Source organism: Macaca thibetana, chromosome 10 (assembly GCF_024542745.1).
Source record: "Macaca thibetana thibetana isolate TM-01 chromosome 10, ASM2454274v1, whole genome shotgun sequence".
NCBI classification, from domain to species: Eukaryota; Metazoa; Chordata; class Mammalia; order Primates; family Cercopithecidae; genus Macaca; species Macaca thibetana.
The window spans coordinates 72,929,104-73,000,698 of record NC_065587.1 but is presented as its reverse complement, the minus strand read 5'-3'; the positions used below and the strand labels follow the sequence as shown (position 1 = coordinate 73,000,698).

At 47.6% G+C, this 71,595-nt stretch overlaps 2 protein-coding genes across 2 annotated transcripts; both read left to right on the top strand.

Moving 5' to 3' along the window:
- The first annotated feature begins 15,866 nt into the window (after positions 1 to 15,866).
- On the top strand, positions 15,867 to 44,154 carry ADRA1D (adrenoceptor alpha 1D). The gene is made up of 2 exons (XM_050745228.1): positions 15,867 to 17,223; positions 42,804 to 44,154. Exons 1-2 carry the CDS (start codon positions 16,113 to 16,115, stop codon positions 43,403 to 43,405), a joined length of 1,713 nt encoding a protein of 570 aa, XP_050601185.1. The 5' UTR covers positions 15,867 to 16,112; the 3' UTR covers positions 43,406 to 44,154.
- Positions 44,155 to 64,346: 20,192 nt separating this feature from the next.
- Positions 64,347 to 64,831, top strand: LOC126929137 (60S acidic ribosomal protein P2-like). Its single transcript, XM_050745267.1, has one exon. It carries the CDS (start codon positions 64,441 to 64,443, stop codon positions 64,786 to 64,788), a length of 348 nt encoding a protein of 115 aa, XP_050601224.1. The 5' UTR covers positions 64,347 to 64,440; the 3' UTR covers positions 64,789 to 64,831.
- Positions 64,832 to 71,595: the final 6,764 nt, after the last annotated feature.

The window sequence follows — 71,595 nt, the reverse complement described above, 5'->3', positions numbered from 1 at the left end:
TGTCCAGAGAGAATGTTCTCTCTGGTTTTCTGCAAGAAGTGCAAATTGTTAGGTCTCCCTTTGGAGACCATTAGCCATCAGGCTGGGGACCCAAGACACAAGGTACCCAAGGGCTCTCATGGGGTCATCTGAATAAAAATCCTCTCCTCTTCCAGGAAAAACTCCTGATTCTTACATAAACCTTCATTAGAATTCTAATTATTGTGCCTCATCTCTCTAAATAGCCAAACTCCATTAAGAATCATTTGGATCTCCAATGGCCACTGTGGAGAATGTGTGACTTGAACAAAATTGTTCATTTGAGAGGCACCTTAAAAAGCAAAGAGAATAAGATACTTTGATCAGGGTGCAGAGGCCTGCAGATACAATTCCGATTTTAAAATTGCTTCACTGAAACATTATCTACCCAAAGGTAATGAGCAAGTTGAAAAACTTAACAGCAGACTAGACACATTCTCCTAGTCAATCTGCAGCTCCTTGTCCTCAAGTTCCTTCCCTGGATCCAGTCCTCGCTCTCCCCCCTTATTGCTCTCCCTCTGCACTTCTACTGACTCCTCCCTCCTCTTCCCTTACCCAGTTCCCAATCCTTTGTCAACAATTCCTAAGATCTTTAAATGCCAGGTGCCTCAAAGATACATCCCCTTCCATGAGCCAGATAGGCAAGCAACTGTGGAATTTAAACCTTGGGACGGAATTGAATTAATAACCATAAGAACAGATTTTCCTAAACCCAGACAAGACCAGCAACTATTCACAGATGAATTTAGAATTATTTGGGGTGCATGTGACCCAGGGTTACCAGACCTCTATCAATTTTACACACGTTGGTCACCTTTGTGACACATTACACACCTTTGTGAATCAGAGTTAGACAAAGATTTATTAGTTACAACATCAAGTACATGATCCATAAAAGAAAATTGGATCAGATGCTAAATCCTACTAAAGGTGATTGGACCGACCTGGATCCCTCTTTCCACAACAAACCTCAAGATGAAAAAACAGGCCCAAAAAGTAGGGCAAAATCTCCTAAAAGCCCTACCTGAAATATTTCCGATAAAAATCTATTGGACTATAATCTCATCATGCAAAAAAAGAAAACCTAGGCTATGATACCCCATTGTTTGCTCAAACACTAGTCTAGATGCTGCTGTGAAGGTATTTTGTATTCATAGATGTGACTGACATCTCTAATCAGCTGACCTTAAGTAAAAGAGATTACCCTCCATTATGTGAGTGGGCCTCATCCAATCAGCTTAAGAGGCCCTAAGAGCACATACTGAGATTTTCCAGAGAGGAAAGAATTCTGCTTCAAAACTGTAACAGAAATGCCGCCTGAGTTTCCAGCCTGTAGCCTGCCCTACAGATTTCAGACTTGTCAGCCCCCACAATTGAGTGAGTCAATTCCTTAAAATAAAGAAAAAAATGTTATATACACACACACACACATATATATGTATATATATCCCAGAGAAACAGACCCAGACCAAACAGGTATATATATATACACACACATATATATATCCTGTTGGTTCTGTTCCGCCAGGAGAGGGACAGTGGGAGAACCCAACTGTTACAACCCTGCAGATCAAAGAGCTCTGGATGGCTCACTTCCAAACTGGTCACCTGTACTAATGACGATATATTTAGATATCATAAACAGAAGGGACACTGGAAAAAAAAAAAACATCCCATTAAAAAAAAAAAACAAAAAAGTCTCTCAATTTAGATGAATGAGGGATGAGGGTTCTCTAAGGAAAGAAAAAGTACTCAATATCCTGCCTTACCCTTAAACATCTAAAGCAAATTAACTATTATAAATATAGATGGTCAACCTCATTGACTCCTGGTAGATATGGGTGCTGTTATTTCTACAATGAATGCTGCCACCTTCGTTCAACCTCTTCCTTAAACACACCACACAGGTGGCAGATATGTCAAATAGCCCACAAAATTTCCCGATGTCTTAGCCCTTAAATGTAACCTTTGGGCCCTTCTTAAATGACGGCCCTGAATTAATGACTGCCAAGTGGGGGTGGAACTAAGAATCCGGCTCCTTCATTCTTCTGGAGACATTTCTGAGGCATAATGTATATTTCAGAGCTTCCCTGCAGGATCGGGTTAAAGCTTCCTCTGTGGGACATTGCGGGAGACAATACCCTTGCTTGGCTTTCTCCCTTGCCTTGTGTCCCAAACGTTACCTATTTCTCCTGGGAGAATCATTATACATGAGTCAAGATCTGTTTCTGGAGAGCTGAAGATATGCAGGGAGCTTTTTTCTAAGTTGGCCTTATCAGAATTCCACTTCTAGCCAAGACTGCTTAACAAAGATCAGATTTACTTTCCACTGGAAGCAAACAAAAAACTGGACAAAATATATAATAAAATGGCTTTCAAGGTATTGAACATTAATAAGTAGGAACAGTGATCCCTGAGAGATGAAAAACAAATGAGTCCTAAAATTGCCTCACATTACTCCCTTGAGAGATTTTCCAGGCCAAGCCAAAGAGAAGGGGCACCCAGGTGGAGTCCTGAAACTCCCTGAGGTGAGAAGATGGGGCAAGGAACTCAGGGAGCCAGGGAAGCTAGAATGTGTAGAATAGAGCACCAAAGAGGAGACAGCTGCATGGAAAGAGAGCTCTTGAGATGTGCACCCAGTCCCCCTTCAACACTCAGCAAAGCAATGATCTGTGCATGAATGTGAGGAAACTACCCAAGCTGGGGGAAAAAACACCCTAAAGGATTAGACCTATGATTCCTGACACTCACATATGGCCCTGAATAGTACCTGTTTCCACTAACCAAACTGGAAAAGCTCACAATTCACAGACCACTAGGAATAGTACTGAAAAGGGTTTTGACTTAGTAGCAGGGCAAAATTACCCCTATATCAAGCATTGTGGTGGTCCCATCTAAAAGAAAAACATAAAAACAATATCTAAAAGGACCGAACTATTTCCGAGTAACTTAACTGCATCCCAGAACAAAGTTCAAGAATATTTATAATGACACAAAAAATATCCAGCACTCAAACAGGCAAAATCCACAATGTCTATAAATTCAATCCACAACTAAAATTTACCAGATCTTCAAAGAAGTAGAAAAATATCACCTGTAATAAGGAGAAAAATCAGCGCATCAAAATCACACCACAGCTGACATAGATGTTAAGTGAGAAAAGACATTAAAACATCTGTAACAGTATTTCACATATTCAAAAAGTTAAATAGATTCATGGAAAGTATTTAAAAGACCCAAGTCAAACTTGTATAAAGGAAAACTAAAATATCTGAGATAAAAAATATACTACAGGAAATTAACAACAGATTAGACATTGCAGACGAAAAGATTAGTAACATGAAGACATGGCAAGATAAACTGTCCAAAATAAAACACACAGAGAAAAAAAAATAATTAGAGGAAAAGGAGGACAAAGAGAAGGAAGAGAAAGAAGATGGGGAAAATATACCATGAGTGAGGTATGAGACAACTTCAGGTGGTATAATATATGGGTAATTGGAGTCCCTAAAGCAGGCAGGAAGGATGAGAAAAAATATTTGAAGATATAATGGCTGAAGATTTCCCAAATTTGATGCAAACTATAAATCTAGCAATCCAACACACATCATAACCAAATTTTTTAAGTGTAAAAGAGAAAATCTTAAAAGTAGACTGAGGGAGAAGATGTATGACATATAGAGGAACAAAGATAAGTATGACAGCACACCAAACTACAGGCTGGCTACAACAAATATATTAGGTTGGTTCAAAAGTAATTGCAGTTTTCACCATGACTTTCAATACTTTACCTATAAAGACAAAAATAGGTTAAAGCAAAAGGATAGGGAAATATATACTTTATGTAATTATTTATATAGCTAAGTTTAGATCTGTCATCTCATTTTTAATTTGTTCTTCGTGTTTGAAATAAATTTTTGCTGGGCACAAAATTCTAGGTTGCCATTTTTTTTTCAGTATTTTAAAGATATTGCTTTGCTGCATTCTTTCCTGCATTGTTTCCAGTGAGAAGAAAACATAGGAGGAAACCTTTGTGAATCAGAGTTAGACAAAGATTTATTAGTTACAACATGAAATACATGATCCATAAAAGAAAATTTGATCATTTGAACTTCAACTAAATTAAAAACATCTGCTCTTCAAAAGACACTGTCAAGAGAATGAAAAGACAAGCCGCAGACCGGGAGAAACATCTGCAAATCATATATCTGATAAGTGGCTTGTATTCAGAATATATTAAGAACTCTCAACAGCCAATAATAAGAAAACCAACAACCCAATTTTTTAAAATGGGGAACGGTTTGAACTGATACTTCACCAAATATACATGGACGGCAAATAAGCTCCTTAAAATAACTCACCGTCATTAGGAAATGCAAATTAAAACCACTATAAGATATTATCACATACCTATTAGAGGAGCTAAATTTAAAACATCAGAGAAGATCTAGAGCAACTAGAACACTCATACAGGGCTAATGGAAATTTAAAGTGGTATGGCATTTTGGAAAAATGTTTGGTAGTTTCTTCAAAAGTCAAACACCTACCACATGACCATGCTACTCCCAGATATTTACCTAAGAGAAATGAAAGCCTGTGTCCCTACCAAGATTTGTACTTGAATGTTCACAGCAGCTTTGTTTGTAATAGCCAAATATTGGCTATGTCCATCAACAGGTGAATGGGTGAACGCATGGTGGCATCTACACACTATGGTATACTACTCAGCAACAAAAGATGAATTATTGATACATGAAACAATATCTCAAAATAATTACGCTGAACGAAAGAAGCCAGACAATAAAAGAGTACATACTCTATGATTTCATTTGCATAAAATTCTTTAAAATACACACCAATTTATAGTGAAAAAAGCAGATCAGTGAAGAATTACAAAAGGGCATAAGGAAATCTGAGGGCTTATGTTTATGTTGATTATCTTAATTATGGTGACGGTTTCACAGTTGTATGTATAAGGTAAAACTAATCAAATTGTACACTTTAAATGTTCACGATTAACTGGATGCCCATTATCTTTCAATAAAGTTGTCTGAAAAAAAAAGTCAATCTTACCCAAAAGATAACAGCTGAGCCACTCTGCTTGGAGCAATAGAGGGAGAGACCTCCAAGGCCTCATCCACTGCCTTAAATGACTTCTTAGATCCTCAGACTCACCAGGGTCTAAGGCACCAATCTCCTTATATCACTAAAAAGAGTAGGACTATTGCTGGGCGCGATGACTTATACCCTGTAATCCCAGCACTTTGGGAGGCTGAGGAGGGTGGATCACTTGAGGTCAGGAGTTCAAGACCAGCCTGGCCAACACAGTACAAAAATTAGCCAGATGTCATGGTGGGCGCCTGTAATCCCAGCTACTTGGGAGGCTGAGGCAGGAGAATCACTTTAACTCAAGAAAGTGGAGGTTGTAATGAGCCAAGATCATGCCACCGCACTCTAGTCTGGGTGACAGAGTGAGATTCCGTCTCAAAAAAATAAAATAAAAGAGTAGGACTATTGAGTCCAACATGTATTCCTCCCACAGAATCACTAGCTCCGCAGGCTTCTCTATACCCTAAAATCCCAGACATAGAGCAGGCCAATCTCTTAATTTCTTGGTTCCCATATTCAGGTTGCTGAATCTTGTTAGAAAGCATCACAATTTCCTGGTCTCCAGCCTCTCGGCTGGACTTTTGGAACTGATTAGCAATCATATTTGCCCCTGGACAATCTTACTGGCCCCTTTATCATTTCCCACAATGGTTATTACAAATTCTCGTTATTCTTTTTAATTCCCCTAACTCCCCACCACCCACATCAGGAAGGACACTTCTGGATTTCTGACCCCAGCAACCTACAAACATCTTCATCTTCCTACCCTCTGTTCCAGTTTTCTCTCTGAAGCAAACTCCTGCATCTGGGCTTAGAATACCACGCCCTGCTACCTACTGAATATCTGAAACTCTATCCCTCTGCACCTCCTCCTGAACCTTCAACTTCTACCCCTTATTGAATCTTTTCTCAATGCTTATAAACACACTCAAACCTCTTCCATCAGAAAGATTCTGCTCTCATTTGTTCTTTCATCTCTTTTTGCATCCGCCACAACTTCCTGCCTCTACTTTCTCATTCCCATTCCCCCCTTGGCCTTCTGTGCTGTACTGGAGGACACCTGAGTTATTTCCAGGTTTAGTATTATGGCCGAAGTTGCTATGAATATTTTTATACATGTCTATGGGGGGACATAAGCTGATTATCTCCCCCGTAGGCATTTCTAGATCACAGGCTATATGTATATTAAGCTTTAGTAACTGCTGCCTTGCAAATTAAAGGCAGTAAATAATTTCCTCAACTGTCGATGTCAAAAAGCCTGAAATTTAAAAAACTCATTTCGCCTTGTATCAGTCAACTTTTGCTACATAACAAACTCCCTTGACATCTCCATAACATGTGGCTAGAAACATTTATTTCTCGTTCATATGTCCGCAGATTGGTTGGCATAGCTTCACTCCAGATGTCTCATTTTGGTGTCTGACATGAAGATGCAATGGCAACCTGAAATATGGTATTTTTGTGGTGATGGCAGAAGCACAAGAACACAAACCCAATCACACAAGCAAATTCAAGCTCCTGCTTTTGTCACATCTGCCAACATCCCCTTGGCCAAAGTAAGTCATATGACCAACCTCAATATCAAGGGGCAGAGACAATTATTGTTCCCACCATGAGGCTATGGAAGGGGTACGGATGTATAATATTACTACAGAGGAGTGAAATGTGGTCACTAATTATTCCATCTTCATGCACTTATAGACCAATCTTTGCCTCAGCCACAATTGCTTTGGGGAAAAAATCCACCCACATAGTATGCAGCAGCATCTTCCTTGAGGTGAAAATCCAGTGTGCTAGGCTCCAACCTCTCTGCTAAATCCCAAGCCTGATGAGACAAGAGCCCCATGCTTAAGCAGATTTATCCACCCGCTACCAGGCAACACTATTCCTACACAGGTCTATCTACATGAATGTAGGGACTGCTCCTAAGGAAGGGATTCCTAGGTAGGGCTCATGGCTTACATCAGAGATAAGTTCTATTCCATGGGACAGTCACCCCCACGTTGACACCAGGGGCATGTACTCCTCTGATCCAACTCTGTGTTCGTGCCTCTCAAAGTGTTCCTCCTAGGAGAAAGGTCCCCAGTCCTACCCTCGACAGACAATGCTCCTTGGGATGAATGAAAGCCCTCTCCAATCATCTCTTGCAGAAGAGCTGACACCTTGGGACACAGACATATACTGTAACCCTCAGTGACACTCAGAGGTACACAGTCCTTCATGCATTCATTTGTTTACTCATTTGTTGATGCATGTTTTCATCCACTGACTCAACAAACATTCACTGAGCCACTTCAAGAAGCGAGCACTGCACTGGCTGCTGAGCATAAAAAGATAAATATGTTATAATCACTGAAAAACCCAAGAAGTTCACTATCTCCAGATAGGAATAGGACAGCTAAGCAACTAAATTACTAAATAGTACTCTGCAGAGGAATAAATCAAAGACAATAGGGACACAATGGAGAAGATAAATGGGAGCTTCGCAGACACTTAATCCCCAAAGGGGGCAGGGTTATTATCACCATTTTACAAATGGGAAAATATAAGATCAGAAAGATTAAGTGACTAACTCACAGAGAGGAGAGGAAGGAGAGTTGTAGGAGCCCAAAGGATCAGGCATGGAGAACTCCGAAGTAGGAAAGGCCAGCCTCAATTCCTAATCTCTTTCCTGGGACAGTTGGAATTTTTTGCTTTCTCCATTCTTCCATTTCTCCAGGGAATCATTATCAAGGGAAGTCCTTCTTCACTGTCTTCTCCAGATATTGAATCTTGGCCCAGGAGAAAGGAAATGGAAAATGGCTCTGGGCCATCTTATTCATGAGCTGGAGGGTTGACATCCCAGCAGGAGTTATCTCAGCCTCCCTAATTGGGATTGGAGTCAGGCAACCCTGCCTAGCCTCTCAACCTGATTATAGGTCACTTCCTCTGAATGGACTGCCTATTTTAATTCTGTGTTAGGAAATCTCCCTCATTAGCACTTGCTGCTCCATTTGGGAGCCAGAGCACTTGTCAGGTTAGTAAAGTTTATCCCCGGAACTTTCTCACCTTTCTTTCCATCAACACCGAATATCCCCATTGGATGGGTTCCCTACTCCTCCTAGTTCACCATCCCACAATGGCTAAGCAGATCTAAGGGGCTGGAGGAGATAGTGACCTTGTATGTCACGTCTACTAGGAGATGAATTTAATATAATGAGAAACACACTTGCTCTTGGAGTTAGTAAACCCAGATTATAGGGGTGGAATTTCAGGTAAAATTCCTGATAAAGGAAGGTAAGAGAATCTCATGAGGTAGATTCTATAGGGAGGGATTGATTGCTTACTCTCTGTGAAGGTTAGGGCAATGTTAGCTGAGCCCCTGATGCCCACCTTAATTTTCCTATTGCATTCCCAGAGCTGAGTGAGTTGGAATTGTCACCAACTGTCAGCAGCACATCCCCAAATGGCATTCCCAATTCTAGCCCTTTTTAGCAAGCCATGCTGGAAATGTACATGTTGAGCCTGGTCTGGAAGAAACAGCAAACATGAAAAGTCATGGAAGAGTCTACTGGGCCTGGGTAGAGTTCTAGTGGGGGGGGGTGTTCAGGGCAGTCAATCTCTCTGCTCTTTTCACTATGCACCTCATAAGGCATTTCCTAGCCAAGACCCAAATTGAGTATTCCTGGGACGCTTGCTGTCCTGCACTATAGACAGGCTGGACAGTTGCCAAACCCATTCCCTATTCCTAGGTACCTGGCTAAACCACATTTCCCCCTTGCAAGTAAGTGAAGGCATGGGACTAATGGGTTTAGACACAACTGTTGTTTTTGGTTTCTAAAATATCCATGTAATTCTCCACAGTCTCCCTTTCTTCTTTGGATGTCTTTTATAGACAATCCAGAAGAGATCTCCAGGGTTCTGGAGCATTCCAAGTCTCTAGAAAACAATGAATTCACACATCAAAAGGAGCCTAGATCCCTGAGTGGTCCCATAGAGGAGATCTGTCCAGGACAGCTGTTCAATCAGGTACTTTCACATTGGCCTTTGAGTAAATGAGAAATGAAGTTGTATTGTGTTAAGTCACTGAAATGTGGGCATTGCTCATTATGGGTTTTAACATATCCTGACTAATCTCTGCCCTGAGAGTTTTCCACTCCAGTGTGTGTTCCAACTTTGTTCACTATCCTGCTTCCCAGCTTATCTCCTCTCCTGAAGAAAGTAAAAAGAAACAAAAGAATATCTCTTAGAAGCAGAAGCAAACACAGCTGCAAAGCAAAGAGCCATTCCAAGGGTCCCTAGAGCGGTGGGCTGCTAGCCAGGTTCTGAGTGGGAATTTCATTTCATTGCCACCCACTACCATTTCTATTAATTTCCAACTCTATTAATTTTAGGCAAATATTAGCACAAATCATCAAATCATAACTGGCTCAAGTTCCCTCCAGCCTCTGCTGACATAGGAATGGGGCTGAGACTACTCAGAAATTCCTTCCTGCAGAAATCACATTCTTTCTCCAGATACTCCCTGGCCCATGACCTGAGCACCAAACTGTGCTGTCCTGAAGGTATGGGAGGGTCGCACTGAGACCTTACCCTTTCACCCAGTGCCCTTCCCTACCACAGCATGGATCTAGGGAAGAATGGCCTAATTAAGGGGATCAGGAAGGTTTTGGGTCAGTCAGTATTATGGGTTAGGATGTAGCCAGGGTAAGGATCAGGCATGGTAAGGTAAAAGGTCAAGCCAGGGCCAGAGATCAATGTGCAGCTGAAGTATGGAATGGATGTCCATATTCTTCATAGGAGCTGATCCCAGGAACTGGCAGCTTTAACGAAGTCTTCCAATGACATGCATGAATTTGCACCCTTTGCTCTGGCAATCAGCTCCCACTGCTATTCTAGGATGGGGAGGTTCTGGAAAAGGGTTCTTTTAGATTTAGATTTTCTTTGGCAATTTCATTGCAAAGAATCTTCAAGACCCAGATATCAAACCCAGAGAAAACTTTTGCCCATGGCAATGCGAAACTCTCCTCCTAACTCTTCTGGGTAGCACTCTCTGCCATTTGAATCAAGCCCCAGGATAGCAGGGAATTTGCTTTATTTACCATCATGAGCTGAGCGAGGTGGCTCATGCCTGTAATCCTAGCACTTTGGAAGGCTGAGGCAGGACAATAGCTTGAGCCCAGGAGTTTGAGACCAGCCTGGGCAACATAGCAAGGCCCTGTCTCTACAAAACAAAAAAAAAAAATTAATTAGCCGAGCATGGTGGCACGTGCCTGTTGTCCCAGTTACTCAGGAGGCTGAGGCAAGAGGATGGCTTGTGCCTGGGAGGTTGAGTTCACAATGAGCTATGATCATGCCACTGCACTCCAGCCTGGGTAAACAGAGTGGGACCCTCTCTCTCAAAAAAAAGAAAATATATATATATACATATACATGTCCAGAACAGTTCTTTGGCATATAGCTGGTGCTTAGTTAACTTGTATTGAATGAATGAATAAAGGCTGCCCAGGCTTGATGAGGTGGGAGGAAACTGGGGGTTGACCAGCTGGTTCCCGCAAACAGGATACATCTGTCATGATTTCTTCTCCATCACCATTGTCTCCCATTTGGCATCCTGACTCTGACAGTGCCAACCAATCTGTATCATCTTCACAAGCAAGGAGGTGGTCCAGAACTCCTCATTGCCTTCATGACCCCTTGCAGGGTTCCGTCAAGCCTCCTCTTTAGGGGCTACAGTCCAGGGTTTGTCACTATAGGAGTTAACTTCTCAGTTGTGAGACAAACCGCTCCTTTTTATTTGCTGTCACTCTAAAGATGTCTCCTAAGGGAGAAGAGATAAATGCAGGTGCTTAGTCTTCCATGTAAACTGGGCGCCATACTGCCAAATCACACAGAACCCATAGACCAACAGGGTCTCCAGGCTCACTGGGCCAGGAATTTGCCCGCAAGGCTCCTGGACTCACAAGGCCATGAGAATGCCTCAGGGAACAGGATGCACCGTGAGAGGGAGTCCTCAAGGGTCTCAGGACTTTGCCTATGATCCAATCAAAGCCTCTCCACAAATATCTGCTTGTTTATATTGGGCTTCTTTTTTTTTTTTTTTTTTTTTTTTTTGAGACAGGGTCTCACTCTGTCACCCAGGCTGAGTTCAGTGCTGCCATCACAGCTCACTGCAGCCTCAACCTCCCAAGCTCAAGCGATCCTCCCACCTCAGCCTCCAGAGTTGCTGGGACTTCAGCTGCACACCACCACAGTCAGCTTTTTCTTTTTTTTCTTTTTCTTTTTTTTCTTTTTCTTTTTTTCTGGTAGGGACAAAGTCTCACTATATTGCCCGTGCTGGTCTTAAACTTCTGGGCTCAAGCAATCCTCTTGCCTTGGCCTCCCAAATTGCTGAGATTACAGACGTGAGCTCCCATACTCCAAGCTATACTGGGTTTCTATGAAGGCTTCACTTAAAGAATTACCTTGCTTTGATCTCTGATCTAGTTCAATCCCATTTGCCCCATTTTATAAAGGACACAACCAGGTCCAAATATTTGCCAAAGACTATATAGGGAGGAAGCACAGAACACCAATGTTTGGCTCTTAGGTAAGAGTTCCTGCCAAAACTGCTGATGACTTCCCTTGCTGCCCCAGGAAAGGCTCTGCATTTAGAAAATATATGGCCTGCTAGGAACTTGACTTTAATGGGGACAGCTGAGAGGATAGTTGATGGAATAAGGGAGAGGAGTTCACATCATATCACAATATCACAAATGATGCTACCACCAGCCCCAATCATTCTTCTTCTATCACCTACGGCAAATATTTTACCCAAAGGAATAAACCCAGCAGTATCCTTCAGCCAAGAACACTGACGGGTCATACACATGGTAGTTTCGGAAAGCCCACCAACATTTCTTTCTTTCTTTCTTTCTTTTTTTTTTTTTTTTTTTTTTTTTTTTTTTTTTTTTGAGACAGAGTCTTGCTCTGTTGCCAGGCTGGAGTGCAGTGGCGCAATCTCAGCTCACTGCAACCTCTGCCTCCCAGGTTCAAGCAATTCTCCTACCTCAGCCTCCTGAGTAGCTGGGACTACAGGTACGCGCCACCACACCCAGCTAATTTTTGTATTTTTAGTAGAGACGGGGTTTCACCATGTTGGCCAGATGGTCTCGATCTCTTGACCTCGTGATCCTCCCACCTCGGCCTCCCAAAGTGCTGGGATTACAGGCGTAAGCCACTGCGCCCGGCCCCAACATTTCTTTAGAGAAAGATGGTCCCACTTTCACAGACCAAGTCAAAGTAGGGAATGATGAAGGAAGGAAGTTAATTCTTGACCCAAAGGGCATTTAAGCTCTCTCTAAAATTCACTTCCTCCAGGAAGCCCTTAAGGATAATCATCCTTAAGGATAATCTGGAGGTGACAGACTCCAGATCAAAATGCTTTGGAGGCCGGGTGCCATGGTGGCTCATGCCTGTAATCCCAGCACTTTGGGAGGTCAAGGTGGGAGGATCGCTTGAGCCCAGGAGTTTGAGACCAGCGTGGACAACATAACGAGATCCTGTCACTACAAAAACTAAGTAAATAAATAAACAAACAAACAAACAAAATGCTGTACCTATGTGCCTGAAAGACTCAGTTTCTGGACCCTGAGTTCAGATAGGAAAGGTTCTAGTCATTTTTCCAGAGCATGTCCCTCTGGATAGCATTCTATTCATGTATGAGATGCTAGAACACAAATCTCATGTAAGAATCATTTCAGGAACAAAAGCTTCTGATTCACATTCATTCATTTATAATCCAAATAAATCCCAGGGTCCCATGTGGCCCAGTTTCAAAGCAGCATCCATTTTAAAGAAACAACCACCTCAACATGCTTCCTACAAATCGCCTTCCAAACAACTTACTTTGAGCATTCCCCCACCAAAAAAAAAAAAAAAGTAAGAAACAGGAAAGAGTCCAGTCCCACTAGACTAAGTGTGCTATGAACTTAAAAGCAGTGGTGAGTCATCAAAGAAATATTTTTGAAAGAGTGAAATGATCAGATTTGGGAAGACCCATATGGCAACAGACTAGGAGGCATTATTGGAGTATGAATGAAAATCTGAGTGAGGCATGATCAGGGCCTGACCTTAGGCAGAGATGTTGGAGAGATGGGGATGGGTTCACAAAGTCAAGTAGGCAAACATAATCAACACCACTCTAGGACTGGCTAAATTTGGGGTGGACAGTAAAACAGAAGGAGTTTAGGTTTCCAACTGCAGCAATTGCATAGATGCTGATTCCATTTTCATAAGTGAATACAGTAAGTTGAAGATTTTAGTGTCAGAGATGGTGAGTTTAACTTAGGAACATGCTTAATTCGAGGTGCTCATGAGGCATCCAAGCAAAGATCTGGGTGTGAATGGTGTGCTTGGGATGATATTGAGCTTTATCCCAGCCCTCCACTGCTAAGATCTCCTTTCAGAGAGAGACAGCTCTTTCTCTTGTTGCCCCTGCCACCAGCACGTTGTGCCGGCCCCTTCCCGGATTTCAGCGTCTGATAAGCAGGTACAGGAAACTCACAACGATCTCACAACCACTGTCCTTCCATATTCATTTCCCAAGAGCTCCAGAACGTCTGGAATCATCTTGCAGAACTTCTGAGGACCACCAAGACCTGAAATGGGGAAAGACTTCCCCATCTTCTTCCAGGCATTCTATCCCACAACTCTTTCTACCCTGCTGGCAGGAACACCTCCAACCAGCCTTCTGCTGGCTCCCCACACCAGAATCAGGCACATATCTCTATGTGACACCAGTCAAGTAGTCCCCAGCACCCCAGCGCCAGCTCTAGGTTTAACTATGTCTCCTCTTCCCAGTCTTTGAAAACTGGCCAATCCCAGAATCGAATGGATTCCACCAGGGTTGCACCTATTCCACACTATGTGACAGCAGCCACCCATGGACACTGACCTGCCATCTAACTCTACCCAGAGAGGAGCTCCTGGCCTCCCCTTTCAGTTCCCACTGTCCCTTCCCTCTCAGAGAGGAAGCCCAAACCCAAGATTTTACTTTTGGTCAGCTGCTGGCTAATCCCTAGAAGTCACGTTGCTTTCATTTCAACTCACTATAGTAAGTTTCCAAAAACCAAAATAAAAGATTTAATGGGGAAGGCCATGGAAGAGCTGTTTCCAAGATATGATTATAAAAGCTTTATCTTCCTGGACTGGGCAATGGAGAGGAGGGAGGTCACCCATCTCTCAACATTTCTCCAGTTTTTTACTTTTTCTCCAAAGCAGCTTCTCATCTAAAACTCAGACATCCTGCCCCTGTGTTAACCACAACCAGTGGACACTAGGGCTATGGGTTCTCTGTCCCCTCCCAGACACTTCTGCAAACAGGCCCTCATCTCCCTGGTAGGGCTCAAGCCCTCCTCATTCTGCAACTATGAGATGGCATTACCCTCCTTACAGTTAGTGTATCCAGCATGGTGCCTGCCATGTGCCAGCAGCTGGTATTTTTATGTTGGCTAACTGTATGATTTCTTTGAGCCTCTCCCTACCCAGTCCTGCTGCTGCTCAAGAAGCTTCTCATACCCTCTCCCACACCTGCATCCGGAGTCCATACCAGCCCCACACCTCCTCTGCCTTCCATCCTCCCTGTTAAAAGCCTGCCCTGAACAAGCCCTACTCCGCTGACATACCCAAGCACTTCTCTGGGGCCCTCACCCATATTTACTCAGTTAACCCTCAGGCCAGGAGGTAGACATCACTTCTTATTCTCATTTTACAGATGAGGAACTGTGGCACAAAGAGGTCTCACAGTTAATATGGGGCGGAGCCTGGATTCAGATGCGGAGCCAGACTGTCTCACACCCGCCCCATTTAACCATCCTGCCAAGTGCCCTTTCCCACCCTCCGGCACTTACACCCTCCCTCTTAACAAGGCCAGAACAAGAACAAGGCCACTTATTTAGGGTAGGTAGCTACAGAAAGATTTATTCCCGCATCTGATACAGAGAAAAGTAACAGTGTATGTAGACCAGCGTGTCTTGGGCAGGGTCCGAGGGCTGTAGCCACAGCATCCTGCTCCTGAGCCCATCGTACCCAGCCTCAGCCCAGAACAGGTTTCCAACCCTTCCTGGGCGCTCTTCACGACATCGCACTGGGCAGAGGTGTCTGAAACCCTGCCCTGGCCAGTGGCCTGAGAAAAAGGAGGTGCGGCAGATCCATATGGGCAGTCCCAGGAGGCAACCCGCAGCGGCACTGCGCCGTCCGGTCCGCAGTCCCCAGATCCCAGGCGCTTGCTGCTCTCTGGCGGCCAAAGCCGGTATCCCGAAGACCCGGGACTCGCGCCTTCAACGCACCGCGCGCCCAAGGGCACCAGCGAGTGACCAAGAGACTCGGGGGAGAGGGCGGGAGGAACAGGGACGCCGCTGAGGACCAAGGGGGAGGGGGTCCGGGAGAGGAGCGGGAAGGAACGCAAAGGGCACCGCGAGGGGAGAGGGCGGGCTTGGGCACTTGCGGACAGGCGTGGGTGGCTGCTGCGGGACCCGAGCACGCGCCAGCGCCGCAGACCCCCTAGACCCCGACACACTCGCTTGTCCTGAGCGAAGGGTCCCTTCTCCCCTGGGGTGTGGCGCCCCTCTCTCGGCCCGGGTCGCCCCCTCCTCCTTCCTGGCGCTGCCCCTCCTCGGTCCCGCCCCCCGCGCCGAGTTGGGAGCGCCGCAGTGGCCGCTGCCTGCACCGCCCGGCCCCGGAGCCGCCGCTTTGCCCGCTTGCTGGGCACGATCAGAGCGCCGCGCGCGTCGCCAGCCCCGGCTCTTCGGTGCTAGTCCACTGCCGGCCTCGGGGAGCCCGGCCGCCGCCCGGGCCAGGCAGCTCCGCTCTCGGACAGCCGCGCTCCGCGTCACAGGAACTTAGGCAGGACCCCAACAAGACCGTGCGGAGCTGCATCTGGAGCCCCGCGGCTATGCCCTGTGCTCCCCTCCCTGCCGGCCGCTCGTTCTGCGTCCCGGCCCGGCCACCGACGGCCGCGCGTTGAGATGACTTTCCGCGATCTCCTGAGCGTCAGTTTCGAGGGACCCCGCCCGGACAGCAGCGCAGGGGGCTCCAGCGCGGGCGGCGGCGGGGGCAGCGCGGGCGGCGCGGCCCCCTCGGAGGGCCCGGCGGTGGGCGGCGTGCCGGGGGGCGCGGGCGGCGGTGCCGGCGTGGTTGGCGCAGGCAGCGGCGAGGACAACCGGAGCTCCGCGGGGGAGCCGGGGAGCGCTGGCCCGGGCAGCGACGTGAATGGCACGGCGGCCGTCGGGGGGCTGGTGGTGAGCGCGCAGGGCGTGGGCGTGGGCGTCTTCCTGGCAGCCTTCATCCTTATGGCCGTGGCAGGTAACTTGCTTGTCATCCTCTCAGTGGCCTGCAACCGACACCTGCAGACTGTCACCAACTATTTCATCGTGAACCTGGCCGTGGCCGACCTGCTGCTGAGTGCCACGGTACTGCCCTTCTCGGCCACCATGGAGGTTCTGGGCTTCTGGGCCTTTGGCCGGGCCTTCTGCGACGTGTGGGCCGCCGTGGACGTGCTGTGCTGCACGGCCTCCATCCTCAGCCTCTGCACCATCTCCGTGGACCGGTACGTGGGCGTGCGCCACTCACTCAAGTACCCAGCCATCATGACCGAGCGCAAGGCGGCCGCCATCCTGGCACTGCTTTGGGTCGTAGCCCTGGTGGTGTCCGTAGGGCCCTTGCTGGGCTGGAAGGAGCCCGTGCCCCCTGACGAGCGCTTTTGCGGTATCACCGAGGAGGCGGGCTACGCTGTCTTCTCCTCTGTGTGCTCCTTCTACCTGCCCATGGCGGTCATCGTGGTCATGTATTGCCGCGTGTACGTGGTCGCGCGCAGCACCACGCGCAGCCTCGAGGCGGGCGTCAAGCGCGAGCGAGGCAAGGCCTCCGAGGTGGTGCTGCGCATCCACTGTCGTGGCGCGGCCACGGGCGCCGACGGGGCGCACGGCCTGCGCAGCGCCAAGGGCCACACCTTCCGCAGCTCGCTCTCCGTGCGCCTGCTCAAGTTCTCCCGTGAGAAGAAAGCGGCCAAGACGCTGGCCATCGTCGTGGGCGTCTTCGTGCTCTGCTGGTTCCCTTTCTTCTTTGTCCTGCCGCTCGGTGAGTGACCCCTCTCCCACCGGCCCCTCCTGTTCTCCCTGAGCCTATGGCGGTGTCCTCGTGGCACCCAGACTTGGGCGACCCCCACCTGAACCTGGAAAGTTGGCTTAGCAAGCCCTGAGTCTCCTAAGAGGCAGGTGTGCATGCACCATTTTGTGGAGTGCCAAAGAGAGGGTCTTCATCCTCGCCAGGTTTGTTTCATAGGCTTCTAACTTTTCTGTCCTTCCCTTCTTCTCTTCCAAGCCTTGGGCTTATGCTGCTGGCCCCTCTAAAAATAAAACGTCTGTGAAAATCTGGGCAGGCATCTGCCCATATGTGGTCGGCAGTGTGTGTGTCCCCCTACAGATCCCCCTCCCTGGAGGTGGGTGCACAGAGTGGGTGGGCCTCCATGTGTTCATTCACGGGCAGCGAGCCCTGGCCAGTCAACAGGTACGTTAGCAGATGCCAGAAGCCACCCGCTTTTCCCCAGCACTCATTCAGTTTGGAAGCTGGCCCCATTTTGAGACCCTCCCCAGCTGTGTTTTTGAGTGCCCTGGGCTCTCATTTCTGAAATCCCCTCTTGGAAAGGAAGGAGGTTGTGTAGCGATGAGAAGCACAGGGATAGGGATAAATTATCAAACGGAAAGTTCATATTGTTAATCATTATTTCTTGAGCTTACTGAGTCCTTGAGCTCTTCCGGGGAACTTTCCTGCTTCTTTCACAAGCTGCCCTGCAGTCCTGGGAGGTGGGCAGCTGTTTTCAGAGGCCGCCTTCTACCCCTTGAGGCCTCTCTTGGAAGCCCCGGGTCTGGGACTGGAGGCTGGACCAGTGCAAGGAGTAGAGGGGGAAGAGCATCTCCGGGGACAAATTTGCCGGGAGTCAGATCCACCCATGGCTGCAACCTCCGCAGGCCCAAGCTGGGCCTTCTCTGCCTTTCCCAGGCCTGGACCCTTCCACACTGCCAGGCTGAGTCAGGAAAGAGACAATGGCCTCCTTCCTGTGCCCCCGAAAGCCCTTTCCACACTGCAGCCACAGTGAACTTTATATATTATAAATTAGATGTGTCACTCTCCTATTAAAAGCCCTCAGTGCTTTCCCACTGTCCTGAGAACAAAATCCAAACTCTCTATCATCACCTATGAGAGGGTGACCTTCAAATGCATTGTTGTCCAAAACAAAATAGGACACTATGAATATTTACACCGGGACCACAGGCTAGAACTGGAGCCACGCAGACATGTGGTCCCCCTTCCTACAATGGAGATCTCAAATGAGAGCTGTCTCCCTCTCTGCCCTCTCCCCCTCTGCCCTCACGGCCTTGCCGCTTCCCTCTGCTCTGGGTTCCTCCCCTCTGACCCTTCCCGGGTTTCTTGCCGGAGCCCATGCCTGTCCTCAGGCCTTTGCACTTGCTGTTCTCTCTGTCTTCACTGCCCTTCCCAATCCCTCCTGGCCAACTATATCCTTTAGGTCTTAAATGTTCCCTCTTCAGAGGGACCTTCTTGGACCCTTGACCCTCAGTCGTGTCCTTGTTTTCTCCCTTGAAGCACAAGGTTCTCTTCCTTCACTAGATCATCGGTCGTAATTACATCTGTGTGCTGCTTGGTGTGTTTCTGGAACTGGCCCAGAAGCTGTGTGAGGGCAGGGCGGTGTCACCTGGGTCATCACTGAGTCCACGGCACTCAGCACAGTGCCTGGTATGTGGGGAGCAATAGAGAGCACTGCAGTGGGGACTACAGGCTCTGGCGCCAATCCCAGCTCTGCCTCTCTCCTGCTAGCTGTGTAACCATGGGCAAATCCCTTAACCCCTCTCTGCTTGCTTTTTTATCTATAAAATAGAGAAGAGGTGATGGTAATAATGCCTATCTATAGGGCCATCGTGGAAATGTAGCTTTTGTAGTGGATACTCAATACGGGGTAAGGAATGAATAAGTAACCCTTGAAAATCAGCCAGCCAAAGGTTGTTGCAGGGATGGGGCAAGCAGCTGAACCTAAGCAACACACTAGGAGAAGGAGGTAAGTAAGCAGGGAGGAAAAAGTTGGTGCCCACCCCTTTAGACACCCAAGCCCATCCCCCAGGCCCATCGCCCCAACCCCTGCTCCAGCCTTGCCCAGCTGTGCTGGGCTCCTGGGTACCCTCATTCAACCCCTGCCCCTTGGTTCACACTGGGCCCCTGTAGGGAATGCCCAACCTGTGTAGAATGCCAGCTCCCTGTTTTTTTCTCCTTTTAACTTCCTTTAAAATTTTAGTTTAATGCACAAATAAGGAGAAAACAATAACGCAAGAATCCACATACCTGTAATCACGTATATTGAACAGATGTTAACGTTTTGCCATATTTGCCTTAGACCCCTTCCTCTCTCTTTTCAAATAAATAGAACAAGCCATAACTAGATCCCCTCCTCCTGTCCCTTCCTCTTTCTCTCCCTGCCTCCCCAGAGATAAATCTGGAGTTTATCACTCTTATACAGATGTTTATACTCTTGCTACAAACATCTGTATCCATAATAATATATTGTTTTGTGTGTCTTCGAGATTTATATGAATGGCACCATGCCATGCATATCATCATTCTTCAATTTGCCATTTCACCCAACATTATGTGGCTGAGATTTATCCATGCTGGGCCATTTTCACAGCAGTACATTTGAGAGTATTCCACAGTGTGCTGATCCTGCTGAATGTTAGGTTTTTCTACCTCTTCCTTGTTCCAATCAACACTGCAAAAGGCCACTGCTTTCTTTGAGGTCCACATCACGTGACTCCCTCTTCCAGGAAGTCATCCCTTAGTTTCCATGACCTTTGCTCCTTGCTGGCACACACAGCTCTTTCTCAATCCTTACATTTCTGCTGTGCCTCACATGTGATGTAGGGAATTGGGGGTGGAGGAGGCCCTACCTCCTCCTTCCTAATGGTCTGTGCTGCACCAGGCTTCTCAAGGCACCTTTCCGAGTGCCTCAGAGCAGGGCCGAGGGACACTGGTGGAGCTGAATTGAGTTGAATCTGGCAATGATGAGCAAACAGGACAGAGGCCAAACAAGGAAACAAAATATTGCGATCTGCCCCAGTATGGCTTGGAGGGCAGAAGCAGCAGAGAGGGAGGGCAGAGCCCATTTGGAGCAGGAGGGGTCTGAAGGTTGTGCAGGAAGGAGAGGGGGCCAGGAGGTCCTGACACCCCCAGCATGAGGCCCAGGCCTGGGAGGAGGGATACGCCTTTAAAGGAACAGGGAACACTGAGCAGCAACTTTTGGGGGAAATCCCAGGGGCTGGCATTTATTGGTATGGAGGTACCAGGTATGTGGTAGGGGATAGAGAACATTGGAAACTTGGATGCAGGGATCAAAGACTGGGATGGTTGCAGGAGCATGGGGTGCAGTCTCCCAGAAAGAGGAGGGGAGAAAAGAGAAGAAAGCATCTCAGGACAGAGCTTCAGGGAGCATTGATGTTGAAAGACCCAAAGGAGGCAGAAAAAGAGGCAGCCAGGAGGAGCAGGATGGCTGTTGAGGTGGTACCTGCCTTCTCCCACGTCCTGATCACCACACCAGCTGTGACAAGCACCACAGACGGAGAGATTGAGAAACAATGTGTATGCCAGCAAGAAATGGGCCCACCTAGGCCCTGGAAGTAAAGGCACCCAGTAGGGCCACAGCAGACTGGGGTGCCCTCACTCACACTTCCGTACACAAAGCCAGGTGGTAGCAGCAGCCACAGTGGCCTGGAGGGCATCAAGAGCCTCAGGGAAGGGCCTGGAGTCCCAGAGGAACATTGGCACTGTGAGCCATGGGCTGTCACCTGTAAACCTGGAATGCTGTGGTCAGGCCAGAGAGGCAGCACCACAGGCGGGCTGTCCTGAACTGTGGGGGCATCTAAGGACCCAAGTCACTGGCTGGGAGAGACTGGGACACAGATTTGGGCACCTAAAATCCAGAGAATCCCAGAGAGTAGCTGGGGATCATCCCCCACACTTCCAGCTGCCCCACTTCCCCTGTGAGGACAAACTGCAGGGCATGTCCCCAAGGCAGGTAGAGGGTCACCGAGCACCTTAGACCTCAAGTGCCCGGATGCTGCGATTTCAGGGAGCAAGGCCAGGGAGGGCAGCACCGGCTCCTCTGGGACCCCCAGGAAGCTGCTGGTGCGGGAGGTGCGGAGGTGCATGTAGAACGCCCCTTGCCTAGAGAGAGGGGAGGGCACCCTCCTGCCGCGTTCCGTGGTGATGTCCAGTTGAGCCATCTGCTCCATGCATAGTGACCCACGACAGTCCTGTTCCCTGCCTGTGACGCGGGGGGGGGGGGGGGGATAGCTAGTAGTGCTCCGCTTTCAGTCAGAGGTGCTCCACTTTGGAGATGGAACGTAGGGACACCAATCCCTGGGGCCTGTGGAGGAGGCGCTCTTGGCAGCCCCGCCCATGCCAGGTACAATCCCCTACCCTCACCGCAGCAAGCTGGTGCAGAGCTGGGTGCCATGGAAAATCACAGGGAATTGTCTAAATCTGCCCTCCTCAACGGGATCCTTCAGCCGGATGCCCTGAGGAGCCCAGACTTGCAGAGTGAGTATGGGAGGGGCCGCAGTGAGAGCCTGCTGCCTGCGGACTTCCAGGGAGGACTCAGAGAGAGGGGGCATGGCTGGGGCGGGGCTGCGTCGTTGGGACAGGTGGGCCTGTTGGAAAAGTCCCTGATAAAAGCCTCTGCAGCCTCTGCGCAGAGACACTTCGTGCGAGAATCCCCTGACCCTAGAGGTCTAGGCCAGTTGTGTGGTGTAGAATGCAGATTATCCTCCCTGTGGGTGTGAGGGGTACCGGAGGGGGTGGGGAAACCCTGCCCCAGGCAAGCACCCACCTGCAGAAAAGCTTCCTCCTCTCCCAAGAGCCTCCAGAGGCCGTGTCCCTCCTGCCTGTTTTCATGGCGGCAGCATCTCACTGCGTTTGGCTTTGGGCTGCCTGGCAAGTGTCCCCCAGCCATGCCCAGAGGTGGACTGTCTGCTGAGACCTATGTACACACAAACACACACACACGCCAGCCCCACCCCTGTCATTCCTAGTGACCACTCACAGACCCCAGGCCTTCAATCCCAGCTCTCTCCTGTTGGACAGGTCACCGAGCATCACTGACCTCCGCCCTCCAAATGCCATCCACTCAAAGCAGCCCAGAGACTCACAGCAAAGGGCCCCCTCTCAAATGCACCTCAAGGCATACAAGCTGGGCAGAGGCTCTGATATCAGAAGTCCCAGGACAGCCCAGCCAATGTCCCACTCCAGCCATCTGAGAGCCACACCTGAGCCTCTCTCGTATCTTGTCAGTCTGTGCTCTGTGGCAGTGCCTGTGTCCCTCACCACCCCCAGACTTAGATGTCCCATGTATTCCTGAAACACTCTGCATGAACTTTTATCACAATGCACTGTAATTGTCAATATTCAGATATGTATCATGAAGTGTGAGGGCAAAGGGAACTACACATATGTAGGCACAGCAGTAGCAGTATTGCTGGGTTGCTATGTGGTTTGGGAGACCAAAAATGTGTAGCCTATGAGAAGAGGGGTCAAGAGATGAGGCCAGATGCCGGCTGCAGGAGAATGGATAAATAAACCATGTATTCATAGACTGGACCACTGTACAAGGAAAAATAGCAAACTACTGATGTGCACATGGATGAATTTCATGGATGTTTACACCGGACAAAATAAGCCAGATCTGAAACTAAAAGTGTACACTTATGATTCTGTGTAGATGAAGTTCAAAAACAGGGGAAACTTATCAATGGTGATAAAATCCAGGATAGTGGTTACCCACCTGTGTGTGTGCAGTGAGCGTACTAACTGGAAGAGAATGCTAGAAAACTTTCTGAAGGGCTGGGACAGCTCCATACCTTGACCTGGGCAGTGATGACATTGGTGCCTGCATATACAAGGCCATCAGGCTGTGTGCTTCAGACACACATGCTTTCTAAATTTAACTGTCTACATGTTATGCCTTCGTTATAGCTAGAGAGAAGGCAGGAAGAGGCAGGAGGGAGACTGTGAGCCATGCTTAGTGATTGGTGTCCAGGCTGGAAGGCATACTTTGGTGGCCCCATGTGGAGAGTGGATTATGCATATGTCTGAGAGTCGGCCAGGTGCTAAAGGACTCATCTCCACAGGCTGCCTGAGGTTGTGCAGGAGTCTGTGGATGAAGGGGAGAGGCGAGGGGTGCTTTGTGGTAGGTCCTCAGTAATGGCATCATTGTCTCCTGCCCCAAAAGCCTGAAGAAAGGGCTGGCATTACATCTCCTGTCTGTGCTTTTGTGGCACCTGGCACATAATAGGTGCTCAGTAAATGTGTGCAGAAGAAGGAAACAGTAGAACCCATGTTCTATTCCCATCCTGCCGTGCCAAGGGTCTGGGTGGCAAAGCACAGCCCTCCATTTATTTATTATTTTAATTTTCTTTTATTGTGGCAAGAGCATGTAGCATGAAAACTACCCTCTTAACACACTTTTAAGTGTAAATATCATATCATTAACTATCGCACACTGTTGCATATCAGATCCCTAGAACTTATCTATCTTGCCATACTGAAACTTTATGCCCGTTGATTAGCAATTCCCAATTTCCTGGCCCCCTTTCTCCCTGGAAACCACCATCCCACTCTTTGAGTCTATGAATTTGAGTATTTTAGAGACTCCCATACAAGTGGAATCATGCAGTATTTCTCCTTCTGTGACTGGCTTATTTCGCTTAGCATAACAGCCCTCTATTTAAAGACAACTCTTCTTATCTGTCATGGGTTGGGGGTGATTCCCCATTTTTGTGACCTAAAAAAAATCTTTAACAGAGCAGTTAATATTTATTGAGTGATTATTATGAGTAAACAATGAGCTAGGGTTGGGGTTTTTTCATGTTTTTATCATGGAAAGTTTCAAACACATACATTGGTAGAAAGAACCCCTGTTAGTATAATGAACCCGTGTGTACCTGTGACCCAACTTCAACCCAAAAGCTAACCTCGATTCTTTCCATCCTCACCCACTTTCCCATCACTCCAGATTATTTTGGATTTTTTTATTTTTATTGTTTTTATTTTTTTATTTTATTTTATTTTATTTTTTGAGATGGAGTCTCTCTGTCTCCCAGTATGGAGTGCAGTGGCGCAATCTCAGCTTACTGCAACCTCCACCTCCCAGATTCAAGTGATTCTCCTGCCTCAACCTCCCAAGTAGCTGGGATTATAGGTGTGCACCACCATGCCCAGCTAATTTTTGTATTTTTAGTAGAGATGAGGTTTCACCATGTTGGCCAGGCTGATATCTAAATCCTGACCTCCGGTGATCCACCTGCCTCGGCCTCCCAAAGTGCTGGTATCACAGGCATGAGCCACTGTGCCCGGCCACTGTAGATTATTTTGAAGAACATCCAGATACGGCATCCCTTCATCTGTAAACCCTTCAATGTATAGTTCTAGAAGATAATAACTCTAAAAAAGGGCCACAATCCATTATAACACATAAAATAAAATCATTTAATATCATCAAATATCTACCTAGTGTTGAAATGTTGCTGTCTGCCTCATAAATTTTTGGTTGGTTGGTTTGAAGCAGAATCCACAGAAGGAGCACACATCACATATGGTCAATTTGCCTACTAGGTTTCTTTACTTGGGAAGCCTCCACTGCTTTTTTTTCTTTCCATTTATTTAGTGAAGAAACCAGATTGTCCCCAGGTGTATCCCACAGTCTGGAGTTTGCATCTCCACAGTGCCATTTAACGTGTCCCTCTGTTCCCTGTCCTTCCTGGGTGCAGGTTTGGTCTGGCAAGAATTCTTCTCTTTTGTGATGTGAAGACTGACCAGAGTTCATGTGCTGTCAGCCTGCTCTGTCCATTACAAAGTGACCCATCAGCCTTTCACCCGTTGGTTTTGGCAGCCATTGACCAATGGCCTGGACCCATTATATCACTGGGGCTTGAAGTAGGGATATTCTAATTCTGTCATTCCTTCTGCATTTATTCACTAGCATTCTAAAATGATTTCACCACTAACTATTTGGTTTAAATAGAATCTGTACAGCAAAGGCAGGGAAGATGTTCAATATTCCTCTTTATTTATCAGAGAAAGAGTCAGTTCTCTAGCATTCTTTCCAGACGTGACCACTGAGGCTGCTTTAGTACCATGGTAATGTCATTATTTTTAGACATCCTTGCTGTTCCAGCACATCACAGACATCATTGTTTTGGGCTTGGCCAGTGGGTACTCCTTCCAGTTGGCTTCAGAGATGTTTGGCAGAACCTGGAGCATCTTGAGCTCTTCTTCGCTTTCTGGTCTGATAAGATGCTTCAGGCTCAGCTTGCATTTTTTTCTGCCCTAGACCTGGAATTAGCCATTTCTCTAAAGAGCCCTAGTCTCTTTAAATGGAAGATGACTGTGTGAGCTGTTCATTGATACTGAGTTGGTCACTGATTCAATGGACAGATCTAGGAAATACATTTTATTTTCGGTAGAAGAAAAACACAACACTGTTGGGGGCTTCTGTCCTTGGGCATATATTCCTCCTCCGCCTCCCCTGAAGATCTTGTCCTCTGCCCAGCTCCTGCTGATATGTTTGTCTCAAACATCTGACGAACTGTTGATCACCCTGCTCCATTCATTAAAGATCTGGGCATCGGAATCACACTGTTTTTTCCCCACTCCCACCCCTACCCTGGTCATCAGTGTGACTCCACTGTACTGAGGATGACCCATGATGACACTCTGGCCTTGAGACTACAGTGACCTTCCCCTCCTCCTCTCCTCCAAGGCCTATGCCCTGGTCCATGTGCCCATTTTAATCTCCCTCCCCCAGAATTCTCGGCGAAGCTCTTCCTCCTGAGTCCATCTGCTCCTGTCCTCCCTGCTTGGCTCCCATTACACCTGCTTATCAACCCCAGCCTTGACCAAGCCTTCACCTTCCTGCCCTCACCTTGTCTCCCAGTCGATTATGCATCCCTTCCTCAGCCAGCTCCCATGATCTGTCGCCTCATCCTCTCTTGCCGTCTTTAATTCCCTCACTTCCTCCTAATTCTGTGAGCCCCAGATCCTGAATTACACCATTCCTCCCTATGATGTCCTGGTAAATTTTTAACAATTGGCTCTGAGATGGAAGCTGATTTATAGCGTCTGCCTATTTTCATGGTGTAAATATTCCAAAGAGAGATCACAGCATTTCTGAAATTGTAGCAAACTAGTGCAAACCAAGGTCTAGCTGAGCACTTGCTGGAGAAAAGTCACACTTTCCATAGTCAGGCTGCTGCCTCGACACAGCCCTCAGGGTCTCCCCAAAAGTCCTGCAGATTCTCTGTGAGCTCTGACTCTCTAGAGCTCAACCCTTTTTCCTTTCTAAAGAGACTTACTCTTTCAGTTACTCCTCAAATGTCTTTGTCTCCCACCTGTCTCCTGTCCACACACACAGCACATTGACATGTCCAGAGCTTTCTTAAAGATTCTCCCTCAACCCGTGGACCCCTTTGTCCTCAGCCTTCCCCCACTTAGTGCTGTAGTCTTTCATATTCTTTGCTACTTACCCTCTTAATCTTTTTTTTAAAGATTAATAGCTGCTTTATTTTATTTTATTTTATTTGTTTTTTATTTTTTGAGACAGAGTCTTGCTCTGTCGCCCAGTTTGGAGTGCAGTGGCATGATCTCTGCTCACTGCAACCTCCGCCTCCCAGGTTCAAGTGATTCTCCTGCCTCAACCTCCCAAGTAGCTGGGACTACAGGCGCCCACCACCATGCCCAGCTAATGTTTTAAATTTTTAGTAGAGATGGAGTTTCACCATGTTGGCCAGGCTGGTCTCAAACTCCTGACCTCAAGTGATCTGCCCACCTTGGCCTCCCAAAGTGCTGGGATTACAGGCTTGAGCCACTGCACCTGGCCGACCCTCTTAACTCTTAAAAGAATATCCTGTCAGCTGGGCGTGGTGGCTCACACCTGTAATCCCAGCACTTTGGGAGGTTGAGGCCAGTGGATCACCTGAGGTCAGGATTTTGAGATCAGCCTGACCAACATGGCGAAACCCCATCTCTACTAAAATAAATAAATACATACATACATACATACATACAAAAATTAGCCAGGCACGGTCGCATGCGCCTGTAGTCCCAGCTACTTGCGAGGCTGAGGCAGGAGAATCGTTTGAACCTGGGAGGCGGAGGTTGCAGTGAGCCGAGATGGAGCCGTTGCACTCCAACCTGGGTGACAGAGCAAGACTCCATCTCAAAAAAAAAAAAAAAAGTCCTGACATTGTCTTGATTAGAACACCTTTTTCCACCTGCCACATGCATCAGCCCCACTCAGGGTAGCTCCTGCCATTCTCACACCTGCCCCAGAGCTAAGGGCACACACTTCCCTGGATCTGCCTTGGCACTGTCACCGGAGGCTGCCAGATCCTCACATTCAGAGGGCTCTTTTTACTTTCTTTCTTTCTTTTTTTCAAGAGACAGAGTCTATCAGAGCAGAATAATGGAGTGAAATTTTTGTTTTAATTGTTTTTAAAGAAAGAGACAGGGTCTTACTCTGTTGCCCAGGCTGGGGTGCAGTCATATGATCACAGCTCACTGCAGCCTCCAACTCCTGGGCTCAAGCAGTCTCCCACATCTCAGCCTCCCCAGTAGCTGAGACCACATCTGGCTAGGGGTCTCTTTTAAGTCCTTTCATTCACTCCTGTATATCAGTTTGTCCCTCTCCCCTTTCTTCTTATGATCCTTAATATCTCTCTCCCATCCCCATCCTGGTCCTCTGGCTGCTCTTTCTCAGCCTTCCTCGGAGACCCCTCTCCCCTTCAGATCCACATTTCCAGACAAGCCCTCTTCAGCTCCAGCCCCAAGTCCAGCCGCTAAGGTGCCAGCAGCCCCTCAGACAAACTGTATTCATTTCCTGTTGCTGCTGTAACAAATTACCATAAACTGAGTGGCTTCAAAGAATATATTACCTCCCAGTTCTGAAGGCCAGAAATCCAAACATCCAAGCCTCAGCAAGCCACGTTTCCTCTGGAGACTTGGGGAGAATTCCCCTTCCACCTTCTAGAGACCACTGGATGCCTCGGCTCGTGGCCCTGCCTCCATCCATCCGCAGAATGGTCCGACTGCCGCTTCTGTTGCCACCTCTCCCTCTCTGGCTCTGAGCCTCCTGCCTCCCTCCTTCCCGTCTGAGGAGTCTTGTCATTCCTTTGTGCCCACCTGGATCCTCCAGGACAATCTGCCCATCTCAGGATCCCTGTGCCATGGAAGGTGACATTCACAGGTCTGGACGTCTTGGGGGCATTATTCCATCTACCACACTCCCACACCCCAGCCACACTGTCCTCCTCTTCTAGGCCCACCTTTCTGCTTCTCCCCCTGAGCCTGCCACTCCCCGCAAATTCTTCATCTTGGCAAATGGCATCTCTGTCTGTCCTCTGGAGTCCAAGCCAGGAACCGGAGCATCAGCCTCAGCTCCTCCTCATGCCCCACTCAGACACTCTGACCTCCCAAACATCCCTCAGTCTGTTTTGTTTTTCCCATTCCCATTCTCCCACCTTAATTAATTAATTAATTAATCACAAACACATATATCCTGCGTGCCAGGTGCTGTTCGAATCATTTTATCCCCCAACAGTCCTATGAGGCAGATGCTAGTAGCAGCCCTATTTACAGATGAGAAAACTGAGGCACCAGAGAGGTTGAGTAATATGACCAAAGTCCCCCCAGCTTATAAGCGTCAGATCCAGCATTGTAACCCAACTACTTTGGCCCCAGAGTCCATGTTATTTCTTGCCTGGGTCAGAGGTCGGGCTGGGGCCAGGGTTAAGGGCCGTAGTTAGAAGCCACGTGTTCAGCTTTCCATCTCACCGAAGCCCAAAGCCCCTACACACATCCCCCAGGCTCACTTCCATGTCTTGGATACTGGCCACGAGGGGATCTTGAGGACTGCCATGGGACATGGCCCCTTCCTGCATGGCCCGATCCTCTCCCAGACCCTGGCAGACCCCCAAAGTCCCTGAGGAAGTCTCTGAGTCCCTAAGCCCATCTCTGCCCCCACCTGAGCCCAGGCCTGCCGTGCACCCCCCAGCCCCGCCATGCACCCTGTGCATGCTGGAGGGTAGGACTTCCCTCACTTTGCAACTGGTCACCTAGGAGAACAGGGTCTTGAGTCTCTGAAAGCCAGTGTAGAGCCCAGTGGGCAAAGCCCAGGCGGCTCAGTGCTGGGACTCCCAGACAGCACAGCCACTGCCTGAGAACCTTCTCTCCCCTGCTATTAGTGCTGCTCTGCTCACACCCAGGAGCCATTTGTCAGTGTGGCCCCAGAGCCGAGAGGCTCATGCTTGGATCAGGGTCCAGCCTGGCCGTGGGGCAGAACTGCAGCCTTGGTCACTCAGAGCTTGGGTGTGGCCATTCCAAAACCACAAATCAGGAAATAAGTGAGTTAAGAAGTGACAACAAAGAGGAGAAAGAAGGGGGAGAAAGATGGAGTGTGGGAAGAGAGAAGGAAGAAGAGGCGGCAAACAAAGAGTCAAAGAGAAATGGTTGGGGCGTGGTGGAGGCCTAGAGGAGGCAAGAGGATGTGGGACAGGCCTGTGGCTCATCTCCCTAACTTGGGCTCCATCAGGCAGCCTCCGTTGCTCTAGGAACTGCCCTCCCTTCACCTGCCCCTCAGCTACAGAAGGGAGTCAGGGGCCAGCCCCAGGTAGCTCAAGGATCCCAAGGCAAACACAAGGGCACAGAAGGACTTCTGACCTACACCTGGTGCATCTCAAGTGAGAGGACCCTGTCAGTTACCTCTCACCACAGAAAATTGGTGATGCAAGGAAGGCAAGAGACTTGGCTTGGCACAGCAGGCCCCATGGTGCCCTCGACTCACCCCTTCAAGTCTTCACAATCCATCTGACATCTGGACCGTATCCAGGTCACCTCCTCCTGACAGGTTTCCATGATTGTGTCCCCTTCAAAACGGCCTTATCTCTTACCACTCTCCTCTCCTCCCGTTCTCCACTTTGGCAGTCCTAACTTCCTGGGTGTCTCTCCAACTTGTCAGGCACGCTGCTGCCTCAGGGCCTTTGCACATGCTTTTCCCTCTGCCTGGAATTTTCTTTCCTCCAATAGATGCGTGGCTCACTCCCTCACAGGGTCTTCAGGTCTCAGCTCAAGTGTACTGTATTAGAGAGGCTTGCTGACCCTTTATAATGTAGCAAAGAGGCCTGTGAACGACAGAGGTCCCAGCCTTTCCTGGGGAGGGCTGCTACTGAGCTCCAAGATTTGGGCCATTGCGTGAGCAGCTGAGCAAACTGGGGGAGAGGAAGGGAGTCTGGGACTGGGAATTCCTTCTCTTCTAGCCCTGGGAGGAGACTGAATATCTAGAAGGATGGGGTGTTTTTACTCCTCTGTATCTCTGTGGCCAGGGGAATGGCTTACTATGGATAGAAAAGTCCCAGTGGAGGAGAGGGTAGGAAGATGGGGGAGGCTGAGGTGCAGCCTGATATTTCATGGTCGTCTACAAGTTATGGAGCAAGGCTGGCTGTGAATTCTGTCAATCTGCCAAGAACAAGTTCCTTCTGGTGATGCCAAAAGAGTGCTATTAATCACACAGTCCGCCCCTTGACTTCAGCGCCGTCTGTCCTCAGCAAGCCTTGGCCAGTCAGTTGCTCGACTCCAGCCATGTCCCTCCCTGCCTTAGCAGCATCTCAGCAGCTCCTGCAGGCCTGGCCATTCCTGTTCCTTAGGAAAACGGACTGGCTTATGATAATCCAGGCTGTAAACAACCGCCTGCTTCAGTTTCCCCAGCAGTATGTGGGCCAGGTCGGCCCAGCCAACACGCCAGAGAGTGGCTTTTCTTGCTGACACAGGAGAGGCCCCACTTCTTCTGACCAGAGGATGCACAGTCCCCCAAACGTTAGGTTAGACTCCTGACATGGGCACCCCAATACAGGGAATGGGGAAGGCAGGCTGGAGCAGCCCAGCCAGCTGGATGGCGACTCGCCACATGGGAGAACAAGAACAAGAAACAGAGAGGAGCAGGCGGGAGTGCTATTTTTGGCCGTCTCCTCCCTGCGTCCTTACTGGGTCTCCTCAGAGGTGGGTTCATGCAGCCATGCTCACCCCTACCCCACTGCAAGTCTCCTGTTGAATGGGGAGAAATGAACACAAACGTACACACTCAGGTCCCACCTTTCCCCAGCAGGGGGCAGAAGAGTGATGATGGCCATTAAGGGCTAATCTCTGGTCCCAAGGTTTTGGGGATCAAGCAAAAACACTTGAAGACATGTCCATGCGCTGACAAAGAATGTCTTGGGTCGGGTTCCCTAGAAGCAGAGTTTGAGATGGGGCTTCTTCTTGAAGGATTTTGTTTTTTTTTTTCTAACAGATATCATGGTGCTGGGTGATCTTTTTTCTTTTCGAGACACCGTCTCAAAAAAAGGCAGGTACATGCAGCCACCTGCATAGTGGCTGCATGTACCCACCTCTGTTGCCCAGACTGGAGTGCAGTGGTGCAATCATAGCTCATTGCAGCCTCAACCTCCCATATTCAAGTGATCCTCTCACCTCAGTCTCCCAAGTAGCTGGGGCTACAGGTGTGCACCACCACACCTGACTAATTTTTATATTTTTTTATAGAGATGGAGTTTTACCATGTTGCACAGGCTAGTCTGGAACTCTTGGGCTCAGGAGATTCACCTACTTCAGCCTCCCAAAGTGCTGGGATTTATGTGCGTGAGCCACCATATCCAGCCTGGATGATTTTTTAAAAAATAAATATTTTATTTTATTTTTTAGAGTCAGGGTTTCCCTAAATTGCCCAGGCTGGGTTTGAACTCCTGGGCTTAAGCAGTCCTCTCGCCTCAGCCTCCCAAGTAGCTGGGACTACAGACATGCACCACTGTGCCCAGTTAGGAATTTTTTGAAAGAGGGATTTCAGGAGACACCTGTGAGGGAGGGCAGGAAGCCAGAGGGGAAGAGCTAAAGCCAGGATGTGGTTGAGGCAAAGCTTGGCCTTAGCCCAACCCCACAGGGATCCCTGGTGCAAGAAAGGCAGAACAGGACTGTGCTGAGGCAAGGGGCCCAGCCTTCTCTATCACCACACTGGCTGTCATTGGCTGCAGGCTGTCCCCTTGGGAAGCAGGTGTCATGGATCCAGTCGAAGTAGCTCCCACTGACTGAGGGCAGTTGTCCAGAGAAGGCGCAATGGCCAGCCTCTGACAGCAAACACAGCACCTGGGGGGCCCTGGGCAGGGCACCAACAGCACCTGACTTCAAGCCCAAAAGAGACTTTGTGAGCAAAGACTTGAAGGAGGTGAAAGAGATGGCCAAGCAGCTCTCTAGGTTCCTCCCAGGAGTCTGGGGTCATTCTGATACTCTCTCCAGCTAGCAAGCCCCACCCCAACCCTTCTGAGCAGTCTGGATGGATGGACATGGAGCTGAACCTGATGTGGCAGGCCCTGCAAGGCGCCCTTGAGGACATGCAGGCCAGCAAATGCCACATGGCCTGGTGTAAGCAGAATGAAGCGTGCTCCAAGCACACACGCTCCAGAAGCCGCTATCACCCCCTCAAACCCCAGCAGAGTAGGCAATCACAGGAACATCCTTGGAGAAGGTTCTAGGCTGAGCCGAGGCTGAGCTCCAGGGGAAATGCCCCCTATGGAGAGAGGAGGAGGACTAGCCTCCTCGATAGACCAGCCTTGTGAAAACCCAGAGGCTGCCGGGCGTGGTGGCTCATGCCTGTAATCCCAGCATTTTAGGAGGCCGAGGTGGGTGGATCACCTGAAGTCAGGAGTTCAAGACCAACCTGGCCAACATGGCAAAGCCCCATCTCTACTGAAAATACAAAAAATTAGCCGGGCGTGGTAATGGGCGCCTGTTTTCCCAGCTACTTGGGAGGCTGAGGCAGGAGAGTTGCTTGAACCTGGGAGGCGGAGGTTGCAGTGAGCCGGGATCACGCCATTGCACTCCAGCCTGGGCAAGAGAGCAATACTCTGTAAAAAAACAAAAAAGACAGAAAGAAGGAAGGAAGGAAGGAGAAAAGAAGAAGGAAGGAAGGAAGGAGAAAAGAAGAAGGAAGGAAGGAAGGAGAATGGAAGAAGAAAGGAAGAAGAAAGGAAGACAGAGAGAGAAAACCCAGAGGTGGGATGGGCTCACCGCTGGTGGGGCAGCTACCAGGAAGAACAAAGGGAGTGGCTGTGCCTCCTGACCCCAGTGCCCCTGGAAGCCCAAGGGGAGTTCTGTTTCTATGTTTAAGTGACATCAGGAGAGGACCAGGAGCTTCAGGACTAGACCAACTCAGATACATGTCCTGACCCTAAGGGCTACTTGCTCTCTGGGTAACTAGAATCGTTCTGCAAAGCGGGATGCCATGAGGATTCATTGAGAACTACATAAAAGGCCCAGCATGGTGCCTAGAAGGTACTGAACACTCAGAAAACATCAGCTCCCTTTTCCTTCCTCTGCACATTAGAAGCCACCTATTCAAGTGCCATTTACTTGTTCATTCAACAGATATTTCAGAGTCCCTGCTTCGTTTGAGTCAGGCACTTGTGCTAGAGGCTGGGATAAAAAGAAAAACATATTGGACAGTGCAAAAACATGCCTTTTAGAAAATTTCTCAGGCCAAACACAGTGTCTTACTCCTGGAATCCCAGCACTTTGGGAGGCCGAGGCGGGAGGATCACTTGAGGCCAGGGTTTCAAGACTAGCCTAGGAAACATAGCAAGATCCTGTCTTTACAAAAAAATAATAATAATAATAACAATTAGCCAGGTGCAGTGGCACGTGCCTGTAGTCCCAACTAATTGGAAGACTGAGGCAAGAGGCTCACTTGAGCCTAGGAGTTCAGTGAGCCATGATTGCACCACTACACTCCAACCTGGGTGACAGCAAGACCCAGTCTCTAAAAACTTAAAAAAGAAAAAGAAGGAAGGAAGGGAGGAAGGGAGGAAGGGAGGAAGGGAGGGAGGGAGGGAGGGAAATTCCATCCCTGCCTTCAAGAAACCAAGAGTCACATAGAGTAGATGGAGCAATAGCAAATTGTTTGAACCTGTAGTTACATGGGAAAGGACAGCTGAGCCAGGCTGGGTGGGGAGACACCTGACCTGGGGCTGCAGGGACTGGGGGAGGAGGCTCCTGGGAGCAGCAAGTCCTGGCAGAAAGGCAGAAGAAGCCCAGCTGTGGGAGGATCTGCTTGGGGCTTAACGTGACTGAATTTGGAGGAAGGCAGGACAAAGACAGCACTGGCCCTAGAAACGTTGTGTTTCCTTGTGCGCAGCAACATGTTTCGATTGATTCCTCTGAGCCACCGGAAGCCACTGACAGTTTTCAGAAGGGAAAGGAGAGAAACCAGCTTTTAAGGAAAAGTCTCCCAGCAGCTGTGTGCAGAGTGGAAAGGATATGGGCTGAGGCCAGGGGCTGTGAGACCAGGGGCTGTCAGAGGCTGCTGTCGCCACCTAAGCAAAATGAAATGACAGAGCAAGCCAAGGCTTAACGAACATGGTGAAGTGCGGGGAACCTGCTAAAAAGCACATCTACCGCACAGGACGTGGTGACCAGTTGGATGTGTAGGATACAGAGGAGGGATTCATTCAGCAAACTCAGCAAGTATTGTGCACCTGCTGTGTGCATGATATGCCTGTGAGGTCTTCTTGGCAATGGGAATGCAGCACCAAGCAAAACAGACCCCGGCCCCACCCCAGGGATGTTCGTTGCAGGGAGAGAGACAATAGACATATGAATCGTGACTCAAATAGGACACGAGGTGACAAGTACCATGAGGCACAACAGAGCAAGCTGAGCCAGGCAGGGAGCACAGAGTTGGGGGATATTGCAATTATAAAGATGAAGTCAGCATGATCTCATCACAAAGGTGAGGGTGTGAATCACGTGGATATTGGAGGAAGAAAATTCTGGGGGAAAAGTGCAGAGGTCCAAGGTGGGTGTGCATCTGGCATGTCCAAAAAGCAACAGGGAAGGCAGTGTGGCTGGAACAGAGTAGGCAGGGGAAGGAGAGGAGAGGAGAGATTTGGGGGCACATGTTGAGCTGTGTAGGTCATAGGCTCTTGCCAGGAAGAGGCAGATGAGCTGTTGGAGGGTTCTGAGCAGAGGAGTGACATGACCAGTCTTTTAAATCTTTCTAACTGCCAGGTTGAGAAAAGATTCAGGGGGCAGGGGCACAAGCAGTGAGGGGGCTGCTGGATTCATCAAGGCAAGTGATGATGGTGTCTCAGACGGGGTGGGAGGGCACATTGAGGGTGGGTGGTTGAATTCTAACCTCGTCTGCTTCCTCTCTGCCCTCAGTCACTGCATTCTGTCCACACCAACCTTGTCATCATTCTGCAAACATACCAGGGCCACCTCAGGGCCTTTGCACTTGCCGTTTCCTCTGCTGGAATGTTCCTCCCCAGATCTCCACATACCTCATTCACTCACTTCATTCAGCTCTTTACTTAAACGTCACGTTCTCATCAGGACTTTCCTGGCCACCTTATCCAGAATTTATACCACCACTCCCAGCCACATATCACAGGCACATTCACCTCCTATCTTCCTTCCCACTTCATTTTTTTCTCCTAGTATACCTTTACCCTTTGATACCTTTACATTTTCCTTGTTTATCCTGTTTATTTCCTGTCTTCCCCAATGAAATGTAAGCTTCATGAGGACAGGATAAGTGTGAGATCCACTAGACACCCAAATGGAGATGTCTAGGAGGCAGCTGGATCTATGAGTCTAGAATTAAGGAGAGAAATCTGAGCTGTAAAGTCAATATTTAACACCGTGAGCCTGGATGACATTGACAGGAGAATGCAAAGACAGGAAACTGCAAGACTAAATGAGGCACTCCTACATTTTAGCAGTGAGGATGTGAGGAAGGAGCAGCAAGGGAACTGACAAGGAGTAGTAAAAACCAAGAGACTGCCATCCTGGAAGCCACAGATGAGATGAGCGGCACCCAGGAGGATGAGGGCAGTGTCCGCAGGTTGAAGGCCTGGGAGGGGTGGAACATGTGGGGTAAAGCATCAGAGCAAAGAGTGAGGGTCAGGTGGGGACGAGGAGACTGTAGGTGAGGGCTGGAGAGGTGGAGAGAACAAGGTGGTAGCCAGGGAGCCAGCAGAGAGGCAGCAGCTATAACCAAGGCAGGCTCATGGGCGGCTTAAGGATCGAGGGCTCCACCATACAAGTAGGGACACTAACCTTGGGTGGGAGGAGATATCCCTTCCTTACCAAAGAAGATGAGAGGTGAGGAAGGCGGGGCGAGTGCCTAGTTTCTGTGGCCTCTGCTTTCCCTGTGAAACAGGAGGTAAGATTAACTGCTCCGGAGAAGAAGGGGCAGGCTGCAAGGCTTGGAGAGAGGGGTAAAGATTTGGTATAGGAAAGGCTACACTGTAGGTAACTCTGTTTCCTCTTTATTTCACCTTTTAAGGCTAAGCTCCCCACACCATGCTTGGCACGTAGTAGGTACCTCATACATTCTTGGACTCTTTGTATCACACCTTGCACCTCATCCATTACCAACTCCTTTTGGCTGCCAAATCCCCCCAACTTTGCGCCACCTCCTTAATGCCACCTTGATCAACACTCCCATCATTGTCTACCTACAATGCAGTAAAGAGCCATACAGGAAAAGGGAGAGAGCTGGCAGAGGACAGGAGCCTTGATCACTGGAAATATGCGACAGAGAGCTGAGGTCAGAGACCCCAAGCGTGTTCAGGGAGTGCTCCAGAGTCAGGATCTGGCTGGATGAGTCTCCCTAGATCCAGAAGGATGAGGAGGTGGGGTGGTGGAAAAGAGAACAGTTGAGGTGCTGGTGAGTAGGAGTCTCAGCTAAGCAGAGAAGGAGATGACAGGAGTAATCCAAGGAGTTGGCAGGAGGTCAAAGTACAGATAAGGAAGAGAGAGAGAAGGCAGGAAGTTGCACTCAGTGGCTAATGGGTTTTAAGTGAAGAAGTGAAATGCTCAGGCTTGTATTTTAAAAGGATCCCCAGCTGTGTATAGAAAGCAAGCTTTGGGGGCACAAGGCAGGAGCAGTAAGCCTGCTTAGAAAGGCACTGCAGGGGCCAGGAGCAGTGGCTCATGCCTGTAATCCCAGCACTTTGGGAGGCCAAGGCCGAGGCGGATCACCTGAGGTCAGGAGTTGGAGACCAGCCTGGCCAACATGGTGAAACCCCCATGTCAAAAAAAAAAAAAAGGAAGGAAGGGAGGGAGGGAGGGAGGGAGGGAAGGAAGGAAGGAAAAGAAAGAGGCACTGCAGGTAGACAACGATGGTAGCCTGGACTAGGGTAGTAACATGAAAGTGATACAAAGTAGAGGGGACTTAGGAGCCAACAGGAGTTGGTGATGGCTGAGCTGCAAGATGCGATACACAGAAAAGAGTCCAAGAATGTATCAGGTACCTACTAGATGCCAAGCATGGTAGGGGGAGCTTAGCCTTTACAGGTGAAATAGACAGGAAATTGATCATTACCTATACTGCTCTAGGCACTTAAAAGGGAGTGTGATGTTCTGCGGGTGGGAGAGGAGTAAAATAGCTCAGCTGGGTCAGGAGCAGGTGGCGTAAGAGAGACTTCCAGAAGGAGGTGCCACTGAAGCTGGCACTACCAGATATAGAGGAAGGGCATTCCAGGATAATCATGTGCAAGAGCCTAGAGGCAAAACTGGGGAGCCCCTTGTGGCCAGAGTGCAGCATGACTCAGCATGGCCACTTGGCTGTTGCACATGAAGACAGAGGACTGCAGAGAGACACTGGAGCCGCAAGAGAACAAGACCCGTGAGCCACGTGCCCATGCTCAGGGGTCTTGGGGCAGTTCCCCATTTCACACTCATGGTATGCCACAGCGAAGGAAATGCCCAGTTGTCGTTCTGACTCCCAGAGATCCCTGCATGAGGCTGTGGGCCCATGAGAGAATGCTGAGGGGTGCAGCCAAGAGAGTGGGCAAGTGCAGGGAGGTGTAGGTGGTGGATTGGAGCACTGTGGGCAGAGGCGGGTGTGAAGTTCAGACCTGCCATCTGTGAGCAGAACAGGAGAAGTCTCTTGAGAGCCACTGCCTGTGGAATCCGGAGCCCAACGCACAGATTGTTTGTATTTCCAGGCAACATGTCTACATGTAGTGGGCAGAGAGCACGTAAAACAAAGCTGTGGCAGATGCCACTGGTTCCCCACCCATCTCCCCCAGAGCTTTAGTGCATGAGGGCCAAATTCTGTTAAAGCACCTGCCTGCATTTCTTTGCCCAGGGACTTCTCTGCACACTCATGTGGCAGACAGAAAGTGTGGAAAATTAACACCAGAGGGAGCAGCCCAAACAATGACTGATGGGAATGGGCGTAGAAATACCCCACCTCCCTTACCCTACTGGTGTGAGAACACTGAGGTTTGTCCTCTTCATAGCCACCCGGAGCTACCCCATTGCCCATAGTGATCAATAACTTGATAACACACATTTTATTGGTTTCCTTCTCTTCCCTGTCTCTTTCTCCCACTCCACTCAAGCTGTTTTATTTATCTCCCAAATTAACAACTTGTATTTCTATTCTTGTCAATCTGCTCTGGGAGAGCCCAAAGTTAGACAAAACCTCAACAGGATACAGTGGGAAAACCTTGGAGGTTAAAGGCTAAGTTTGTATTACAGCTCCTTCTCGTGTAAGGACTTCCCTGCTCACAGCAGACTTCAGGTTGATTGAGCATAAATTACCACATTAATGTTTACGTGACCTGGCCATACTACAGTATACCATGTTGCCCACCAGTCTGAATAAAAACCATGCAAATAACAATGCCCTCTGGCCAGCTTCAGGCTCACCACTGAAAAGCATAGTCCACTGATTTGTCATCCTGGGCTAAATATAAAAGAATTGTAGCCTGAGTCAGAAGGCTATTTTCAGCACTCTGTCTTACTTCGCAGCCATTGAGCAATGCTGTTCTTGAGGGCCACTTTCCTGGAGGCTGAGGTCAACACTAGTGGCCGCCACATTCCAGGGACGGCCCAACCCCTCTCCCAGGGAAAATAATCTCCTTCACACATCCTGACTGATGCACCAGTGGCCCCTAAACCCACTAGGTCTCAGCTGCTGTTTCTGGCCACTCTCCAGAGCTAGAAACTGGGTCCCTTCCCAGATCTGAGGTCTCTTCACTCAAAAGCCACAGAAATGGGGGTAAGTAATAGATACTAATAGGCCAGGCACAGTGGCTCACACCTGTAATCCCAGCACTTTGGGAGGCTGAGGCAGGCAGATCACTTGAGGTCAGTAGTTCAAGACCAGCCTGGCCAACATGGCAAAACACTACTACAAATACAAAAATTAGCTGGGTATGATGATGCACGCCTGTAGTCCCAGCTACTCAGGAGGCCGAGGCAGGGGGATTGCTTGAGCCTAGGAGGAGGAGGTTTTAATGAGCCAAGAGCGTACCACCGAAGTCCAGCCTGGGCGATGGGAGAGAAACACTGTCTCAAAAAAAAAAAAAAAAAAAAAAAAAAGTAATAGGTACCAATACTTTTTAAGAACCTGCTAAGTGCTGGGACCTAAAATATATGAATCTTCACAAAATTCCTTCTAGAAAAATAATATTAAAAGAAAAGTAAGACTGAGATGGGCCAGGCACAGTGACTCACACTTGTAATCCCAGCACTTTTGGAGGCTGAGGCAGGTGGATCACAAGGTCAGGAGTTGGAGACCAGCCTGACCAACATGGTGAAACCCCGCCTCTACCAAACAAAAATTAGCCAGGCATGGTGGCGTGTCCCAGCTACTCAGGAGGTTGAGGCAGGAGAATTGCTTGAACCCAGAAGGCGGAGATTGCAGTGAGCCAAGATCGCACCAGTGTCCTCCAGCCTGGGAGACAGAGCGAGACTCCATCTAAAAAAAAAAAAAAAAAAAAAAAAAAAACAAACTTAGATGGCCACATAACTTGCTCAGGGCCACATGACCAAGGTTTGAGAAGCCTATGCCATGATGCTATGGGACCCTCCTCTTCCCCTGCGGTGGCTGTTAGCACCAGAAACTGTCCCTGTATAATGGGAGGAGAAGTGATCAGTAAAGTTAATAATCCCCAGGTCGAAGAGAGGGGAACGGTGCCTCTGCCTCCTCAGTAGGGATCCCTGCTCTTTTTTCTTTGAAGGCAAGAGGAAGAGAGAGAATGTCCCATAATTTGTCAAGGACGTCCCCACCCCTGGCCTGCTTGGTCTCACAGGCACCTGCAGCCTCTATCCAGGAGGGAACACCCCTGGCCCCCTGCTCTCTTGCCCCTACTGTTGCTGAGGGTAAGTGAGGGTGAAAGAGTGGCCTCTGCTGCCTGGATCGTACCTTTGCATTTGGTCATGTGCCTTTCTGGAAAAATGACCTTTTCTGGGTCCATGGTAGGGATGTCAAGGGAGATGTTTGTGGAAAGGAGGGTCTTCCTGGCACAACTCAGATCCTAGTGTCCCTGCCCCATCCTACCTGGCACTCTCCTTTTTCAAAGCCATCCCAGGAGCCTTTCCTGACCACTTCCACTGGAACAGCCCCATTGCCCTGCATTTCAACAGCCCATGAGCAGTGTGTTTATGGAGGCTTAATTCCAGGCTCTATCTCTCACCTACTTAAAAATATTCACAGCTTGTAAGCATCCACAAAATGAAAGCTGAACTTCACAGCATGTAAGCCCCTTCACTGTTTGTCCCAAATGAGATTTTCTGAGTTTCTCCTATAGGATATTCCCAGGACCCAAACTTGGTATTTTCTTGCCCACCTGTCCCTTCCACTTGTAATACCCTCTGCGATGCCTCATCCTGGCTGACTCTTGTACATCCTCTAAAACCCCTAAGCTACCTGTGAGCCTGTGGCTGCCACCCTACATGCACACACAGTGGCAATGGGGAGCTACAATGGGGGTTATGTCCTGTTAAACCTGTCATAAATTGAAAATATCATAGGTCAAAATGCATTTAATACATATAACTTACCGAACATCATAGCTTACCCTAGTCTATCTTAAACACACTCAGAACACTTATATTCACCTACAGTTGGGCAAAATCATCTAGCACAAAACCTATTTTATAATAAAGTGTTGCATATCTCATGTAATTTATTAACTACTATATTGAAAGTGAAAAACAGGACGGTTGTTTGGGTACTTGAAGTATGGTTTCTACTGAACGCATATCACTTTTGCACCATTGTAAAGTCAAAAAATTAAGTCAAACCATCAAAAGTCAGGGACTGTCTACACTGAGCACCACCATCATCACCCCACCTGCATCTCAAAGATATTGATTCACATACTAGCTAGGAAATAAGGGCCATGTGTAATGCCTCCTCGTGTGTGTGAACCCAGCACAGCACCTGGCAGGGAGCAAACCTTGGCCAACATTTAATTAGAAGGTTCTTACCCCTTTTTGTTGCAGACTACTTAGGCACCTAGGGAAGCATATGGGTCCCTTCTCAGAGTCACGCTTGCAAAAGCATAAAACAAAATACAAAAGATTACAAATGAAACTGATTTTATTGGAAAAGCCATCAAAATATTTTTACAGGAAATGCGTGACTTGGTAATGAATATGCTTCTGCATTAAGGTATTACATAACAAGATCTAGTTCAATTGTTCTAGGATCATTTGTTGAAAAGACAAATGAAAAGACTACCCTTTCTCTATTGAATTATCTTTGTACCTTTATCACAAATAAATTGACTCTGTGGGTCTAAAAAAAAAAAAACAAGATCTGTGGTGCATTCTAATGACTGTCACTTCCCAAAAGTGAGCATAGAGAGTATTTCAAAACATCTGCAACAACTGAAAGTGAAAGTATCTGTGGGGACTGCTAATATTCGTTTGAATCATATTATCAATTAAAGAAAAAAAGCTTTTAAAAATTAACATTAGTTTTATTTAGAAGTATTATTGAGGACTATAGACTAAGCCCTGTAGCCCAGCCCTTCAGAGAGGTTATATCAGACTGCTCCAGCACAGTATTTTAATCTACTGTTTATATATAGGTGGTGGGGGTTCCATATGTACAAAATTATATTGAACTTGTTCAGAAGTTCTATTAAAGCAGAATTATATTGAGTTTGGGGTGTAAGAGTATATCTGTTCATAGCAGGATAATTACTAACCAAGTCAGACGTTATCTTCTGTGTAGGAAGAGGCAAGAACTAGGGTCATTTATCATTTCAGGAATATAGTGACTCAGACAAGAGATGTGGCAGGGAGGCGGGGGCATATGTTCTATCCTATTTTATCTTCAACGCATCTTTCCAGAGAGCCGTACTTTGTCACAGAGTCAGGGACTTTGTGAAATTATGCTGGCACGCAGAAATGAGCAAACATGGCTATGTTTGTTACTTTGTCTCATAATTCGAAACTGCCAATATTGAACCGGTTTTGAGCTACAAATACAGCAATTGCACTTGGTTTTGTCTAACTACTCTGGTTTGTTGCCTACATTCATTGAAGGTAATCTTCAATATCAGGTAGAGGTGAGTGAAAACAATTATTATTTTTCTCTATCCAAGTTCATGGACCTCCTGATTTACAGCACGGATCCCTTGAGAACTCCTAGTCAATGACTCAGCCAAGGCTACTGAAGGATCTCCCCTTTGCGCCCAGATCCGCCTGGCCTCCCCCTCCCCAAGCAGCTAACCAGTATCGGTCTCTGCTCCCTACAGGCTCCTTGTTCCCGCAGCTGAAGCCATCGGAGGGCGTCTTCAAGGTCATCTTCTGGCTCGGCTACTTCAACAGCTGCGTGAACCCGCTCATCTACCCCTGTTCCAGCCGCGAATTCAAGCGCGCCTTCCTCCGTCTCCTGCGCTGCCAGTGCCGTCGTCGCCGGCGCCGCCGCCCTCTCTGGCGCGTCTACGGCCACCACTGGCGGGCCTCCACCAGCGGCCTGCGCCAGGATTGCACCCGGAGCTCGGGCGACGCGCCTCCCGGAGCGCCGCTGGCCCTCACCGCGCTCCCCGACCCCGACCCCCCAGGCACGCCGGAGATGCAGGCTCCCGTGGCCAGTCGTCGAAAGCCACCCAGCGCCTTCCGCGAGTGGAGGCTGCTGGGGCCTCTCCGGAGACCCACCACCCAGCTGCGCGCCAAAGTCTCCAGCCTGTCGCACAAGATCCGCGCCGGGGGCGCGCAGCGCGCAGAGGCAGCGTGCTCCCAGCGCTCAGAGGTGGAGGCCGTGTCCCTAGGCGTCCCCCACGAGGTGGCCGAGGGCGCCGCCTGCCAGGCCTACGAATTGGCCGACTACAGTAACCTGCGGGAGACTGATATTTAAGGACCCCAGAGCTAGGCCGCGGAGTGTGCTGGGCTTGGGGGTAAGGGGGACTAGAGAGGGAGGCTGGCGTTGTTCTAAGAGACCCCGTGCAAATCGGAGACCCGGAAACTGATCAGGGCAGCTGCTCTGTGGCATCCCTGAGGAACTGGGTGGAGCTTGAGGCTGGAGCCCTCGAAAGGTGAAAAGTAATGGGGCCCCCTGCTGGACTCAGGTGCCCAGAACTCTTTTCTTAGAAGGGAGGGGCTGCGGGCTCCGTGGGGCCATTTGCTCCCAATCCCTATTTGAGAAACACTGCCCCATCCTCCATGCCCTGAACCCTGAGTAGACAGCCCCAAGCATGCCCAGGAAGGCCTGCCCCTCCTCTTCTGGGGAATGGGCACAGAAGCTTTGGCTGGCTACCCCAGTGCCTCCCTTAGGGAAAAAGTCAGTGGGACCAGGGCTCCTCAATGGACAAATTTCTCCTTCTTACTGCCGACTGGAGGAACCCAGTGGACCTACCACCACCACACAAGCTTTGGTGGCAGATTGTATGGCCGTCATACAAGCCTGTTGTATTTATCCTTGGGCCCACTCTCCGCCACCCAGGCTCCTCCGTGCACACCCCATCACCTGGCCCTAGCCCTTATTACTTCCCCTCAAGGGCCTTACTGTTTACACTCTGTACATAGCTCATCGTGCCTGTGCCCATCACTTCTTGCTGGGATTCCGAGCCACCAATTGGAGAGCTTTATTTGTCATTTTGAGACATATTTATTGGTAAGAGTACTTCTATTTTGTCCAAACTGTGCAAACTGTCCCTCTTTAGCTCATAACCCATTAAAAAAAAAAAAAAAAAAAAAAAAAAAAAAAAAAAAAAACTACTTTTTTCCCCTAAAGTCTGTCAAGAACTAAAGACAAGCAACAGAAAAGATTGGGTCTATATTCGCCTTTCTAGTTTCAACTTCACTGACTCCTTAACTGATGGCTGCTGTCTGTTGGGAGTTTTAGCATGACCAAAGGACCTGGGGGGGCGGGTTGTTCGGGTTGTTAGGTTTTAAAACTCACATGATCAGTCTTGTGAACCAAATAGTAATCCTAAGCACAGATTGTCCTTTTGTCAGTCTCCCCAGATGCTTATGTGATGCTCTGAGGGCCTCAGTGAGGAAGGTGGCCATCAGGTAAATGGGTGAAATATAACTTTACATGAAAAGATATACAAGCCCGAGTAGATAGCTGTACATGGCTAGCAAAAGAACCCATACCTAGGAATCATGCTTGTTAGCTTTGAGTAAAATGTCATATTCCTACTTGTCACATTCCCATGAGATTGCAGGCATTTCAGTCTTCAGCTGGATAGTATCAACCACATACATCCAACCAGCATGGAGGTGATGGCTGTGGCCCACTGGACCCTTGGGAGAACAGTGGGTTAGACAATACACTGGGCTGTCTGGGGTGCTCTGAACTGGATGACCCAGCTGCTGCGGCCACATAGACCAATATTTTGAGCCCAAAGTTTCCATTCTTTACCAGGCAGGTAGTCTATCTGAAAGGTCACCCACAATTTCAGGCATCTCACCCAAGTTTTACAGAGTTAAAAAGGCAGCCAGTATTACGGCCTGGAAGCAGACATTTCACACCGTGAGTCTACAGCAGGTTCTGGGCTTTCAGGCCTGGCCTCCCTGGAGGCACAGGAAGGGAAGTTTATGGCTGGGAGCATGTTGGGTGCTGACAGAATGTTGCATACTCCAAAGAGGGCTCCACTTTGCAGCACATTGGCTGCCCCAAAGCTGGGGACACCAGGAGACAGCCTCACTGTCTTCTGGCAGAGGTAGGGGCCATCTGTCAAATCAGTGGTGAGTAAGGGGGCAGACTGCAGTGTCAAAGAATTGAACATTGGCCTCTGGGACAGGGAAGAGCAAGACCTCTTTCAATAGCAGCCTTGGGTTTGCAGAGGGTCTCCAAGCAGAGTGAAAGTTGGTCATGTTACCAGAAAGCGGTCCCTATCGAGACCCTAAGAGAGGGTTTTTGGGTCTTGCACAAGAAAGAATTCAGGGCAAGTCCATAGAGTAAAGTGAAGGCAAGTTTATTAAGAAAGTAAAGGAATAGGCTGAGCACGGTGGCTCATACCTGTAATCCCAGCACTTTGAGAGGCTGAGGCGGGTGAATCACCTGAGGTCAGGAGTTCGAGACCAGCCTGGCCAACATGGTGAATGAAACCCTGTCTCTACTAAAAATACAAAAAATTAGCCAGGTGTGGTGGCAGGCACCTGTAATCCCAGCTACACAGAAGACTGAGGCAGAAAAATCGCTTGAACCCGGGAGGCAGAGGTTGCAGTGAGCCAAGATCATACCATTGCATTCCAACCTGGTCAACTCCATCTCAAAAAAATAGAAAAAAGGAATAAAAGTGGCTACTCCATAGGCAGAGCAGCAGCATGGGCTGCTCAGCGGCTCATACTTATTTTTACTTCTTGATTATATGCTGAACAAGTGGTGGACTATTCATGAGTTTTCCAGGAAAGGGGTGGGTAATTCCCAGAACTGGTGGTTCCTTCCCTTTACAGACCGTATAGGGTAACTTCCTTGCATTGCCATGGCATTTATAAACTCTCGTGGTGCTGGTGGGAGCGTATTTTAGCCAGCTAATACATTATAATTAGCATGTAATGAGCAGTGAGGACAATCAGAGGTCACTTTCTTTGCCATCGTGGTTTTCGTGAGTTTTGGTCGGATTCTTTCCTGCAACCTGTTTTATCAGCAAGGTCTTTATGACTTGTATTTTGTGTCTATCTCCTGTCTCTTCCTGTGACTAAGAATGCCTAACCTCCTGGGAATGCAGCCCAGTAGGTCTCAGCCTTATTTTACCCAGCCCCTATTTAAGATGGAGTAACTTTGGTTCCAGCACCTCTGACAGTCCCACATGCCAGGGCAGCTGATCCCACAGAAAGTCAACAGTGGGGCAAAAGGGGAAGGTGGGAATGGAACCTTCATCAGGAGGATTTGTGGGCCTCCCTGCCCCAGTTAACCGAGTGGGAGTGGAGGCAGGAAGGCCAGCAGCTTGCCCTGTACTTGCTCTAGGCATGGTAAGCAATCTGGAAAATATGTCTGATGTTTGAACCTCAGCCTGTCTCTGGGATACAGGGGCCCCAGATACAGCTACCTCCTCCTGTATCCCTGCACCAGGCTGTGAGCCTACAGGAGGTGCAGGAGGGCTTCAGAGCCCCCAGAGAGACCATGCCACAGCAAGGGCATCCAGGTACCTTGTTCTAATCATCAGTAAAGCACTGTGCTGCTGAATTTGGTTCTGGGACATGGCAAAGGGTCATAGGGTGGCCAAGAGGATGGGAAAAAATAACAACAGCCCTTCTGGAGGAGGCAGCCTCTTGCTAGTGATTTGGGGACCATCTGAAAGAAGTGCATTCACTGTACCATTTGCTGGGTCCTCAGGTAGCTCAGATCCCCAGCCGGGCCCACATATCTGATTAGAAAGACTGTCCCTGAGACGCCTGTGGAAAAAAAAAAAAATGGGGCCATTGTCTCCAGCCAGTAGGAATTTCTTTACATGATCTTCAAGGGATGGGGTGAGGCCTGAGGGAGTTTGTGAATGAGAAAGGGATGGTCTTGTGAGATGTGACAGGGACAGAAGCAAGCCTCCAAGGACACTAGCATTCACCCAAGTGCCCATCTCCATCCTTAAAGAGCCTCATTCCTGCTTCCCACTCAAGGACCCCAGCTCCAGTCTGCCCTCCCTCTCCAGCTGGGCTGTCACTGCCCACCTTGCTTTCTTCCCACACTCTTCCCGGGACCTCTGTCCCCAGCATCCCCAGGGCTGCTTTTGCAAGTCACCTGGGACCTTCCATTTCCCTGGTCTCCTCCCCTCCTTCTCTGCTGCAGTCCACACTGGTGGCCACCCCCTGATTCCTGGAATGTTCCCTCCCTGCCTCTGAGCCATGCCTCTGGGATCTCTTCTGACCTGCTGACCCTACTCTCTCTCTGCCTCCTCCACAGGCTTCTCTCTCCACTCTTAAATGCTCCCCGGGGTTTTATTCCTCTTTTTCTCAACTCTTCACACAATTTCATCCACTCCATGTCATCTCAATGACCACTTGTACAGAAATGACTCCCAAGAGGCTGTCGCTAGCTCCAGATGTTAGTGCTCGTCCTTCCCCTGGGTGACCCCCAGACACCCCAAATACAAGCCCCAAGGCCACTCGCCTACTGTAGTATCTCCTATCTCCTCTACTGTCTTTGGGCATGATGATGCCCCTGACCCTGCTGGCCCTTTCCACTCCCCATTTTCCAGAGTCTTCATCTTCCTCCTGCCATACACAGATCCCCTGCCAAGCCCTGCACTTCTTGCAGCCTCCCTCGTAGCTCACACCCAGTCATCCTGGGTTGCGATAGAATCTGCACCTGCATCCACCACAGGAGACAGGGCTCTGTCCCCAGGGCTACTTGGGGTTGGGCTGAAGTGTTTACTAAATACTGGATCTGGGGAGTTGGCCCACTAACCCTTCTCTGGGACACTGCCCTGTTGCCTGTCTGGCGGCTGGCTCACCATCACCAACCTTGCAAGGCCCTCACCCCCACTGGTCCCACCAGTCCTCTGGGGGCTAGAGGCTGCAAGGAACCAGCTGCGCCCTGGACTTTGGCAGGAACATGGGCTCTACGCGCCCTCCAGGTCACCTAACCCTCCCATCTGGAGCCCCACCCTGCCCCCAAAGGCTCCTCACTGTCATGCTGCAAGCCAGACCCTTAGTCCCTCCTCCAATGGGTGCTGACAGGTCCTGGAGAAAGTTTTGGGACCTCAGTCACCCTCCCTCAGTGCCCTGTCAGAGCTTTAACTCCTCAGAGACCTCCTGATCCTGTTTCTATTCCCATCCTACTACACCCACAGGGGTTGCATGTTCACCATCCACTTGGAAAAAATTTTCCTTTTTTTTTTTTTTTTTTTTTTTGTGGCTTCAGGAAAGCATAAAACCAGATGCTTGTAAAGGGTAAACTGGTCCCGCAGCCTCTCTGCTCGGAATGGCTCTCTGGGGAGCCCAGTGGACCCGTACTCACTGGGCCCAAGTGGTGCTGGGGCCTTTGGGCAAGAGGGCATGGCACTGCTGTCAAGGGTCTGGCCAGGACTTTCTTCCCTTCCCCAGTCCCCAGCCCTTTCGGGAAGCAGTGAAACAAAGGGAATGCTGAGCAGGACGCCAGCCTACATTCTAAAATTGCTGCGGTCTGGGGAGGAACTAAGTGGAACTTGCGGGATATGCTTGGAACCAAGAAGAAATCCAGGAGCTAGGGCCACAACAGGCTGAACTTTCAGAGCCAGGAGTTGAAGGTAAGGATGCATCAGAAGCATTTGCAGACACCTCAGCCATGACATTTAGGGATGTTTCTTCCAGGATTCACCATTCACGTGACTCCACCATTTTGTTTTGGTCCACCTCCTTCTGCCCTGCCAGAACCCAAAAAAGAAATCTCCGTTCCTTTTCCTGAGAGAGGGAGTCAGCTTGGTCCCATTCATCCACTGAGCCAAGCCACAAACGTCATTGGTCACTGGCCAACCTATGGATTGGCTAACTTTGGGTCAGGTCTGAACAGTGAGGGCAGGCACATGGGAGTGAGATGGATCATGTGAGGCAAAACACAGCTGTCTGGGCACCAGCATCTGAGGGTGGGGATGGGGCAGATAATGATGACATCCCTAGCACACCGGATCAGCTAAGAGCACAGCTGCAGGCAATAAGGAAGTGGATCAATAGCTGCATAAACCTGGGGCATTATTTTTCTCACTTGACAAGTTATAGGACAGGTGGTTGCTGGCATTGCCAGTCAAGAACTAAAGCTCTTTCTTTTTTTTTTTGAGACAGAGTCTTGCTCTGTTACCCAGGCTAGAGTGCAGTGGCGCCATCTCGGCTCACTGCAACCTCTGCCTCCCAAATTCAAGCGATTCTCTTGCCTCAGCCTTTCAAGTAGCTGGGATTACAGACATGAACCACCACGCCTGGCTAATTTTTTTTTTTTTTTTTTTTTTTTTTTTTTGAGACAGAGTCTTGCTCTGTCACCCAGGCTGGAGTGCAGTGGCGCGATCTCAGCTCACTGCCAGCTCCGCCTCCCAGGTTCATGCCATTCTCCTGCCTCAGCCTCCCAAGTAGCTGGGACTACAGGTGCCCACTGCCATGCCTGGCTAATTTTTTGTATTTTTAGTAGAGACGGGGTTTCACCATATTAGCCAGGATGGTCTCGATCTCCTGACCTTGTGATCTGCCCTCCTCAGCCTCCCAAAGTGCTGGGATTATAGGCGTGAGCCACCGCTCCAAGCCAATTTTGTATTTTTAGTAGAGACAGGGTTTCACCATGTTGGCCAGGCTGGTCTCGAACTTCTGACCTCAAGTGATCCACCCACCTCGGCCTCCCAAAGTGCTGGGATTACAAGCATGAGTCACCGCACCTGGCCGGACCCAAATTCTTCCTAACTGCTTCTTATTCTGTGGTGTGTTGGCTTCTGACCTTTTTGTTGCCCCATTGTGATCCTCATGTTCTTGTTCAAGGCAGAGAGAGGAGAAGGATCTGGGCTGTTGCATCCACCTCCTTTTATCAAGATAGCAAAAGCTCACCTGAAACCATCTCTCTGCATACCTCCACCCAGGGTCTTACGAGCCAGAACTGGGTGGCATGACCACTCTCCCCAGGAGACTGGTAAAGTGAGGAACAGGATGGTGTGGTTGGCTTAGAGCAGGGGTGCAAAAATGTTGCAGGCCAAACTCATCCCACTACAAACTAAGAATGAGTTTTACATTTTTTGTTTTGTTTTGTTTTGTGAGGGAGTCTTGCTCTGTCACCCAGGCTGAAGTGCAGGCTGGTCTCGATCTGCTGACCTCGTGATCCACTCACCTCGGCCTCCCAAAGTGCTGGGATTACAGGCGTGAGCCACTGCACCTGGCCTGAATTTTACATTTTTAAATGATTGGAGGGGAAAGTCAAAAGAATAACATTTCATGACACATGAAAATTATATGAACATTACTACATAATATTCTCAAGTTTGCCTCTTGGCTCACAGAGCCTAAATTTTATTCTCTTGCCCTTTACAGAAAAAGTTTGTCAACCCTCGCTTTAGGATGATTGAGGATCATTGCCAAAATCAGGATTCTGACAGCAAGAAGAAACAGAGAATAGATTTCAGGTAGGCATTCCTGGTGTCTGCTACACATGCCATCACACATTTCAAGCCTGTATCCAGTTATCTAATTTGCAAGCAACATAAGCTAAGAGGTCCCCCTCTCACCAAGAACCTAGCAAAAACAAGTTATCCCAGAAGCCATCTGCCTCAAGGATATCTTCCCAGACTGACCAAATGTTTAGGTTTTTGGGTTTGAGTTTTTGCTTTTCTTTTTTTGAGATGGAGTCTCGCTTTGTCTCCCAGACTGGAGAGCAGTGGCCCAATCTTGGCTCACTGCAACCTCCCCCTCTAGGGTTCAGGCAATTCTCCTGCCTCAGCCTCCCAAGTAGCTGGGACTATACCTGGCTAATTTTGTATTTTTAATGGAGACAGGGTTTCACCATGTTGGCCAGGCTGGTCTCGAACTCCTGACCTCAGGTGATCTACCTGCCTCATCCTCCCAAAGTGCTGGCATTACAGGCATGAGCCACAGCCCTGGTCAAATGTTTAGGATTTTGAAAGACAGCTGTGAAAAGGAAAGGGGGACACTAGGAAATCCCTGGCTAGCTGCATCCCAAAAGACTCTGTGCAGTATTATTTGCTCAGTGAACTTTCCCCCAGCCAGTCATTTATCTATTCTTCAGTATTACAGGTCCAGAAAGCAGATCTGGTGACCAGTCTCATATAAGCTGACATGGACTTCCTAACTCACTAGGAAATAAAGTTTGTAAGCCCACGGCCAATGTGCTAATTTTTAGTGGGATATATAACTTAACCATCAACAAGCCAATGTATTTATGACAATAAATGAGCTTGATGGGAAGCCAGTCTGTGGTCTGAAAGCTGCTTCGTGAGCTCACAGGCAAAGCTGAGGAGTTAGGGAAAGGTTATTTATTTAGTGCACCAAGCACAGGACTTGGTCCCTGGGCCAGGGTTCCACCTCCTGGTGCATCCTGCCTCTGTTTCCAATACATCCCTCTCCATCCTCCCGTCTGACTCACACTTCATTCATAGCCTTTCATTTTGCTCTGTGCCTTTAAGTTCACATTGCTTGTCTCTAATCTCCTCCATTGTGGGTCCATTTCAGAGTAGAACTCACAGAAGACACTCTTAAGAACTTTTTTTTCCAAGCTCTTAGGGGGCATCTTACAGTCACCCTAGTGGACAAGCCTACGAATGCCGAATGCATGGGCTTCATACAGGTTAGGTAGTCGGTGTCCCCCTGACTCCAGCTATGAACTGCACCTTCACAGGTGGGGCACAGGGGCCCTCTGACACCCTTCAACCAGCCAGTACTCTCCAACCATCAACGAATGGCCAGGTGAGGTCATCAAATGCATGCATTTGGTAGTATTTACTACATACCTACTATATATGCAGTAGATGGGGATACATCAGTGTGCAAAAGAAAAGAAACCTGCCACCATGGAGTTCTTGTTCTAGGACAGGGTGATAGGTAATAAACAACATACATGGTAGGTTAGAAGGTGATAAGCAAATATAACAGGAAATGTTGGGGATGGGGAAATTGTGCTTTTAGATCCAACACTCAGGGAAGTTCTCAGCTAGGTGATGTGTGAAGAGTGAGCCATGCAAATCCCCGAGGAGAGCATCTAAGGCAGAGGAGACAGCAAGTGCAAAAGTCCTGCCGTAAGAGGGTAACTGGCATAGTCAAAAATTAGCAAGGATGCCAGTTACTGTGGCAACTGCAACCGTCCAGGCAAGAGATGATGGTGGCTTTGCCAGAGGAATTGGGGTGGGAGTGAAGAGAGCGGGCAGAGAGATTCTGGAGACGAAGATTTTGGAGCTAAGCTAGCATTCCCATGTGCTCAACCCATGCTTAGCACACCCTTCCCAAGCTACCCTCTAGAACTGCCTGCCTTATTAGGAGCCCTCAGGAAATATTTTTTTTTTTTTGAGACGGAGTTTCGCTCTTGTTACCCAGGTTGGAGTGCAATGGCATGATCTCGGCTCACCACAACCTCTGCCTCCCAGGTTCAAGTGATTCTCCTGCCTTAGCCTCCCGAGTAGCTGGGATTACAGGCGCCTGCCACCAAGCGTGGCTAATTTTTTTTGTATTTTTAGTAGGAACGGGGTTTCTACATGTTGGTCAGGCTGGTCTTGAACTCCTAACCTCAGATGATCCACCCGCCTCAGCCTCCCAAAGTGCTAGGATTACAGGCGTGAGCCACCACACCTAGTCAATTTTTTTTTTTTTTTTGATCAAAGACAGATACTACTAACTCATCTTGGTATTTAAGTCCTTTATAAGACCCCTCCCCTTAAAATACCAATAAAGAGCTAAAAAGAGGATAAAAATTCAAAACAGATCTAAAAAAATGAGGATATCAGCCAGCCATCTGCAAACAGTTAGGACTCCAGAGCTGAGGAAGCTGAATTAAAAGACTCAGAGCCCTTGCCAGAGTGTTACCCTGTGCATCAAAGTCACCCCTGGGGAAGGAAAAGGCTCAGCCCTCTCCACTGCATATAACCCACCCTTAACTCCAAGAAGAGTCCGTCTAATCATCAAACCTCCGGCCACTGTCCTGTTGCCCACACATTACTTTCTGAGTAGCTGAGGACAGAGTTATGATCCTCCATTCTCCTGATCCCCTTCAGGAACTTTCTTTTTTGTTGTTTATTTATTTGTTTGTGGGAGACAGGGTCTTGCTCTGTTGCCCAAGCTACAGTGCAGTGGTGTGATCATAGCTCACAGCAGCCTTGAACTCCTGGGCTCAAGTGATTCTCCCACCTCAGGCTCCCCAGTAGCTGGGACTACAGGTGCATGCCACCATGCCCTGCTCATTTTTAAATTTTTGTAGAGACAGGGCCTTACTATGTTCCCCAGGCTGGTCTTGAACTCCTGGCCTCAAGTGATCCTCTCAACTCAGCCTCCCAAAGTGCTGGGATTGCAGATGTGAGCCACCAAGCTCAGCCCCTTTCAGGAACTTTCTACATCCAGTGAAGATTTCATGCCCACTGGACTGTACCAGTTTGTGGGTTGGGAATCAAAAGGGATCTTGAGAGCAGGGTAAGACACCATAGCTTTTCAGGTCTTAATCTGATGGAAGAGAAGTAGCCAGCAGCTTTGAATTATTTTTAATTTTTTTATTTATCTACTTTTTAGAGACCATGTCTCACTATGTTGCCAGGCTGGACTCCTGAGTTCAAGCAATCCTCTTGTTTCAGCCTACTGAGTAGCTGAGACTACAGGTGTGTGCTACCGCGCCCAGCTAGCTCTGAATATTTAGAATAAAGTTCTTCCTCATCAGCCAAGAATTGGGCAGTGGGGACAGAAGATCTTTCCTCAATCTCATAGATTAGAACTAAAAGAATGCCCGCTGGCTTCTATTCCCTACAGCCCCTTGGGCTAGAATCAAGTCATGAAATGCATCCTCCCCAGGGCCCTGAAGCCCTTGACCTACTCCTGCCAGGCCCCTTTGCTGGACCTGAGTCACAATAAGGGTAGGTTCCCATTCTGTGGATCCATTGCTCACTCCATCACCAGTGCCCAGAAAGCTCCCTCTTGGCCTGGATGACTCCCCCAAAGAAAGGTGTATTAGTCAGCTATAGCCACAGTAATGCTACAAAACAAGTCACCCCTTAATTCACAGGTTACAATAGCAAGCATTTATTTTTCTTGCTTAGGTATCTGTCTGCAAATTCTAGGTTTGGTTCTAGGCTTTTATGGCTCAAATCCATTCCCCTTTTCTCTGTATTCTCCTTGAACCATCCACTGTCTGGGGCACATTCTTCCCATGACTAATAACAAATACGTGAAGCTTTAAAGCTTCTGTTCCTAACACATCATATCTATCTACATTTCACTGGCCAAAGCAAGTCATATGGCCAAGCCCAAAGCCAATGGGGCAGGAAAATATACTCTGCTCCAAGGAGAGGAAAGTGACTGAATATTTGCTAAAAATTTTCCAATATATCGCAAGAGGACGGGCTCTTCTGGCAGAATTGCCTTCTACCCTTCTCTAGCCACCAACCAGGAGACCTCAGGGTGCAACTCATGACCAGCCCAGGAATATCCTAAGGGACCTGGAGTCTACAACTGATGAGTGTTGGCCTCCTTTCAGCAAGCAAGGGTTCCTAAATTAAGGTGGACCACAGGCAGGGACAGTTGCTATAATATCTGGGATAACTTCCCCATGTAGACAAGCAAGGTATAACTGGGAGGGTGGGATTCACATTCTGAGGGTGGATACACTACTGGCAGGCAGTCTGGACATCACATTTCTGAGTCTCTAAACCTCTTTTTTGTTTGTTTGTTTGTTTGTTTGTTTGTTTTTTGACATGGAGTCTCGTTCTGTTGCCCAGGCTGGAATGCAGAGGCACGATCTTGGCTCACTGCAACCTCCATCTCCCGGGTTCAAGCGATTCTCCTTCCTCAGCCTCCCGAGTAGCTGGGACTACAGGCGCATGCCACCACATCCAGCTATTTTGTTGTATTTTTAGTAGTGACAATGTTTCACTTTGTTGGCCAGGTTGGTCTCGATCTCCCAACGTCAGGTGATCCACCTGCCTTGGCCTCCCAAAGTGCTGGGATTACAGGTGTGAGCCACCATGCCCAGCCAAAAACAACAATTTTCTTTCTTTTTTTTTTTTTAAAGGAGTCTCACTCTGTCACCCAGGCTGGAGTTCAGTGGCATGATCTCGGCTCACTGCAACCTCCGCTTCCCAGGTTCAAGTGATTCTCCTGCCTCAGCCTCCTGAGTAGCTGGGACTACAGGTGTGCACCACCACACTCAGCTAATTTTTGTGTTTTTAGTAAAGATGGGGTTTCACCATGTTGGTCAGGCTGGTCTCGAACTCCTGACCTCGTTATCCGCCTGCCTTGGCCTCCCAAAGTGCTTGGATTACAGGTGTGAGCCATCACACCTGGCCAAAACAACGTTTTTTTATTACACTGAGGAATGGCCAAGTTGTACAGATGCCAGTGCTCTCATACCCTAGCCGTGGGCATGTAAATAGGTAAACCTCTTCCCAGGGTAATTGGAGAGTGTCACCATGTGTCTTATGTGGCTCACACTGATTGCAGGTTGTGTCATATCCCTGAGGAGTTCACATCTATAATAGGGGTACAAAAAATATTTATTAAATGAAAGGCAACAGTATAATTGCTGGAAAATGCAAGTTTTAAAAAATTAATATTTACTGATGCAAATAGGCTTAAAAACATTCCTCGGGGGAAGAAAAGAAACTTTAAGGCCAGGCATGGTAGCTCACGCCTGTAATCCCAGCACTTTGAGAGGACAAGGCAGACGGATCACTTGAGGTCAGCAGTTTGAGACCAACCTGGCCAACATGGCAAAACCTTATCTCTACTAAAAATACAAAAATTAGCCAGGTGTGGCGGCACACACCTGTAATCCCAGCTACTCAGGAGGCTGAAGCAGGAGAATTGCTTGAACCTGAGAGACAGAGGTTCGTTGTGTGACCATACTTCATATAAGTATATAACTATCCACTGAGTATAGTATGGAAAGGAAGGAAAAAAGAATAACTTTACAGGGGAGAAACCTGATAAGCACTACTTTAGCCAGTTGATCAAGTTCAACATCAACAGTCATGAATCACATCAATAGTATATACCCTTGATATAAGATGAAAATGGTACTTTACCTCCTTCCAAAAAACCTCATTACCCAAGCCTAATTGTGAGAAAAACATAGAAAAGGTGGGGCACAGTGGCTCACACCTGTAATCCCAGTACTTTCGGAGGCCAAGGTGAGTGGATCACCTGACGTCAGGAGTTCAAGAACAGCTTGGCCAACGTGGTGAAACCTCATCTCTACTAAAAATACAAAATTAGCCGGGCGTGGTGGTGCATGCCTGTAATCCCAGCTATTTGGGAGGCTTGAACCTGGGAGGCTTGAACCTGGGAGGCAGAGGTTGCAAGGAGCCGAGATCACGCCATTGCACTCCAGCCTGGGCAACAAGAGTGAAACTCCGTCTCAAAAAAAAAAAAAAAAAAAAAAAAATTAGAAAAAAAATCCAATAGAGGGAGATCCTATAGTATACCTGACTACTACTCCTCAAAAATTTCAAGGTCATCAAAAACAAGGAAAGCCTAAGAAAACGTCATAGCCAAGAGAAACAAAAACTGTTTTTTCTCTCTGCTCACATTCAACACAGAACACTTCTGTGATCAGATGTGGTGGGCTTCCCTCCACATCAAGCAATTCTTCAGCAGACACCAACTGGTGTCTGTAATTCAGTTCCACTCTGGCACTACCCGGCTGAGATGGTGTCAGATCCCACAGGTCAAGGGCTCAGTCCCGCAAGATGCCTCCACTTCAGACGCCAATCACAAGTCCCAGGTAGAGACCCGTTGTAGAAACAACTTATAGCTGACTGATCAGCTATAAATCAGGGTTCCCATGACCTAGCACCTCAGGTTCAATACTTTTTTTTTTTTTTTTTTGAGATGGAATCTCACTCTGTCGCCCAGGCGAGAATGCAGTGGTATAATCTCGGCTCACTGCAAACTCTGCCTCCCAGGTTCAAGCAATTCTCCTGACTCAGCCTTCAGAGTAGCTGAGACTACAGGCGTGTGCCACCACACCCAGCTAATTTTTGTATTTTTAGTAGAGACAGAGTTTCACCATGTTGACCAGGCTGGTCTTGAACTCCTGACCTCAGGTGATCCACCCACTTCGGCCTCCCAAAGTGCTGGGATTACAGATGCGAGCCACCGCATCCGGCCTCAATAATTTCTTAAAATGGCACACAAGACTCAGGGAAACACTTTACTTAAGTTTACCAGTTTATTATAAAGGATACAGATGAACAGCCAGATAAAAGAGATGGATGGACAGGGCAAGGTGTGGGTGGACGTGGAGCTTCCATGCCTCCTCTGGGTGTGCCACCCTCCCAGCACCTCCACATGTTTAGCAACCCAGAAGCTCATCAGAGCTTGTTGTTCAAGAGGGGGTATTTTGGTTTTTGTTTTGAGACCAGGGTCTAACTCCGTCACCCAGGCTGGAGTATAATGGCACAAACATGGCTCACTGCATCCTCGACCACCTAGGCTCAGGTGATCCTCCTACCTCAGCTTCAGCCTCCTGGGTAGCCGGGACTACAGGCACACACCACTAAACCCAGCTAATTTTTTCTGCTTTTTGTAGACATGGGGGTCTTGCTATATTGCCCAGGCTGGTCTCAAACTCCTGGATTCAAGCAGTCCTCCAACCTGAGCCTGCCAAAGTGCTGGAATTACAGATGTGAGCCACCATGCCCAACCCAAGAGTTGTAACAGAGCCACCCTGCTTCCCAAAAATTGGTGGGTGGGGATAAAAATTCCAACCCTCTAATCCTCTAATTACTTGGTCTTTCTGGTGACTGTCCCCACTCTGAGGTTATCTAGGGGACCAGCCCTAAATCACCTCATTAGCATTAACTCAGGTATGATCAAAAGGGGCTCATTATGAATAACACAGGACACTGCAATCATTCAGAAAATTCCAAGGGTTTTAGGAGCTCTGTGACAGGAACCAGGGACAAAGACAAAATACTGTGTATATTTCCTATTATACCACAGAACCTAAGGAGACTCGACAACTAAATATAATGTGGTATTCTAGAAGAGAAAAGGGACATTAGGGAAAATATAAGGAAAGCTGCATAAATGATGGAGTTTAGTTAATAAGGTATCAATATTGGTTCATTAATTATGATAAATGTATCATACTAAGGTAAAATGTTCATAATAAGGGAAATTGGGGGGATGGCAGACTATCTTCTTGCCTCTTTAAGTCTAAAACTATTCTAAAAATAAAGTTTATTAATATAAGAAACAGAACTGAAAGACAAAAATAAACAAATACACAATTACAGCTGGAAACTTCAACACTATTCTCTCAACAATTGATAGAACTAAACTGAACATCAGCAAGGATACAGAAGAATTCAACACCACCATCAGTCAACAGTATCTAATCAACATCTATAAAACACTCCACCCAACAAAAACAGAAGACATATTATTCTTTTCAAGCACCTATGGCTTGTGTACCAAGATCATGTAAACCAAAAAGTTTCTGAGACAGGCCTCGCTCAATGTAGAAGTTTATTTTGCCAAGGTTAAGGACATGCCCAGAAGTAAACTCAGAATCACAGAAACAGTCTGTGGTCTGTGCCTGTCTCTAAAGATGAATTTAAGGGCGTCAGTATTTAAAGGGGAAAAGTGGGCTGAAGAGGAACAGTCATCCACATGTCGCAAGAGAAAAGGAGCAAGTAGGGAAAGAGTCAATTATGTATTCGTCTCATGCTCAGTAAATCATTAAGATAAGGGGAACACGGAGTAGCTAGCTTTGGAGATAATTTAACCTGTTATCTGTAGCTGTCTGCTTAGGAACACAATGAAAGGCAGCTTCTTGCATGATTCGGCTCTCAGTTTAATTTTTTTCTTTTGGCCTCGTGAATTGGGATCCTGGGTTTTTATTTTCCTTTCATAATCATATACCATATCCTGGGCCATAAAACAAACCTGAACAAATTTAAAGGAATTGAAATCATGCCAAGTGTGTTCCCCAACCCCTGTGGAATCGAACTAGAAATCAATCAGAAAGATCAAAAGAAAATCTCCAAAAACTAGGAAACTAAAAAACACACTTCTAAATAATCCCTGAGTCACAGAGAAGTCTCAAGAGGAATCAAAACATATATTGAACTGAGTGAAAATGAAAACACATCAAAATTTGTGGGACGCAGCTTAAACAGTGGTGAGAGGGAAATTTAGGACACTAAATGCTTACATTCGAAAAGAAGAAATGTCCCAAATCTATAATCTGACCTCACACCTGTGAAACTGATACAGGAATTTAAAAAGGAATTATTTAGCAGGTAGTGAAGGTAAGGAAGTCCTCAGTAAGGTTTTCCTTTTAATACAAAGCAGCCCCCAAATCATTTCTTTTTTTTTTTTTTTTTTTTTTTGAAACGGAGTTTCACTCTTGTTGCCCCAGGCTGGAGTGCAATCGTGCGATCTCGGCTCACTGCAACCTCTGCCTCCCGGGTTCAAGCGATTCTCCTGCCTCACCCTCCCAAGTAGCTGGAATTACAGGCGCCCGCCACCACGCCACGCTAATTTTATATTTTTAATAGAGACAGGGTTTGGCCATGTTGGTCAGGCTAGTCTCGAACTCCTGACCTCAGAGCTGGGATCACAGATGTGAGCCACCGCCCCCGGTCAATCATTTTCTTTTCTAACAAATAACAGCCTGTAAAATCGACCTGCAAACATGAAAAGGCAAGCTAGAAGCTTGCACGAGTGAATGCTTACAGCTGTGCCAATAGGAAAGGGCTTACCTGGGGGCTAGGCATGTTCAACATGGCGGCTCCATCTTCCTTCACGTGTACGGTGAGGAGAAGACAATATGGCACCGGCCAAGTAACGACTCCATTTGTATAATAGAAGATTAGGATGGGGTCGCCAGCTTCCTCGCATACTATGTAGACGTCAAACCTGGTCCAACCAATCTTTGGGCGCTATAAATCAGACAGCGCCTCATCAAGCCAGTCTATAAAATCCAGAGCACTTTGCTGCGGGCCGAAGTCCCACTCGGAGCCCCTCTCTCTGGCGGGAGAGAGTGCTATTCTAGTCTCCTTTCTCTTTCTTTTGCCTATTAAACCTCAACTCCTAAACCCACTTCTTGGGTGTCCACATACTCAATTTTCCTTGTTGTGAGACTACGAACCTCGGGTATTTAGTCCAGACAACGACGCTGCTTCAAAACTAGAAAGAAGAGCAATGGCCGGACGTGATGGCTCACGCCTGTAATCCCAGCACTTTGGGAGGCCGAGGCGGGTGGATCACGAGGTCAGGAGATAGAGACCATCCTGGCTAACACGGTGAAACCCCGTGTCTACTAAAAATACAAAAAATTAGCCGGGCTCCCTGGCGGGCGCCTGTAGTCCCAGCTACTCGGGAGGCTGAGGCAGGAGAATGGCGTGAACCTGAGAGGCGGAGCTTGCAGTGAGCCGAGGTCGCATCACTGCACTCCAGCCTGGGCGACAGAGCGAGACTCCATCTCAAAAATAAATAAATAAATAAAAATAAAATAAAAAACTTACGGGAGGAAGTCAAGGCCATGATTAACGGAAAATTCATAGCTTTAAAGGCACATGTTAGAAAGGAAGAAAGTCAAAATTAACAAGCGCCCACCTCAGAAAGAAAAAGAACAGTGCATTAAGCCTAAATAAAGTAGAAAACAGAAAATAATAAAGATAAGAACAGAAGTTAATAAAATTAAAAATCTACTTACAAAAGAGAGGATCATGAAGCCAAAAGTTGTTTCTTTTAAGACAATGTGCAATTATTTCCTGGTGAGCTTGAACAAGAGAAAAAGAGAAAGCGTCCATAGTCAAGAAAGAAGTCCGGGGAGGGAGGGGAGAAAGGGTTTAAAAATTAACTATTGCGTACTATTTTCACTACCTCAGCACTTGTGTGCCAGGATTATTCATATTCCAAACCTCAGCATCGCACAGTATACTGTGATCCCCAAATATCTGAGACAGTTCTCAGTCAATTTTGGAAGTTTATTTTGCCAAAGTTAAGGATGCGCACCCGTGACACAGCCTCAGGATGTTCTGAGGACATCTGCCCAAGGTAGCCAGGGCACAGCTTGGTTTTATACATTTTAGGGAGACATGAGACATCAATCAACACATGTAAGATGTACATTGGCTCCATCCAGAAAGGCGGGACAATTCAAATTGGGGAGGGGGATTCCAGGTCATAGATAGGTAAGAGACAGTTGCATTCTTTTGAGTTTCTGATGAGCCTTTCCAAAGGAGGCAATCAGATAAGGATTTATCTCAGTGAGCAGAGGGATGACTTTGAGATCAGTCTGTTCTTTGTCCACAAGGAAATTCCTTGTGGGGATGTAGCTTTATTATCTAAGTTGCTAACTTTCTTAGGAAGAGAATGGGAGGCAGGTTTGCCCTCAGCAGTTTCCAGCTTGACTTTTCACTTTGGCTTAATGATTTGGGAGTTCCAAGATTTATTTTCCTTTTACGATACCCAGGTAACAAACCTTCACAGGTACCCCCCAAATCTAAAATAAAAGTTGAGACCAAGTGTGGTGGCTCAAGCCTGTAATCCCAGCACTTTGGGAGGCTGAAGCAGGCGGATCACTTGAGATCAGGAGTTTGAGACCAGCTTGGCCAACATGGTGAAACCCCATCTCTACTAAAAAATACAAAAATTAGCTGGGTGTGGTGGTAGGAGCTAGTAATCCCAACTACTCAGGAGGCTGAGGCAGGAGAATTGCTTGAACCCGGGAGGCAGCAGTTGCAGTGAGCCAAGATTGTGCCACTGCGCTCCATCCTGGGGGACAGGGTGAGACTCCATCTCAAAAAAATAAAGAAAGAAAAGAAAAGATGAAAAAAGAAAAGAAAAGAAAAGAAAAGAATGGGTTATATATAAAAAAGTAAAGATTTGGCACTCAGCTTGGAGAAAGGAAGTTAAAGACATGATAATGGTTTCAAACATCTGTTGACATGAAGACCTAAAGAAGACTGAACAAAATAACATGAATTAAAATGCATCTGGCCAGGCACAGCGGTTCACGCCTGTAATCCCAGCAGTTTAGGAGGCCAAGGCAGGTGGATCACCTGAGGTCAGGAGTTCGAGACCAGCCTGGCCAACATGGTGAAACCCCATCTCTACTAAAAATATAAAAATTAGCTGGGCATGGTATTGGGTACCCGTAATGCCAGCTACTCAAGAGACTGAGGCAGGAGAATTGCTTGAACCCAGGAGACAGAGGTTGCAGTGAGTCAACACAGTGGCACTGCATTCCAGCCTGGGTGACAGAGTAAGACTCTGTCTCAAAAAAAAAAAAAAAAGATGCATCACAGACTTTTTGATTTACATGAAGCAACATAATTTGAAGAACTGCTTATGATGGAAGAAAATAAAAGAAAAGGATTTTACTACGAATTGAACTTTAAAATTTTAAGTGGTTAATCAAATTATGTTTATAATGAATAATTTACATAATATTTTGTTTGACTCAAATCTGTGGCTGAAGCAAACACAGTTTATCATATAGAATAGTTAGAAGACAGCAGAAACAATTTCACTGACACGACTAGATAGGTCTAGCTCACATTTTACAGGTATATAGTAAATCGCAACTGCAAAATTCTTCTAATTTTTAGGTACTGAAAGTCAAAGTGATGATTAATCAGATTGTGAATTTGTCCTGTAAAAGATTACCTTGACAATGGACTGAAATAATGGAGCTCCTACTCTAAGAAATATTCTCCCTAGAGCAATCTTACTCTTGCTGGAACTGGATAAGAAAATTTTGATTCCCTTTGGATTCTCAAAGAATCGTGAACTCATATGAAAATCAAGAAATTTCAGTTTTAAACTATTAAATAAGGAAGAGATGACACTAAAGGGCTAAAGATAAAATCCAAACCCATCAATTGCACCTTAGATTTTATTTTACTAAAGTGAGCAGAAAGATTTATCACTTATGTCTTAATAAGAGAATTAAGCAAATTGAATCAATTGTTTAAGTCATATTTATTGATAAGCCCATTTTTAGGCCACAGTTTAGCTTAATTGCCATTTAGCAGATCATCTGCTTACTTTTCTTTTTAAAATTTTATTTCTCCGTATCATTAAAATTTTTATATAGTGAAAATAGAGTTTTTTTTAAAAAAATAAAAATAGAAATCACTCATGAACATAAAACAATAATACATGGATATGATGAAGTTAAGCCAATAAATTTGAAAACCTAGTGAAATAAACAAATTCCTTTAAAAACACAATGTACAAAATCTCTCCTAAAAAAGATAACATGGGCTAGGCACAGTGGCTCACGCCTGTAATCCCAGCACTTTGGGAGGCCGAGGCGGGTGGATCACCTGAGGTCAGGAGTTCGAGACCAGCCTGACCAACACGGAGAAACCCCATCTCTACTAAAAATACAAAATTAGCCGGGCACGGTGGTACATGCCTGTAATCCCAGCTACTCAGGAGGCTGAGGCAGGACAATCGCTTGAACCTGGGAGGCAGAGGTTGCAGTGAGCCGAGATCATGACATTGCACTCCAGCCCGGGCAACAAGAGCGAAACTCTGCCTCAAAAAAAAAAAAAAGAAAGAAAGAAAAAGAAAATATGAATAATCCTATAATAAAGAAATAAATTAAATCTGCAACTTAAAAAACTTTCTGAGACTAAATGGCTTCACTTGTGAATGCCATCCACACATCTAAGGGTGCAAATTTTATTTTATTTTATTTTATTTATTTATTTGAGACGGAGTTTGCTCAAATTTATTTATTTGAGATGGAGTGCAATGGCGTGATCTCACATCACTGCAACCTCTGCCTCCCGGGAGGAACACCAATGTTAAACAAACTCTTTCAAAGACTGAAAAAAGAGCGAACACTGCCAAATTCATGTTATGAGGCCAGAAAAACTTTGATACTAAAATCAGACAAGAAAGGATGGGGACATTCCAAGAAAAGATGGGGAACAACTGGAAGTCTCATACCTGCTCCATTTGCCCCAGGCAGCTTTCCTGAGCCTTGGATGACCACTTCACAATTCTTATACTCCAGGTAAGTTTTATATCCCAGGGCCGCATGACTCACTGAACTAATGTATTGAAGGACATCCTGTTTCTGAACGGGACTAGAACAGAGTCCAGACAGTTTTATACCTGCAGGAGGGTATGTCCATTGGTACCACTACTTTGGGAAGCTGGTTCAAATTATCACCTGAAGTTGAAGTGACTTTATGAACCATCAGTTCCACCTCCAGGCACATACCAATCAAAATGTGTTCCCGTTTTTTTTTTCCTCCCTGACACCACCGAGGTCGCACGCGTGAGGCCTCTCCGCCGCCCGCCGCCGCAGACGGGGCCCCGATGCGCTACATCGCCTCCTACCTGCTGGCTGCCCTCGGGGGTAACTCTTCCCCCAGCGTCAAGGACATCAAGAAGATCTTAGACAGTGTGGGCATCGAGGCGGACGACGACCGGCTCAACAAGGTTATTAGTGAGCTGAATGGAAAAAACATTGAAGATGTCATTGCCCAGGGTATTGGCAAGCTTGCCAGTGTACCTGCCGGTGGGGCTGTGGCCGTCTCCGCTGCCCCAGGCTCTGCAGCGTCTGCTGCTGGCTCCGCGCCTGCTGCAGCAGAGGAGAAGAAAGATGAGAAGAAGAAGGAGTCTGAAGAGTCAGACGATGACATGGGATTTGGCCTCTTTGATTAAATTCCTGCTTCCCTGCAAATAAAGTCTTTTTACACATTTAAAATATATATATATATATGTTCCCATGTGTACCATGTGACAAGCATGCTCATTGCAATATTTATTCATAATAGCCATAATAGCCCAATTATTCATAATTGGGTTGTTAGAAACAACCCAAATGTCGTGGTGGCTCACGCCTGTAATCCCAGCACTTTGGGAGGCCGAGGTGGGCGGATCCCTTGAGACCAGGAGCTCCAGACCAGCCTGGCCAACATGGGGAAGCCCCGTCTCTACTCAAAATACAAAAAAAATTAGCCGGGCCTGGTGGCAGGTGCCTGTAATCCCTGCTACTCGGGAGGCTGAGGCAGGAGAATCGCATGAAACCAGGAGGCGGAGGTTGCAGTGAGCCAAGATCACGCCATTGCAATCCTTGGCAACAAGAGTGAAACTCCGTCTCAAAAAAATAAATTAATTAATTAAAATTAAAATTAAAAAAAGGATCAGATAAGAAAAATGTATTATATATAAAAATGCATGAGCTACTACCGCACACAACAACATAATGCATCTCATGAATATAATGCTTCACGAAAGAAGCCAAGCTTCAAAGAACACATTCTGTAAGATTCCAAATATGGAAAGTTCATGATAGGCAAACAATTAAAAATGATAGTGTTAGAAGTCAAGTCCTTTTGCAAAGTGGGAGGAACTTACGTTTCATGAAAGGGACTTTGGTAGTGCTGGCCATGTCTCATTTCTTTACCTGCCTCATGGTACAAAGCTGTTTACTCTGCTAATTCATCATACATTTATATTTTGAGTAATTATCTCTGTGAAACAAGTTCACTGTGCACTTAGTTACCAACTTATCTGAGTCCAGTGAGACAAAACACCCACATATGCAACAAGTTACCTGAAGAGGATCTATTACTTACAGATAGGCACCAAGGGATAACAGAAGCCTAGGGTTCATTGTGAGCTGGTCACCTAAGGCTCAGGAAAGCAGCCTGGGGCAGAAGGCGTCTCAACTGTGCATGCCCCACTTGCACTGCAGCTGAGAGCCCCCAAGAAGCAGCCCACCCTGGGCTTTATACCCCGGAGATACATGATTCACTGGACTAAAGTGTTGAAGGACATCCTGTTTCTTTCTTTTTTTTTTTTTTTTTTTCTTGAGACAGAGTCTCGTTCTGTCGCCAAGACTGGAGTGCAGTGGTGCGATTTCGGCTCACTGCAACCTCCACCTCCCAGGTTCAAGCGATTTCCCTGCCTGGCCTCCTGAGTAGCTGGGATTACAGGTGTCCACTACCACGCCAGGCTAATTTTTTGTATTTTAGTAGAGGCAAGGTTTCACCACGTTGGCCAGGCTGGTCTTGAACTCCTGACCTCAGGTCATCCATCCACCTCGGCCTCCCAAAGTGCTGGGATTACAGGCATGAACCACCAAGCCCAGCCAGGACATCCTGTTTCTGATGGGGACTGGAACAGAGCGCAGGCAGTTGTAGCGAATCCCTCCTTATCACAGGATGTTGCATTCCCAGCACATTCAAGTTATTTTGAGAACTATAAGCCAGAAAGGGGGAAGAGCTGGGTTGGTCCAAGGCCACCAGGAGAACTGTCCTGCACTCTGTATGCTATGTTTCAGTATAAAAAGTTGAAGAAAGGCCAGGTGCAGTGGCTCATGCCTTTAATCCTAACACTTTGGGATGTCAAGTCAGGAGGACTGCTTGAGCCCAGAAGTTAGATACTAGCCTGGCCAACATAGTGAGACCTTGACTCTACAAATAATTTTTAAAATTAGCTAGGTGTGGTGGTGCATGCCTGTGGTCCCAGCTACTCAGGAGGCAGATGTGGGAGGATGGCTTGAGCCCAGAAGATGGAGGCTGCAGTGAGCCATGATCACGCCACTGCACTCCAGACTGGGCGACAGAGCAAGAGCCTGTCAAAAAAAAAAAAAAAAAAAAAAAAAAGTTGAAGTAAAAAGGAGAAAGAATTATAGACCAAAGAGACTTAGGATATAGCAATGGTTCCTAATCAAATCTCTCTTTGACGATTCAGGCTGGGCGCGGTGACTCATGCCTATAATCCCATCACTTTGGGAGGTAGAGGCAGGCAGACCACTTGAGGTCAGGAGTTCGAGACCAGCCTGACCAATATGGTGAAACCCCATCCTCACTAAAAATCCAAAAAATAAAAATATAAAAGCCAGGCATAGTGCTGCATGCGTGTAATCCCAGCTGCTCCTGAGGCTGAGGCAGGAAAATCACTTGAACCCAGGAAGCGGAGGTTGCAGTGAACTGAGATCAGGCCACTGCACTCCAACCTGGGTGATAGAGTGAGACTCCATCTCAAAAAAACAAAACAAAAAAAAATCTCTCTTTGATGATTCAGAAGGTAATCTTCATGCCTCACAGGCATTGCTAAGCTTTATTATTGAATCCTGGCAGTGTGAAAATTTGATGGTGGAGAATATATGGTAACATAATAACTGTGCAAGGACAAAAAATGGCAAGTTTAAGGAAATAGACATGCGGACAAATTGTCCAAAAGGTTTTTCCTGAAATATGGCATACCCCGTGAAATTGATTAATCTGGATAAGTTCACTGTCCCAGAACCTCTTGAATAAAAGGAAGGCTGGGTACACTTGATCCACATGCTTTGTTTTGTAAACATCTTCCTTCTACAAAAGTATTTGTATGATTGTTCACTAGGGGTGGATAAAAACCTTTCGGAGATTAAATAACACTGATCACAGTGGGGAACATGTAGATAGTAAGTTAATGGAGCTTTGACCAAAGTCTGTCTTGCAGTAGCCCAAGAAATCTGAACCCCTGCAGGGTTAGTTCCCCAGTTCCTGCATGAAGAGCAAAGGCAGATACCCTTGGCAACAGTCAAGCTCATCTCTTTGGCCCCCTGACTTGTGAAATGAAAGCCATTATGGTAGGAAAAGTCACAAGGTGGCCCCTGATGGAATTAGAGGCAGGAGTTGCTGTCTACATTGAAGAACACGGGGGAAAGGCCAATTCAAACCAGTTCTAGGGGTGGCCCTGGGCATCCATGGCTTTTTTTTTTTTTTTTTGCTCTTATCGCCCAAGCTGGAGTGCAATGGCATGATCTCAGCTCACTGCAACCTCCGCCTCCTGGGTTCAAGTGATTCTCCCGCATCAGCCTCCAGAGTAGCTGGGATTACAGGCATGCACACCACACCCAGTTAATTTTTATTTTTATTTTATTTTTATTTATTTATTTATTTTTGAGATGGAGTTTCACTCTTGTTGCCCAGGCTGGAGTGCAATGGCACAGCCTCGGCTCACTGCGACCTCCGCCCCATAGGTTCAAGCGATTATCCTGCCTCAGCCTCCTGAGTAGCTGGGATTACAGGCTCCCACCACCACGCTCAGCTAATTTTTTTGTATTTTTTTTAGTAGAGATGGGGTTTCACCATGTTGGCCAGGCTGGCTGGTCTTGAACTCCAGACCTCAGGAGATTCATCCACCTGAGCCTCACAGAGTGCTGGGATTACAGGTGTGAGCCACTGCACCTGGCCTACTTTTTGTATTTTCAGTAGAGACAGGGTTTCACCATGTTGGCCAGGCTGGTCTCAAACTCCTGACCTCAGGTGGTTTGCCTACCTCAGTCTCCCAAAGTGCTGGGATTACAGACGTGAGCCACTGCGCCTGGTCACCCATGGCTTTTAAAGCTTCAGGTGATCCAATGTGCAGTCAAGGGCAGGAACCATAACTCTAAGTTAAGCCAGGAACACTGAGTTGTTGGCTTTTTAAATCTCCCCAAATGATCCTAATGCCATGGTGAGGAACCAGTGGTGTAAACAGCACATCTCAGACTTTACTGTGCAATCAAATCACCTAGAGCTCGTGTTGGAAAAACTCAGGTTCTGATTGAGGTAGGAGGTGGGACTTGACTCCAGAGGTGGGGCTAGGACACCACAACAAATTGAGAACTAGCTGAAACAGGAAGAGACTAAAGCATCCCTCTATAAGACATGTCCATCAGTGTGCCATATCAGTTTACCGTTGCCATGGCAACACCTGAAAGTTACCACCCCTTTCCATGGCAACCACCCAACGATCCAGAAGTTACCACCTTTTTCCTAAAAATGTCTGCAAAATTCACCCCTTAATTTGCATGTAATTAAAAGTAGGTATAAATATGACTGCAGAACTGCCTCTGAGCCGCTCCTCTGGGCACACTGCCTGTGGGGTAGCCCTGCCCCTCAAGGAACTGTGCCTCTGCTGCTGCTGTGCACTGCCACTTCAGTAAAAGTCGCTGTCTAACACCACCAGCTCACCCTTAAATTCTTTCCTGGGCAAAGCCAAAAACTCATAATGCAGGGCAGCTAAGCCCCAGTTTAGGGGCTCACCTGTCCTGCTTTATGATCCAGTAGGTCTGAAGATGGAGCCTGGCATTCTGACGCTCTAAAAAGCTCCCAGGTGAGGCCCATGCTGCTGATCCACTGAACACACTTAGAAGGGCAAGGCTCTAGACAGGCAAAAGAAATAGAAGGCCACTGCAGCACTGGAACACTCACAGGCTGTGGGGAAGCCCTAACACCTGCCTGCAAAATAACTTAAAGATGGGCAAACTCTCCCTGGGAGGTGAGCTCTAGAAATGTATGACAAGGGGCATGAAGGAGAGGGATGTAAGGAGATTATTAACCCCTGCTGTCTGAAAAGCATGAGGCACAGCTGAGCCTCACTATTAGTGAGGTATTATAGTTAGCACAGATCAAGCCAAATGTGCACACAAATCACCTGGAGATCTTGTTAAAATGCAGATTCTGATTCAGGTCGGAAGAGGAGCCTGATGTTCTGCATTTCTACTGAGTTCCTGGGAGATGCTGATGCTGCTAGTCAGGGGGCCACACTTGGAAAAACAACAGTGTAGACAAAAAGCAAGGAGGACCAGAGTGGAGGACGGATAGTCAACTTAACCCAGCTGGGAATGGACAGGGCCTGGCAGCCAGCCCTGGAATAGCCCAGGGCCTCTGCTCACTGAGCCTTGGCCACTGGGACTTGTGCTGGCTGCCCTGGTATCTGTGGTGGCCCCAAGAACCTCCAAAGATGCTTTGATAGAAATGAGGGCTGCAGAACCCCCAGACACCAGCTGTGGTGATATTAACTAGAAGGAGGCTCAGGTGAATTTTCTCAGGGAGAAGAGAACTAAGATGCATAATGACTCAGTGTCAATACCCTCGGAGGAGAACCAGAGATAAATCTACACTTCCTGCTAGTGTGGAATGTGGGAGCTTGGAGCCATTACACCTTGAACTCCCAAAGCTAAACCACTCCTAAGCTGTGACCCATCCGTTCTTCTCCTGGGTATAGAGCCAATAGAAATGCATACATAGGCCAGGCGCGGTGGCTCACGCCTTTAATCCGAGCACTTTGAGAGGCCGAGGCAGGCAGATCACTTGAGGTCAGGAGTTCAAGACCTGCCTGGCCATCGTGGTAAAACCAGGTCTCTACTAAAAATACAAAAATCAGCTGGGCATGGTGGCGGGTACCCATAATCCCAGTTACTCGGGAGGCTGTGGCAGGAGAATCGCTTGAACCCAGGAGGCATAGGTTGCAGTGAGCCAAGATTGCACCACTGTACTCCGGCCTGGGCAACAGAGCAAAACTCCATCTCAAAAAAGAAAAGAAAAAAAAATGCACATCTATACACACATATATGTATATTCAGCAGAAGACTAATACTAGAATGTTGGTAGCGGCACTGTTTTTTGTTTTGTTTTGTTTTTTTAGACGGAGTCTCCCTCTGTCGCCCAGGCTGGAGTGCAGTGGCGTGATCTCTGCTCACTGCAATCTCCGCCTCCAGGGTTCAAGCAATTATTCTGCCTCAGCCTCCTAAGTAGCTGGGACTACAGGCACATGCCACCACACCCAGCTAATTTTTGTATTTTTAGTAGTGACGGGGTTTCACCATATCGCCCAGGCTGGTCTTGAACTCCTGACCTTGTGATCTGCCTGCCTCAGCCTCCCAAAGTGCTGGTAGTACAGGCATGAGCCACCGCGCCTGGCTAGCTACACTGCTTTTAATAGCCAAAAACTTGAAACAATTCTAATGTCCATCACCAGGAGAAAGGATACACAAATCATGGCATATCACACAATGGAATACGATCCTGCAGCAAGAATGAACAAATGCTTGCTACACGAAACAACATGGATGGATCTCACAGACACAAGCTAAAGAAACCAAATAAAGAAACCAAGTGAGATAAAGAAACCAAATGGGGCATGTTTACATGAAGTACAAAAATGAGCACAGGTTAAACTAAAGTGTTAGAAGTCAAGATAATGGTAGCTTGTGACTGGAAGAACAAAGGGATACTTCTGTTTCCTGATCTGGGTGCCAGTTACATAGGTAGGTTCAAAATTTATAAAGCTGTACACTCATGATCTGTGTATTTTTATTTTTTTATATATTTATTTATTTATTTTTGACACGGAATGGCACAATCTCGGCTCACTGCAACCTCTGCCTCTCGGATTCAAGCCATTCTCCCGCCTCAGCCTCCCAAGTAGCTGGGATTACAGGCATGTGCCACCATGCCTGGCTAATTATTTTTCTATTTAGTAGAGATGGGGTTTTACCATGTTGGTCAGGCCATTCTCGAACTCCTGACCTCAGGTGATCCACCCACCTCCGCCTCCCAAAGTGCTGGGATTACAGGCGTGAGCCACCGCACCCAGCATCGTGATCCGTGTATTATTGTACACAAAATACTTCCAATAAATATGTTTATTATTTTTTTAAATGAGACCTTATTTTGTCCCCATTAGGAAGCCAGATTTAACAGGACA

Excerpts from the sequence above, each read along its gene's own strand:
- ADRA1D (XM_050745228.1), top strand. The coding sequence starts at position 16,113 with ATGACTTTCCGCGATCTCCTGAGCGTCAGTTTCGAGGGACCCCGCCCG. Across the intron at positions 17,224-42,803 it reads CTTCTTTGTCCTGCCGCTCG|GCTCCTTGTTCCCGCAGCTG; the intron begins GTGAGTGACCCC and ends TGCTCCCTACAG.
- LOC126929137 (XM_050745267.1), top strand. The coding sequence starts at position 64,441 with ATGCGCTACATCGCCTCCTACCTGCTGGCTGCCCTCGGGGGTAACTCT.